At 40.8% G+C, this 60,948-nt stretch overlaps 4 protein-coding genes across 4 annotated transcripts; 2 read left to right on the top strand and 2 right to left on the bottom strand.

Moving 5' to 3' along the window:
- Positions 1 to 13,579: 13,579 nt before the first annotated feature.
- abhd16a (abhydrolase domain containing 16A, phospholipase) lies at positions 13,580 to 25,535 on the top strand (the record flags this gene model as incomplete). The annotated part of the gene is made up of 20 exons (XM_083888961.1): positions 13,580 to 13,720; positions 14,283 to 14,339; positions 14,439 to 14,505; positions 16,323 to 16,409; positions 16,603 to 16,688; positions 16,842 to 16,915; positions 18,180 to 18,287; positions 18,412 to 18,526; positions 18,608 to 18,709; positions 19,777 to 19,840; positions 19,938 to 19,987; positions 21,318 to 21,441; positions 21,877 to 21,981; positions 22,074 to 22,137; positions 22,271 to 22,327; positions 23,115 to 23,177; positions 24,008 to 24,084; positions 24,165 to 24,263; positions 24,384 to 24,430; positions 25,080 to 25,535. 20 exons carry the CDS (start codon positions 13,580 to 13,582, stop codon positions 25,161 to 25,163), a joined length of 1,671 nt encoding a protein of 556 aa, XP_083745087.1. The 3' UTR covers positions 25,164 to 25,535.
- Positions 25,536 to 25,697: 162 nt separating this feature from the next.
- On the bottom strand, positions 25,698 to 40,933 carry vars1 (valyl-tRNA synthetase 1). The gene is made up of 29 exons (XM_083888951.1): positions 40,854 to 40,933; positions 40,031 to 40,386; positions 39,600 to 39,743; positions 39,274 to 39,481; positions 39,072 to 39,187; positions 38,887 to 38,962; positions 38,559 to 38,659; positions 36,952 to 37,079; positions 36,702 to 36,866; positions 36,536 to 36,617; positions 36,335 to 36,454; positions 34,212 to 34,320; positions 33,947 to 34,126; positions 33,690 to 33,814; positions 33,456 to 33,559; positions 33,190 to 33,348; positions 32,303 to 32,393; positions 32,102 to 32,207; positions 31,887 to 31,957; positions 31,224 to 31,349; positions 31,017 to 31,121; positions 30,473 to 30,620; positions 30,133 to 30,260; positions 29,761 to 29,916; positions 29,419 to 29,643; positions 28,274 to 28,385; positions 26,527 to 26,702; positions 26,084 to 26,233; positions 25,698 to 25,996 (listed from the first exon to the last, which is right to left on the bottom strand). Exons 2-29 carry the CDS (start codon positions 40,382 to 40,384, stop codon positions 25,928 to 25,930), a joined length of 3,834 nt encoding a protein of 1,277 aa, XP_083745077.1. The 5' UTR covers positions 40,385 to 40,386; positions 40,854 to 40,933; the 3' UTR covers positions 25,698 to 25,927.
- Positions 40,934 to 46,018: 5,085 nt separating this feature from the next.
- On the bottom strand, positions 46,019 to 49,999 carry ino80e (INO80 complex subunit E). The gene is made up of 8 exons (XM_083885980.1): positions 49,961 to 49,999; positions 49,571 to 49,653; positions 48,472 to 48,542; positions 48,333 to 48,385; positions 48,135 to 48,210; positions 47,590 to 47,707; positions 47,185 to 47,283; positions 46,019 to 46,810 (listed from the first exon to the last, which is right to left on the bottom strand). The coding sequence occupies exons 1-8, from the start codon at positions 49,986 to 49,988 to the stop codon at positions 46,613 to 46,615; spliced, it is 726 nt and encodes a 241-aa protein (XP_083742106.1). The 5' UTR covers positions 49,989 to 49,999; the 3' UTR covers positions 46,019 to 46,612.
- Positions 50,000 to 51,668: 1,669 nt separating this feature from the next.
- Positions 51,669 to 57,675, top strand: LOC310929496 (zinc-binding protein A33). Its single transcript, XM_083892273.1, has 7 exons — positions 51,669 to 51,738; positions 51,867 to 51,948; positions 52,813 to 52,908; positions 53,058 to 53,291; positions 55,401 to 55,423; positions 56,562 to 56,677; positions 56,767 to 57,675. The coding sequence occupies exons 2-7, from the start codon at positions 51,877 to 51,879 to the stop codon at positions 57,318 to 57,320; spliced, it is 1,095 nt and encodes a 364-aa protein (XP_083748399.1). The 5' UTR covers positions 51,669 to 51,738; positions 51,867 to 51,876; the 3' UTR covers positions 57,321 to 57,675.
- Positions 57,676 to 60,948: the final 3,273 nt, after the last annotated feature.

Below are 60,948 nucleotides of genomic sequence, written 5' to 3'. Positions count from 1 at the left end.
CTCCCAACCCCTGTCATTCCTCAGTTCAGCACCCTACGTATGAACGCCAGTGTTTATCCCAGCATCGCCATCACCAGAATTACTTGGACGTCACCTGGAGGCAGTTTACTTAAGAACGAGAAAATGGCAAACATGGCCACGGTGACTAAACGGCCACGGGTCCAGAGCAACGATGGTGGCGTCTACGTCTGCACAGTTTACCCCTGGGGCAACAGCAGCAGCAATCATTTTACATTCAATGTGAACGTTACCATTGGTAAGACTGACCAGGAGAAGGGAGATGTAGAAATACCGAGGAATAGAATACATATGTTGTTGCTTTTGTTTACAGTGTAAGATAGTGCATCTGGGCCAGAGAGTTCAGCTGCAGCATTATTTATTTAAGCATCCTGTAGCTACAGTTCTTCAAAGTGTTTACTTTTACAGCACAGTTTCAAGATTCAAACGTCTAGTGTAGATCTTCGCTAAAATCCAGCCAGTCCTCTCTTGTGAATAGCATATTGCAATGTGTATGTATTATTCATCATTTTGTTTGTTTTGCTTTGTTTTCTCCCCTTTTTTCTCATTTTTTCCCCCCTATTCTCCTTTCTCTCTTCAGCTGACAAAATGGTCTCATTCGCCGAGGTAACACACGGTGAGTGACTTGGTTGCACAGGCGTTATTAAAGTCCTGTGTCAGCAGCTTCATAATCAGGCAGAGCAGAGAATGCAGGACCAAGACTAAGTATCTCAGCATATAAGAACCTAATCCCTATTGTTGGAGAATTCTTTCCGCCTATCTTGGTTCCCCTACTCAATATTCTGTTTATGCTGCCTTTCCCTCACTTTTCATTGTCTCCCATTTGATTCAAAACTCCCCATCATTATGTCTCTTTTCAACGGTGTATCTATAAATCTTCCTATCTATCTATCTATCTATCTATCTATCTATCTATCTATCTATCTATCTATCTATCTATCTATCTATCTATCTATCGTTCTGGTTCATCGTCCCTCTTCACTTGTTGCCTGCAGACCACGAGATCTCCACTGCTACACAGGAACACACATCCTTAAACCTGAAGTGTCCCGATGTCCAGGGCGACTTTGTCCAGCTGTTCTGGACGCCTGGAGACCCGAGCAAAACGGAGCGCGTCTACGAGTACGATCGCTGGAGGGATTCCAGCTTCATGAACGAGAAGAGCAAGAGGCTCAAGCTTGCCGGACCGCCCTACAACGCAGAGGCCGGGAGCTTCTCCTTCCTGCTCACGCCTGACGTCAACGATGGCGGCCTCTACATCTGTGATGTGTACCGAGATGAAAATCCTTACAGTCGGAGGACAGTGCTCAGCGTGTTGGCAGGTAGAGATCGGGGAGGAAACGGGGAGTTAGCGATGGGATCGGCAGTTCATTTGAGTGTACTGAATCACTAGAATCTGTTCATTAAAATGATTTGTTCAAAAGATTCGTTCACCGAATCGTTCAGTGCTTAGCAGGAGCCCAGTGCCCCGCTAGGTGACTCACATCCTCCCTGAGTGCAGTACGTTCGCGCCAGCGGGTTATTGAGCGAGTGACAGCGCGAACGAGATTCACGTCCACAGCCACAGTTCACCAGCTCTCAGTGTGTCAGTTCGTTCGCGAGATTCACGTCCACAGCCTCAGTTCACCAGCTCTCAGTTCGTTTCGCGAGATTCACAGCCACAGTTCACCAGCTCTCTGTATGTCAGTTCGGTCGCGAGATTCACGTCCAAAGCCACAGTTTACCAGCTCTCGTGTCAGTTTGCTCGTGAGATTCACGTCCACAGCCACAGTTCACCAGCTCTCGTGTCAGTTCGTTAGCGAGATTCACGTCCATAGCCACAGTTCACCAGCTCTCGTGTCAGTTCGTTCGCGAGATTTACGTCCACAGCCACAGTTCACCAGCTCTCGTGTCAGTTCGTTAGCGAGACTCACATCCACAGCTCACCAGCTCTCTGTGTGTCAGTTCGTTCGCGAGACTCACGTCCACAGCCACAGTTCACCAGCTCTCTGTGTGTCAGTTCGTTCGCGAGACTCACGTCCACAGCCACAGTTCACCAGCTCTCGTGTCAGTTTGTTCGCAAGACTCACATCCACAGCCACAGTTTATTCGCGAGATTCACGTCCAAAGCCACAGTTTACCAGCTCTCGTGTCAGTTTGTTCGTGAGATTCACGTCCACAGCCACAGTACACCAGCTCTCAGTCCTTTCGTGAGATTCACGAGTGATTCACAGAATGCGGCAGTACCACTCCCGGGCCCCACGCTCGCTGCTGAGCTCAACTGAACTAAGAAAGCAACGAATCAGTTCATGAAGTGATTCAGTCAGTTCGTTCACTCAAATGAACAAATCACTCATGACCGACAACACTACAGGGCGTAGCATGGTTTATGATATATATGCATATACATATATGTGTGTGTATATATATACTATATATATATATATATATATAATTTTTTTCTATAGCTCATATATGTATACATGTATATACACATATATACATAAACATATACCTTACTGACTTGGGGGGGTAAAAGGATAAAAAAAAAAAGCTTGTCTAGTTTGGCTTTTTAAAAATACACACAGTAAATCACTCTTTAATCTTCACACAAACACGTTGCAACCACTTATCTGTTCATACAGTTGCTGGTTGTTTGCCACCATCTAATTACGGCACGTAGCTTATCCTAAATAGTTTCACATTCATTGGCATGATTAATGCTTATAATTAAACAAATAATGAAATATACCCTGTTGATTAATAAGCTTACCTTACTTACTCTTTACAAGAAAGCAGAAACAGTACTTTTTTCCCCTTTAAAAAGGCAGTGGCAAAATTTAAGGGTGGCATCGTGACAATAAGCAGAGGATTTCTCACCTCCTGCCTGCAGTGCATTATTAACCACACACCATCCACTGGGATTTGTGTGGGGGGAAACAAAATGAGAATTTCACATGGACATTGGTGAAATGTCACACAATAAAATGAGCACCATCTTCAACATTGCTAGTGAAATCACAACGTTTGCTCAATTCATACATTTCAAGAGGACGAAATGAGCACTTGTAGATTTTTATGCGTGCACCTTGGGGAGGTCTCACGCTTTTGCACAGAATACATTTGCACCCACAGAACCTAACACACGTATACACACACACACACACAATCATACAATGCCCTGTCATGGCGGCCTTGGAAAGCTTTACTAATCACAGTCCCACTGGCATCCATCACAGCTGCCCAGACGTGACCGGCCGATCCATCACTGTCGCCATCACTGTCATTCACTGCTTCACACATCTGCATCCCGCAAACACACGCACACACACACACACGCACACACACATCCACCCACACACCAATCATGTGATGCTATATTTTTACCCCACCTCATTATAAGTATCATTATGTGTGATTATAACTGCTGCCCTCCCACCAAGGCTGTAGGTGGCCCTCACTGATCACACTAATCAAGGTTGAAATGAGTGTGTTTTTATGTGCGAGTCTGTGGAGCTTGATTACACCCAGATGGATTCTCATTTCAGTTTGATGAGACACTAAGCATCAGTCACAGTCAACCGACGCATTAGCAGCAAATCACTTTAATGAATATATATTATTCTGACCCTCCACTGAATTGTTTTTTGTTTTGTTTTTTATATCACTTCCCCCCCTATACCACATTACTCTCCATCTGTCCTTGGCCTTTTCTATATTCACACACTACCCTTTAACTCACTTTCTCATCCTGACATTTCTCTTCCCCCCCTGCCTGTCTTTCTTCCTCACTCACACATCCTTCTCTACGTTTCTCTGCATTTCCTCATCTTCAAAATGTCCCTTCCTCCTCCTCCTCCTCCTCCTCCTCCTCCACCCTCCTTCCTTCGGCTCTGCATCGCATCAACAGTTAAGGCCAGACGCTTATCCTCGAGGCTGGAGTTGACGTGCAAGTACTCCGCGGCGTCCCAGGTACAACGCGCCATCTGGACCTACCAGAACAAAACTCGGCGGCTGGAATGCTCGAGTGTTAGGCCGGGCATCGTCACCACCTCTGTGCCTTTACCGGTCACCTCTGACACAGCCGGAAACTACACCTGCACCATCAGTTTGAAAAAAGGGCCGATCATGTGGGCAACACACGCCGTCACACTGCCCCCTAAAGATAGGAAAGATGGGAAAATAGGTAAGGTTTCACTTTTCTGTTCTCAGAGTTCCTCATCAATAGTGTATTGTATTGTATCCACGATGTGGATGACTGTCGAGCCTCAGGCTGAAATTGTGATGACCGTCCATCATTTTTTCCCAATCTCTTTAGACTGATACAACCAAACAGGAAATCTGTACAGTGAAATAAATAGTAATGATAATGATAACAAAACAAAATGGCTATTACAGGCAAAGGTCAGTATGTAGTACGACCCACCTTGGCTCTATCTCACTATTTCTTACATTTTCACACATGATGTCCTTGTATATTTTACCAGGCTTCTTTCAGCAGAGGCGCAGCTTGTGAACAGGCAAGGCAGGCAACTGCTTGGGGCCCCCGAGCTGAAAGGGGGGCCCCCGACACTCGGAGCCTGAGGGCTGTTTTAACTGAAATGTGCAGTGACCAGCCGCCTCCCCGTCCCCCTTAAACAACAATGACATGTCAGTAGTAAACCTCCCTAAAGGGGCCCCACCTCACTTTAACCTGTGTGAAGTTATCGTTCTGCAAGTTGGAAAATGAAGAGGATTATTTACAGTGTAATGCATATCTTTTTTACTCAGTTTATAACTCAGTTATTTACACTATTTTATTATTCTTTACATTTATATTTTTTACAAGGTTTTTCCATGTTATTTCATTCATTTAAAAAAAAAAAAAAAACATTTTTTAACCTCATACATTTTTCGTTGGTGTCAGATTATTTATAACATAATGGTGATGAACACTGTTTGGAAAGAAGGGCCCCCTAAGAATTTTTGCTTAGGGCCCCTACAGACTCTAGAATCGCCTCTGTGTTTCAGTACTTCCCAATGTTCTTTTTTAAATTTAGTCTTTTATTTCTCGATCACACACTGCCTTTATAATAGTCAGGTCTGGACTGTATGAAGGCCACTTGGCCAGCTTTTTTCCTTTTTTTTGATGCTGCAAACATATGTCCCGCATTTTCTGGTTTTATTATAATAAAGAGATGAGATTGAAACATAATCAAATATGGGTCATTTCTAGCATCCCCTCTGGAAAGCGCCTGATTGGGAATGGTTTTAATTTTCCACATGGCAGCGATCCCAAGCACATTGCTAATGCAGTGGAATCATATTTGGAAAAGGAGAAACAGCTGATAAAACAGCAACAGTCATGGAGTTCAGACCTGGACATTAAAGAGGCAGTATGTGACCATGACAGATATAAAAACAGATTCAATCTAAAAGGGAATATTGTGAGAAAAGCTTCAAAGGGAGGCCCTGCCTGTAATAGCATTTTTGTCTTTTAAAATAATTATTTATTTCAATGCACACGTTTCCTGTATTTGATTGTATCGTAATAGAGAGGCAGAAAAATAAATATGTACGGTCATCACGTTTGTACTGTACTGTACGTGCATGTGAGGCACTGAGCAGTATATACAAATAATATAGGTCTCTATAGGTCAATCGTGTTATACAGTTCAGCATATAATTCCAGTCTTGTATTATAATATACACACATTACTGTGCAGAAGTCTGTTTTAGTGAAAATAGAGGATAATTATTTCTATTTCACTTTACTGGAACACATCCAGAAAATATGTATGCAGTTTTTCTACATGTGTCAAGTATTTAGCGTGATATACCCTTACACTTGAACAATAACACAGCTCTGTTAATACTGGAGTGGAACCTTAATTAATGTTACTGGTAAATCCTGTGTTTGTCTTACTAGTTCATTTAAAGAAATATCTGCTGGAAATAAACGTCTATTACGCCAGGTTTATTCAAGACATGCTTGAGCATTACACACATGTTGCATGAGTTAAACTTGCTAATATATAAGAGCAGCTTTAAAGGTGCATTATGTAATAAATGTAAATCAACTGGCCATAAAATCCTCCTAATATGTCACAGAGACTCAGGAATAATGTTCATATAACAAACTGAACTCACCAACAACAACAGTACAGACAAAATATTTGCATTAAAAAATATATTTTTCAGACTGCAAATCATGTTTATGTTTTGAAATCATGTTTTGGCATGTGGCGCCACCTACGGCCGTCTACCAATCATTGCAGTCAGTAGTGTCTCAGCTGCCGAGCAACCACGGGTTGCCAGTTACGTCAGAAAACTAAACCAAAAAGTATTTTGGTATTTTGAATTTGAATGTAGTAACCGTTTTTGGCCACATTCTTACATATGGCACCTTTAAGTCGCATGACTTCATTCCAAATCACATACATGATCACAGTATTTGACAGACAGAAAAAACAACAGAGCTGGTTTTGCACAGTAATGTCTATATATATAGAGAGAGAGTGAGAGTGGATATAAATCCACCACAGTTCTAATACTCTGTTTAGCTTTCACCTCTATAAAATATGAAACATAAATGCTATGAGTTTTCTCATCACACTCACCCAGGTGATGTGAAAATATAAGAAGACAGGACCTTAGGACATCTCTCCCCACAAAAACTAAATTATTCAGGCTTATTGTATTGGGAGCTGTGGGGAGGAAGCACAGGAGGACGACAGTCGAATGGATCCCTTAAAAGACAAGTTCACTCTCCATAACCCAAACGCATCACTGATGGTACGACCATAAGTATAAGGGCCGTGCAGAGGCGATTCTAGAGTCTGTAGGGGCCCTAGGCAAAAATTCCCAGGGGGCCCTTCCTTCCAACCAGTGTTCATCACCATTATGTTATAAATAATCTGACACCAACGAACAATGTATGAGTTCAAAATATTATTTTTTTTCCGAAATGAATGAAATAACATAGAAAAACCTTGTAATTAAAAAGTATGTGAAAATATAAATGTAAAGAACAATAAAATACTGTAAATAGCTTTTTAAAGAACTATATAAACTTACACATACAATACCACAGAACCCACATTATAAAACAATATAAATATATAGAACAATAAAATACTGTAAATAACTGAAAAAAAAACATATATAAACTGAGTAAAAAAGATATGCATTACACTGTAAATAATCCTCTTCATTTTCCAACTTGCAGAACGATAACTTCACACAGGTTAAAGTGAGGTGGGGCCCCTTTAGGGAGGTTTACTACTGACATGTCATTGTTGTTTAAGGGGGACGGGGAGGCGACTGCTCACTGCACATTTCAGTAAAAACAGCCCTCAGGCTCCGAGTGTCGGGGGCCCCATATCGACTCGGGGCCCCCAAGCAGTTGCCTGCCTTGCCTGTTCGCAAGCTGCGCCTCTGGAGCCGTGGTTGGAACAGAAAAACAAATCTCAACTGAATGACGTGTTGTATTTGTCCCAATCTTAAATGGATCGTTTTGACTTCAGTACCAGGAATGGAAGTTTAAAACAACACTGCACAATTTAAATTCATGTCAAAATAGAAGATTTTCAGTTCAACAAATGCAAATAAATCAAGCAATCATTGTGTCTTGTGACACACAAATACTTCAAACGTCAGGGACGTTGTCCAACAGGAACCTTTTTCATCCTTTGCTCTGCCTCTGTATCAGTCACCTTCATTTACAATCACACTGACTCAAATCAACCTCTACCTCATTGAAGATGAGAGAGATGAGCTGCAGAAGAATCAGGGAGAGAAACTAGGGGAATTTATCCCTCACTTCATTGCACTCAATTACCATAATTCATGCGTTAACATTGGCATGGAGAACAGTGCAGGTCAGTCTTGGGGTCAGCACTCACTGCAGTATCCCATTAGCAACCTCTACACACACACTCACTAATCAATTACACCTCACACGGCACATAACGATTGATTGGTTTGAAGCTGTAGCACAGGGGGCTCAGGTGAAGAAGCCCCCGGGTTCAATTCTTTCACAAACAACATTTGTGGAAAGTTGATGAGAACGCGTGAGAGGACTTTGTGCCAGGTTTCTGTCCATCAGACGTCCTCGAATGTCAGGGAAAGTCACACGGTGGATTGTTTAGAAATGAAGATCGCGGCGCAAAAGAGTAACGGTGTCACCTGTCACCGACTGTTGCTTTTAGTTACTGTATATGGGTCAATGACAAATAAAGCTTATAAAAAAGTATTTTCAATACAGATGTAATGCATATTTTTGAGTCCAGAACAATGTCTCATATTTTGAATAATTATTCTAACAGTTTTAACTCATTTTTAACAGTATTTTCAACTTCACAACAAAAAAAGGTGGCACAATCAAATATTTATACATTCCCAATATTTATTTTAAAAGTAATGATTTGGCAACTATCCCTTAAGGTGTCTACATTAGATAAACATTATTATTTTTTTATCATTGTGGTTTTTTTTGTTTAGTTTTTTTTAATAATTTAGGTTTTAAGCATCCTTAACATCCAATTTGACATTTAAAGACAGGAAAATAATCACACTAATACACAAATTCATATATTCAGTATAACGACGACACACACTACATTTCTAAACCATTTGGTCACTTCAACTTCATCATTTATTGGTTTAAATTGGTTGCACCACCTGACGAATAATATGCACGTCACACAAAAATATGCACGTCATGTCATCAACCCATGTATTATTTATATTTATTGCAAATAACAGTGTATTTATTATGTCCATAACAACCCCAATACACTTTATCTTAGGTATCTGGGGTCGTTTGCTCCAACAGCATTCCATTGTACAATGACAATAATGATATCTTAGCTTATCTTGATGGTTAAGTTTTTGTCTTGTTCCCTTTTCTTTTGTAACCCTAAGCTCTCTGACAGATCTAATAGCTCTGCGCTCCATGAGCAGTGACAGAGCTCTCAGGTGCAGTAAATTACAGCCGTCACTGTGGAAACGAGCGCCTCCCCCACCCTCACGACTCACGTGTCGCCCTGTGGTGATGTTTTACAAGACTGATGTCACCCTCATTATGCAAACAAACCTGACAAAGGCTGATCACGAGTGTGTGTGCTCTTCCCACAACATTTGTTTTGCATTAGAGTGAGGTCATGGTTAAGTTATGTGCAGTTTGTCACGATGGTGATCCACCTGTTGTTTAGGTCTATTTACGCTCTTCTAATCAGTTTGAAGTGAAGGAAACACTTTATTTTAAAGGTGCATTATGTAATAAATCTAAAGCAACTGGCCATAAAATCCTCCTAATATGTCACAGAGACTCAGGAATAATGTTCATATAACAAACTGAACTCACCAACAACAACAGTACAGACAAAATATTTGCATTAAAAAAAATTTTGCAGACTGCAAATCATGTTTTTAGCATGTGGCGCCACCTACCGCCGTCTACCAATCACTGCAGTCAGAGTCGCAGCTGCCGAGCAACCACGGGTTGCCAGTTACGTCAGAAAACGAAACCTAAAAGACCTCGGTGTTTTGAATTTGAATGTAGTAACTGTTTTTGGCCACATTCTTACATATGGCACCTTTAAACATTGTTAAAACAATGTTTTGATAATGAGGAGCAGTGAATCCACCGTTCCAGAGGGGGGAGCTGCGCTTCCGAGAGCGGGTGGGCTGATTACGTCACTTCCGGGGTATTGGCCAATCACAAGACAGTTGGGAAGGCTCTACGCTGGCTGGCCAATCACAACACACTCTGTCTTCTGGGTGTGAGATTAATGTCTGAAATATCGCAGCTGAGGAACAGCGTCAGAAAAGAGAGATTTCTATCGGCTCGTTTACAGCAACAAAAACAAGTTAATGTATGTAAGTAGACCTCCATAACTAACATATATGTGCAACAGGACCACTCTATGTGAGCTTTAAATGAAAGAATAACTAACATGTTTATATTTGTTTTTTTAAGACACGTATAGGCTCCTTTTGTAAACAGTTTATATAACCCATTATAAACAGTCATAACACATGTTTGTTAACTGTGGTAAACTATAGAACTCTCAGCATTATAAACGCTGCGATACGAAAATATTGTCATTGATACGCCGACAAGGTTATTGCACAAGTATGACCACAGGATTGGACGTGAGATAAAAAGTTGATTTTTGTTGGATGTGTGCAAGGCAAAAATCCTTTCTGCATGGATTAAAGGGAACAGAGAAAAGGTAAAATGTGCAAAAACTTGGATCAAAAGTGACATTTGCTGTGGCTCTGTGTAACGACCTGACGGCATTTGCTTTTGTCTACAGTTCAAATGGATTGCGTTTCCTGTCTAGACCGGAATTCTGTCAAATTGATGTTTATTGAACTGTTGTAGAGCCTGCATTCCCTGGTCATTTTACAGTGTTCCAAGTGACAGCAGCGTGATGTAAATATGTGCAATGCATTGAAAACAGCTCGACTGCAGCTCATCTTTAAAATTGTTTCTTGGAGTGTGTTCATGTAAAGAATAGTCCACCTTGTGTCTCAAGCACACACTTCCTCAGTGTTGCATTAGCACTGTTCTTGGAAACAGTCTTGTTTTTTTTTTTCCCCCCCTTTTCTTTTGTAGTGAATGTCGGTGATGCCACCACCCCCTCCAAGCTCCCTTCTCTCTCTGCTTTATTACTCCTGGTGCCCCTGGTTGCCGTGGCTGTTGGTGTGTTGCTATGGAGACAGAAACACATTTCTGATCGCGGTTAGTCTTCCGGCGTTTTTCTTTCTTTGACAGCTTTGTGTGTTCCGTCCATCTTTGGCCCCCCTGTCTGCTGCCACTGAGTGATGCGAGCCGTGACATCCTCTGGGGTCACTGTAATGAATCTGCCCCCCTCACCCATCCTCATCCTCCTCTTTCCTCTCTGTACAAGTGAATGTGGTGTGTGTGAGAAACTGTTCTGATGACTATCTCTGTGCACCCAGGTATTGAGCAGTCTCTGTCTGTCCCCGCTGGTGAAGCAGAGAACATCTATGAGAATCTCGACGATGTCAAACAGGTGTTGCATTCCGATATTTCCACTAATTAACATCCTCCTCATTCGCTGACATATTTCCCACTCTTTTATTGTTTTCCTAACGCTCCTCTGTCATTTGTTGTTCATCAAACCACTTTGTCATCCTCTCCTCTCTTACCAACAGGCTCCTCCCCAGGGCTCGGTCTACATGGTGAGTTACTGTACCGTCCTCCGCACATTATAAAACACACAAAGTGGAGTTGTGAAACACCAGTGCATACACACAACTCAGTCCGATGATTGCATCCTCCCCGTAGCTGTCATCGGATATGTTTCACTTCACACTCCTATTCTTCTTCGCCAATCTGTCAGGCCTCTCTCTCTCTCTCAGATAAACCCACTGCACATCAACTGTCAGCCTTACATTAGCGGTATTAGCAAATCAATCTCATCACACAATGGAGAGACATAAATCTGGCCCCGGTGCCATGAATCTGTTGCTTTATCCTCCTCCTCCTCCTCCTCCTCACTGTACCACACTCCATGCCTTACATTCTCCTTATCATCTTATGCCAGGATTTGAAGCCAAGAGGAGAGGATGACGTCTATAAGGAACTGGAGCGGTAAGCAAAAGGCCTTGCATCACCTGAGTGTGTCTACGCATGCTGAACCGCGTGTGTGTGTGTGTGTGTGTGTGTGTGTGTGTGTGTGTGTGTGTGTGTGTGTGTGTGTGTGTGTGTGTTCCCACCGTCACTCATCCAACTCCGGCAATTCTTCTCACACTCACCAATCAAACTGGCCTCAACATCACACTGGCATCAAGACATGTTATAACTCCATGTGCTCCACGAGTCTGACAGGCAGAGCTTTTTTGTCGATTGTGTTGTTGTTGTTGTTGTTGTTGTCGTCGTCGTCTTTGCTGCTGCGTAGGCTTTGGTTTTGGTTTGTGCTAAAGGAAGAATTCTTTTATTCTTATGAGGGTTGAAGTTTTTTGCACAAGTTTGTCTTTTTTTTTTTGCTCTGTTTTCAGATGCGAGGAGTGTCAAAGCTGATCACCTACCCACATCTCGTCCTCATACAGCTGTCACATCTGCTCAGTTCCAATCTGCAACAGAAGGGCTTTATAAACAATAGTTGCAACTGAATGTATGAGTTTGTATATTGTGCTGCAGGGGGAACACAGCTCACTTGTTTTTCTCACTGTTACATCCCTAGCTATTGCTCTTTAACTTATTATTATTATTATTAATAATAATAATAATAATAATAATAATAATAATAATAATAATAATAAAGGTGCATTATGTAATAAATCTAATCAAAATAAACCTAAAAGACCTTGGTATTTTAAATTTGAATGTAGTAACCGTTTTTGGACACATTCTTACATATGGCACCTTTAAATAATAATAATAATTCCTTATGTGTTCAGGGTTCTGTATTAGATCGTCTTATTTCCTGATTTTGATATCTTATTTTGTACTTTGATGTTAAAAATGTTGTCAAAGGGACAGTTTTTCTATTTGATGTTTGATGTTTTTTATACATAGGGTGTGTTTCATAAACCAGGCCGTGTTTAGCATCTTGTCCAAAAACCTCTCGACCTTTTCCAAAAATGGTCTTTACACAGGCAGTCAATGCAAAACGGGAAAAGTACATTGTGCATGTATGAATATTATGGCCTCTTAAAAATCCCATTTGTTGCGCAATACCGTTTCAACACCCCAGGTGCCACGCTGCAGTATTGCCTGTCAGATGTGGGCTTGTGTGGGCCTTTTCCACAGCGCCATTTGGAAAGTAATTATTAAAACATTAAAAATAATATAATTGACATTTTGTCTGGTTAAAAAGGATAAGAAAGAATGCAAAGTGTATCATGTATGTAGATCATATATGTAAAACTGAAATTACAAAGATCTTTAGGAAAAAACATGCTTTCCAATTACACTGCAACATGTTTAGACCCCCCTCAAATTTTGCATTTGAGGCTTTCAGTGGGTGTTGAGTGTTAATCAGGGGGGTCTAACCCTTCCAGACCCCCCTGTATTTCGCACAGTGGCTATAACACATTTTCTCTGCTGCCCCCTGTTCACATCAGATCAATGCATAAATGGTGTTCTGGTTCTCCCATCTGTTTTCCATCTGCAACAGACAGTGAGCTGAATGCTATCAAATGTATAAAACCCACTGACTCATACACCACTACTTTAAAAAAAAGAAGAAAGAAATACTATCCTTTGAAGTATTAAATGGAAAGTGTATTATACATCTAAGGCAATTTTAACAGTCAACAGTTGTGGAAGAATTCAGAGCCTCTTTAGATAAGTACACACTTAATAATACAGCACCCATAATTATACAATTTCTATTTCAGCCAAATTAAATATTTAGCGTATGTACAATGTAGTAAATGTACTTTGCTCCAGTCACTAAATGTTTAATCACATTTACTAAATAAATGTATTTTCACCACACACGTCATCTTAAAACACGTGGTTTTTGGTGTGTGGTTGGTTCTTTGTTATTTCTGTGGTAGTCGTTAGTTTGTTTGTTTTTAAATTATGACTACTACTATCTTTTTCCTTTCGCGCTTGAGATTAATGGTGATCAGAGGCTTCCGTAGTCGTCCCGGTGGAAGAATGGCTGGCTGGCTGTGGTTCCGCTGTGTTTTTGGGCCTCATTTGCAGCGAATTCACCGCTCACCAGACCAGTCTCGACCCGAGAGTCGAGTGGGAAGAAGGGTATGAATATTCGTCCGTCTTGTTTTTTTCCGTTTAACGACAAAAGCGAGTGTAAACTGAGCAGTATTCAACGGCATTAGCCTCTATGCGGCTGCGGCCCGGAAGTGTCAGGTGTTCGTTATTGAAGGGGTGCAGTCACAGCCGCGGTGACACTTACTGTAAATAAATGAATAAATGAATGAATGAATGAATGAATGAAAGAAGGAAAAGAGACAAGCGCCAGCCAACACTTTGTGTGTGTGTTTGTTTTTATTTTAACCGCCACGGCTGCAGCCAGACGACTGTATGTAGCCGTGTCAGTGAATGACTTCAGGTAGGTTGGTGCTAATGGAAGCTGGAAAGCGAGTGAAACTAAGTCAAAACATGAAGAGAAAGGACGTGAAAACGAGCGAATGATGACGAGAAGCTGGCGCACACGTTAAGTCTCACAGAAGCTCCTTTATACAGTGTGTGCCGTAACTGTTTACCTGTCGTATTTGCGTGACAGTTCGTGCTACATGCTAAGCTAGCGTTAGCCGCAGCAGTGCTCACTGTGTCAAACACTTTCTCTCTGTGTTTGCAGGGATGGAACTACCAACCCAGGAGTCTGGAGAAACACACCGACAGCATCCTCGGCTGGGTTAGTATAGCCCTGTGACTGATGGTCTGGACTGACATAATAGTATTATTATTATTATTATTATTATTATTACATATTATATGTGTGTGTACTCCTCAGGCTTCAGCACTATGGTCCCTGTCCTACTACAGTTCCCCTCTTCTGCTCTGCTATCTGTACAGGAAAGGTACGTTCATAGTGTTTTTGAGGACACATGTCTCTAGTTCACGTATTAACCTCTTCTTCCCTTCTTCCCTTTTGGAGTCCCTGCTCGAAAATGACATGCCCAAACTAAATAGAGTAAACCTATGCAGTTACAAGCTCTATGTGGATTATCTTGGTATCAAAATGAAGATAACACTTGTGAGATTCCACCAGAGGTGTAAGTTTCACTGTAGATGTCACTGTGTCAGAGTAAATGTACATGGAACACAGCATAACTGAAGGATTTTTTTCTCTCGCCTAAAAAAATATTGCATTTTAAAGCAAATATCACCTTTAAAATATGCAGTAGGAGCTTAAAAACACATAGAGGTCATGCAACAACATGTGGACATGAGCTGTGCAAAGTCTGATGCTGCCCCCGATCCCGGGGGCAACCGTGAAGAAGAGGTTAAAGACTGTTTCTAATGACTAGAGTTGAAACGGCCAGATTTTACAGTTGTGGTAGAGCTATCCGTTAGCTGACCTGCCCGTTTTACCAATGTTTTCCTCTCACATCCTGTTTCCCCTTACAGCCTGTGCTATTTAAGGCTTTGGAATAATATTGAATTTGATTGGGGTTGTTTTCCAGCAATTTTCAATAGTGTTATACCGATACTGCTTATCGTATAATACTGGCTCTTCCCTAATTATTCCTTACCCATGTACACACGTCTGTTCTTGGAACCTTGAATAAATGCTGCTCAGTGTACAAAACTTTATTTTTCATGCAAGCATTATCGTTGTAGCACTTCGACTGTATATGTATTCATATATTCTTATTTAAAACAAAATGCAGATTGGATACAGATCACAAGTCTTGTTTTAATAAATGTATTTAAGATTTTTTCATGTAATTTTTACATTATATATATTATAAAAGAGGAGCAAAAAAGAAAACTGCTCAAACAAATCTGGCAAAGTATAGTTCAGCTCCAGACCTTGGTTTATAGGTCATCAGCCCAGTGAAATGAATAGCTCATCAAGTGGGAGGATTTGCTGCACTTACAGTTATACGTGTGCTAATTGAATGTTTTGCTGGATTCTGTGTAAATGTGACATTTACTGATATTTTCTGATCGATTATTAAAACTGATTTTCTTTTGATGCAAGAAGTTGTTGAAGTTGATGTTTTGTTTTAGAGAGGGACACTATATATCAAGTTTTAATTGGGACTGGGTGGTAATTCAGTATTTGCTGACTACATGCACGGTAACATTGTGCTGATCTTGTTATCTTTCTAATAAACCCTATTGTCAAAGATTCAGATCAAGTACATAAACAGGTCTAAACAGAATAAAACAACATGATTGAGTGAGCAGTGGAAATCAGCTGTGAACATCAGTTGATTGTATTATATCAACTCTATTTCCAAGTTGTTCTCCAATGTCTGTAAAACAGCTTTGCTTGAGTAGAATCAATTATAAGACTGCTTTGTTGGTCTAAGGACATTAACGTGACACGCTTCACCAGCAGTTTTTCTTCTTGGGTGACATTCTTGCTTTACAACGTTAGATTAACTACTACTGTGGGCAGAGTTTTTGGGACTGATGTCCTACAAGTGAGATTAATATAAAGTTACTCAAGTGTATCAATCAGTTAGACTGCACATCAATAGAAAGTAATTACTTGAGATTGTGTGCTACTTCTTAATGTATAATTGAGCTTCTGATATTGATCTATGCACATGCTTCTGGGGAAAACGTCGGACTGTAAATCTTTGTGCTGGTGCTCGTTAATGGGGGCTCAAGCCTGGTGGACATGTGCGGGTTATGTACATTTATTGCTTCCTTTTATTTTTAGGTTACATCTGCAGCAGTAAGTTGGTTCCAGTGAGTCAGTATGTGGGAACTGTGCTGGTGTGTCTTCTAGGAGTGGCCTTTCTCAGAGGTGAGCCCATACAACTCAACTGAGTGGTCAGACATGCACAGATGTAATGTAACCCTTTGTAACATAATGCTGCTTATTTAACATTCCAGTTAGAATGGTCTACTACCACAAAGTGTACTAAATTGTGCCATACTTGTCACTATTTTCACTTTCTTTCCGTCACTCGCGTTTCCTCTTTCTCTTTCTCTCCCAGGATGGGAAAGATGGAGGAACTCTGACTATCTTCAGTTCGTCTCCATTCTTGAGGAAACCAAAAAGAACAACACACCAGCAAACAAGGTGAGATCAAAGCAACATAAACATAAAGCACTCACCCTGAGGACTGTATTTGTTCAGATTCTGCCCTCTTGGTGATTGTGGAGCCATTTATTAAAACACTAAATCTGAACTTAATGCCGGGTCAAATGACTTTTTTTGTGCTTTCTTTTTAAGAAAAAGCTGAGATGTTATGACTTTGACTTCTTGCACTGGCCCTCGGATTTCAGCTGGACAGAGGTCGGTGCTCCGTAAGTATTTGGTCTCTTATCCATGCCATGAGATGTGGCATCATGTCCACTGCTTTTCCAAACAGTCACTGTGAGTGAGTCACCTGCACAGCAGCCATTTTGACACAGGAAAAAACACAGGTGCTACTGATCTCATTAACGATGTTTAACTGAAGGCCCAGTCTGCACACAGGGAGGTGTTTTTGAAAACTGGCCTTTTTTGGCCTTTCATACACATACAAGCTATGGTTTAAGCATTTTAAGAGCTCCATTTACAGTGTATAAGTGTAGATGTGGAAAATTAAGTTTTGGTCTTGCGATTTAACACTGTTAAATGTGCTGATTTCCCCTCTGTTTGATATCACTTTGTGACAATCCAACAGAGATGATGTCACAGTGACTGTGACATCTTCACATTTATATTCTTAAGGCGAATTGTGTGAAATGCTTTGTTCATTTTGTTTTATCACGTGATGTTGAGGAATAGCTCAACTCTGCTATCCGTTTGCCTACGAGGACAGGTAGCGAAGTCTGTCCTCTGATTGGCCAATAACTATTAATAATAATAGTAATGTTATATATTTTATATCTGACGGTCTGCTTTTGACATCACTTAACAGTGTTTTTTTTGTGGATAGGGTTATTTTTTTAAACCAGAGGGGGAAAACCTTAGTTTTAGGCTGGCTTTACACGACAACGCTCCCGGGTGAAACCAGGAAAGTATTTTATCCGATTCGTTTAGACGGCAACAGTGTTTTTTGGGGCTTAAAAACGCAAAAAAAATTAACCCACCCTCCAGAGTGGAAATCTTAAAAACGATCCGCTGTCGCGTTCCCGTCTAAAGGGTTGAAAACGCAAAAGTGTGCTCTGAGCTGCTCACGCTGGCTATCCACCTAGCCACCTGGCATGCATACTACATCAAATTTCTCACACTTTTGCGTCACCGTGTGCACGCAGATTTCCACCCGAAGACGCTCGTCTAAATGTGAAATAAAAAGTGGGAACTCAACGCCACTTTTGCGGTTTGTGTTCAGATCGTGTAAAGCTAGTTTTAAAGTCTACGTGTAGACTAGGCCCAAGTCAGAACAGTGTGACAGTAAAGCAACATGCTTTTTGAACCTGAGCAAGCTAAGACATTTGATTGAACAAGACAGATTTGATTCACTTGATTATTTACACATTTTCCCTCGAAAACCTGTCACTATTACAATAAATGAATGCACTCGCAGGTGTTTTGTCGCCTGTCGGTTTCATTATTAAGTGTTTGACTGTGTGTGTGTGACAGGAAATTGTCCAAGGCGGGTGTCTCTCTGCTGAAGCCAGAGCCCAGATTAAGAGGAGCAGCAGACAGTGTCCTCCACTCAGTCCGCACTCTGCCATGCCACGTCATCAGGTAAATGCAACTGATAACGGCATGGTTCAAAAACTTCACCATGCTTCCAGTAAAAAAACACAGTAGTATTTGGTGACTGCTCATGACCTCATGACCTCATGACCTCACTTTTCTTCCTCTGCAGTTATCTTATCGTTCACTCGTTTGGCAGAAGAATGCTGTACCCTGGTTCTGTAGGGTTACTGCAGAAAGCCATGAGGCCCATGCTCCAGCAAGGCCAGGCCAAGTTAATAGAAGAGGTAAATGAATGAGCACGTTCACCTTATGTACTCATTTAATCAAATACCTATCTTGTTAAATTCTCTTTATTTTTGTCACAGTTTGACGGCCAACGGAACAAGCTAGTGGCCTGTGACGGTAACGAGATCGACACCATGTTTGTGGATCGAAGGAAAGATGGAGGGCAGAGAGGCAGGACTCTGGTAAATGTCTGCAGAGATGAGTTGTTTCTTTGACTTGGGCTTGTTCTGGGATTTAAAGCGGACCTAGACCGGAAGTTCCAATGTTTTCTAGTGTGTATCTGCATCATTACCTTGTTTAAGACGCCCTGAAGTTTCAAAACAAACGGTTCAGCCACTGCTGAGAACGCTGTGTTTTATTGTATTCTCGGGCTCAGCGAGATCTCTGAAAGAACCCGGTCCAGTTACGTAAACAGCATTTCTCCTGAACAGCAGATCCTCCTGCTCCGGACACTAGTCCGGGAACATCCGGTTGCGTACATTGAACCACAGAAGAAGAATAACGTCCATCGTGGAGGTGTTTCACGAGCGACAGTGTCTTCTGACTCTGGGTCTGACTCCAGGTCAAAACGTTAAACATCGTTAAAACAATGTTTTGATAATGAGTAGCAGTGCATCCACCGTTCCAGAGGGGGGAGCTGCGCTTCTGAGAGCTGGTGTGCTGATTATTTTCGTAATCGATTAATCTGTCGATTATTTTCTCGATGAATCGATGAATCGTTTAGTCCATAAAATGTCAAAAAAAAATTAAAAAACGGTGATCTTTATTTGCCAAAGCTGGAAATTATGATGTTCTCGAATGTCTTATTTTGTTCACAAACCAAAATGATTCAGTTTTAATGATTTCTTTGTTTTGAGGAGCAAAGAAACTAAGAAAATATTCACATTTAAGAAGCTAAAACGATCAGAAATCTTGTTTTAATAATGAAAAATGCTTCAAACCGATTATCGATTATCAAAATAGTTGGCGATTAATTTAGTGATCGATTAATAATCGATTCATCGATTAATCGTTTCAGCTCTAGTTGAGTCTGAAATATCGCTGCTGGGCACCAGCGTCAGAAAAGAGGGATTTCTATCGGCTTGTTTACAGCAACTAGGAGGTTTTTGACCATAAAAACAAGTTAATGTATGTAAGTAGACCTCCATAACTCACATAATATGTGCAACAGGACCACTCTATTGGTTGAGCTTTAACAAAATGACATTACAGATGGTTGTTGTATATAAATGTATGAATTGTGTCACAGGTCATCTGCTGTGAGGGAAATGCAGGCTTCTATGAGGTGGGCTGCATGAACACTCCACTGGAGGGTGAGGAATTTTCAACTTTTTTCTCGACTTTTCCATCGTGTCCGACGTTCCTGAATTTGAATCATCGATACTGATGTTTTTGCTGATGTGCGTTTAGGTGGCTACTCTGTACTGGGCTGGAATCACCCGGGCTTTGGCGGGAGTACGGTAAGCAGAGTCGTGCTACAGCTAAAGCCCAATTTATACTTCTGCGTAAAGTGCTCTGCGTAGGCTACGTAGAGACTCTGCGTCGACGCAGAGACTGTCGAAGAGCCTCTGCGTAGTCTCCGTCTGCACGAAATATTTTTTAAGTGTCCGTCACTCCGTCAAGGGACTACGGAGACGGCAAGAGCTGCGATTGGTCCTCAGGACAGGCTGAGCTAAGCTGCTCTGTGCCGGCTCTCGGTGCGCTCCGGGCGTCCTGACAGAGGCGGAGCTGATCCCCGCCGATAACGCCGCTGCCGAACTATAAATACGTCATATCTTAACACACACAGCACATGTTTAGACTCTAAATGGCCAATTTCTCGCCTTAAAACTGCGTTCCGTGACACAGAAAAGTGAGAAACGGCCACTTTTTCAACAACAACAGTCTTTCTCTCTCTTTCTTTCTCGGACGCCATTGCTCACTGTAGCCAGAAGCACAACAACCTTGCGCAGCGACCCCTACTGATCGGGCGGGAAATTGCAGCGAGTGTCCGTCACCACGACGCAGAAGTATAAATGCTCGAGGCGTCTCCGTGGTGACGCAGACGGACAACGCATACGCAGTCGGAGAAGTATAATGTGGCCTTTAGCCACAGTGCATGCATACACTACCGTTCAAAAGTTTGGGGTCACCTGTGCAATTTTTATGTATTAAAACTCACACTTTATAGTCAAGACATTGACAAGATGAGAACTAATGATTTATATTTCAAATAATAATGTTGCCCTTCAAACTTTGCTTTCGTCAAAGAACCAGCAACACTGTTTTCAGCTGTGCTAACATCATTGCACAAGGGTTTACAAGGGTTTTCTAATCATCCAATAGCCTTCTAACGCCATTAGAAAAATGAGAACAATGTACCATTAGAACACTGGAAATGGGCCTCTATACACCTATGTACATTTCATTAAAAACCAGACGTTTGCAGCTAGAATAGTCGTTTACCACATTTACAATGTATAGAGTGTATTTATGATTCATTTAATGTTAGATTCATTGAAAATTTATTGATTTTCCTTCAAAAACAAGGACATTTCTAAATGACCCCAAACTTTTGAACGGTAGCGTACCTTTGCTTCACTTGTCTGAGCAAAGAGAGCTGTAGGGAAGAACACTATGTTGAAATTCTGGTTTCAGCTAAGCACTGCACTGTTGCACAAGAGGGCAAGTACAATGGGTTAGATCTTTAGGGTGGAATTCAGATATTATATTCAGATATCTGTTGCAACATTTTGTAAAAATACAGAAAGAAAATGTGAACTGTTTATTGCTTCTTTTTTTTTTTGCCAGGGAGTACCGTTCCCTCAGAATGAGGCCAATGCCATGGATGTGGTGATCCAGTTTGCAACACATCAACTGGGCTTCCAGCTCAGTGAAATTATCATATATGCCTGGTCCATAGGAGGATTCACAGGTACCACAAATCTGCACATGACTCACATTTTAAAGGTCCAGTGTGTAACAACTCATGGTGAGACTGCAGAGGGCAACAAACAAGGGGGGGAACAGTGCTTATTGCACTTGCTCAATTATATCAGGGGACTTTGGTGGTTTTTACATACCAGAGAGGAAGCCATTTCTTTACGTGGATGGACCCGTTCTTCATTTCCGCAGTCTTCAAAACGCACATTGCACGTCCATTTGGGATGGTGGCGCTTGCCTGAAGTGCAGATAATATGAAAATCAAACATCTTTTATTTTAAAGCTTACAATTTGACACTTATATATATACAGTACTTACGGTTGGTAATGTTACACACTGGACTGGGGATGCTGTGAATGTGAAACGTCGTCTTTCCTTCCTCATTCTCCTTATCCTCGCTCTCCCGTTTTTCTCTTCCTTTTTCAGCCAGTTGGGCCGCGATGTCGTACCCAGAGGTCCAATCGCTGGTGCTGGATGCTTCATTTGACGACCTCCTGCCTCTGGCCCTGAAGGTCATGCCCGACAGCTGGAGTGAGTCCCAGAGGTTTGAGGTTGTGAACGATTGTTGTTTTGCATCAGATGGTTTTGTTTTAACATGTGAACCTGTTTGTTTTCCCCCTCAGGACCATTGGTCCAACACACAGTCAGGCAGTACATGAACCTGAACAACGCAGATCAGCTTCTCAAGTGAGTGGGAGATGTCTGTTCATAGTGAAGCCAGTAATAAATGATGATAAATCACACAATATATGGACAAAGCGTTCTCATAGCGCACAGTGATAACAACCGATGACTAACACAATTCCTCCTCTCCCTTCAGGTACCAGGGACCAGTGCTGCTGATAAGGAGAACTAAAGATGAGATCATCACTACAACGTAAGTCTCCACAGTCCAGTTTAAAATCATCTCATATAGAGAAGCACAGAATATTAATCTCGTCATTTTTTTTTTTACCATTCTGTGCAAGTAAATCCAGTATTTTCACCAATTCTCTACGGTTGAAATTGACGTTGGACGCAAATGTTCCTAAAAGTTTGAAAATAGCAGTGTTTTTTTTATAATTGATTTCATTTGGCTAACACTTATGGCCAAAGCAAATTAAAAGCAAATTTAACCTCATTAGGAACAAACAAATGTCGTCCACTCACACAAATAAAACCATAAACCACAGAGTGGAAAAACACATCCGTTCCTTGTGCTTAGTCTTTTCGGTCACTATTAAGAGTAGGGGTGTAGGGGGAAAATAACATAAAAGCAACATAATTTTCTCTTTAAGAGAATTAAAATTAAAAAGAAAAACATTCCAGCCATCTGTTTGCCCGCACTGATGCAATTGGATATTCCCAGATATAAACACACATTTATTACAGTAATTCTAAAAGAACAGAGAACTAGCAGAGCGGTAAATATTATTACATTTGTTCATCATTTTCTGTCAAAATCAGCTGCAGGACTTAGGAGTGCATCAAGCATCAGCTGCTCGCTGCAGCATGTCTCCCCTCTCTCCATCTGCTCTATAGTCACATGTAGCTCAGCCAATCGGTTCGTGTTGCCAATGTTTTTCTATAGATGCATAAAGGCTAAATATTTCAAAAACAAAGCACCGTGTCTGGGTTCACCCAGAGGCAAACTGTTGACCAGTCGGCTGTATATTATTCTACAGGGGTCCAGAGGACGTCATGTCCAACAGAGGCAACAACCTGCTGCTCAAGCTGCTGCAGTTCAGGTGAGTCTCATGCTCATGTGCAACGATATTCTCACTTGTGCATACGCCGCGTCTATTTGGACTGATGGGAGTGACACATGTTTAAGTAGTGAAGCTATGGGCCGATTCCAATTCCTATCTTAACCATCAAGCTCAACCCTTAATCTTAACTGGTCCTCAAAACCAAATGTTGAGGGTTATTTTGTCACTTAGAAATGGGACACCCCTTAAATGAAGATACGTCTTCAGACTGTAGGGGGCAGAATAACGGGAAAGCTGCGTCCAGTCTGTCAACTCCAAAAAAGAAGAAGAAGAAGAACACATTTACGTCAGGATTATTTATTACGATCCGTTTGTCAGTCAAGTTATTAGGTTGTCAGTTAGTTATAAGATGATACTCATACAAATATTCAGCTGACAGTTACCACACACCACGACTTATTGAAAAGTAAACCATAGCAAACCATCGCTTGTCCGCACCGGCCGACTATTGACAAAAGATCGTAAAATAAAAATAAATGTTACGCAACAATGACGTCAGTAATCCATAAAATGGGCCTAAACTAAGTCATTTTTATATCTATTCACAAAGAAAACACTTCATTTGTAGCGTACTCTTTTCGCTGCTTTCGGCGCCATCTTTGTTATGTCAAAACATGCAATGCATTCTGGGTAACCCTTGCTCCCAAAGGTGATCTCGGAAAATCTCAATATTGAGGGCGATACAGCCCTTAAACTTGTCCCTCAACTTAATTTTTCTGAGAATCGGGACAGAACTTGCACTAGAGGGAGAGCACATTTTTGAGATTGAGGGTTAAGCAAATGGAATTCACCCTATGTTCCTGCTGCAGGTACCCCAAAATAATGACAGATGAGGGGATCAGAGTGGTCAGGCAGTGGCTGGGAGCCTCCAATCACCTCGAGGAAGGTTTGTGATTCTCTGCCTTTATCAAGTCCAGTTTATGTAAAACAGAGTTAATGACGCCGCCTCACTCTTGCCCCCTGCAGCATCTGTGTACAGCGGCTATGAAGTGGACGACGACTGGTGTGTGTCGGTGCTGCAGTCCTATCTGGCCGAAAGAGATGCGGTGTTTCCATGGAGCGTTGGTAAGCCCTGGGTCCTTTCACATTTACTCTGAGAATAAGAGTGCACACGGCACACAGTCCTCCGAGCTACATCTACCACGTCAGCGTCTGTGTATCGACTCACTCTCTTACTGTTACCAGGTGAAGATATGACTCTAGAGGGAAGGCGGCAGCTGGCGCTTTTCTTGGTAAGTAAACAATCTATTGATAACCCTGCACTCAATCTCAGTGTGGACACCGTCTGGGTCAAAGGGAAGCCTGCCTGTCGTCTTAACCTCATCCTTTCTCGTCTCGTTTTGACATATTTCTAATGACGATTCCCTTCATCTTCAAGTCTAATTTCCTGTTTCTGTAATAAACCCAATTTTGTTGCTCTAGGCTTCCCCCCCCCCTCCCTCCCTTCTCTCGCACTCTCAAAAAAACAAACAAAAAAAAAACCATCTCAGCTACTTGCAGACATCATTACCACCCGAGAAACACTTTTCTGGTTGCCATAGAAACCAGCTCACCTGTGCTCTCAGGTTGACTGGTGTAATATATTTCACCACGCTCAGCTTATTGAAGTCATTTAACATCAAACAAGAGGAGTGCCATCAATTACAGCTAATGCTATGCTTTCCCTCCCCTGGTAATGCCTTCTGAATTGGACTTGATTCACCTCCTTGTAAACCCTTAAGAGATGGGCGAGATTTGCAGGCACCGAGCCAGACAGAGCGAACTTAATATAATCAAGCTCTGCACTTCTTTCTCTTTTTTTTTTTTTTTCATTGCCCTCCCACACCTCTCATTCTCATTCCTCCTCCGTCCTCCGCCGTCTCTTCTCTTTCTCTCTCTCAGGCACGGAAGTACATGCGAAACTTTGAAACGACACACTGCACTCCTCTACCCGCCTCCGAGTTTCACTCGCCCTGGAGACTGTAGAGCAGAGGAGAGGGGGAGGACGGAGGAGAGGAAAAGAGCAGCAGAGGGTGTGTGGATGGCCCGTGGTCAAGCGCGTGTTCCAAGCATGTTGTGAATGTATTACCGTGGTTTTCTCCCTGATCCCCTCCCTCTGAGACAGATTTGTTAACTATAGTGATGCTGTGGAGGGATTTTTGAAAGATGTGGTCTACTACCACCCTCACATGTAAAATATCTTTTTATTTTAAGGTCGATTACGTCATACTTTTTCCACTGTAAGAAAGGGATGCATTTTAAGTAAAAGAACAAGCCATCTCTCACTCCTTCTATTGTTTTCTTCTTTGGCTGTATTGATAAAGAATCGACAAGATGATGTTTAATCTTTAAAAATGCAGCCAAAAATGTAGGGTTTTTTTTTTTCCTTCCGTGGCCATTATCTCTATGAACAAAGTTGTATTCGAAAAATAATGACCTAAAATGTTCTAATAAATATGCTGAATAAAATGTTTGACATAATGGATTTAATCATAATTTTTTTATTGCCAAATAAAAACGTTTAACAAACCGCAGTGATTAGCAAGAGAATGCACGACTGAAGACGATCATGATCTAAGCTTTATTTGAATTCCCTTCTCACCAAGCTCATCTGGCGACCTTGAGCGTCTTGAAAGGCGCCTTCAAATATAATGCATTATTATTATTATTATTATCTTGAAAAAGGACTATGAAAGTTAGCTTGAAAGAAGTGGAAATAATCCTTAATTCCATCATGCTGACGTGTAAAGTTACATCATTTTCCTGAAGTTGCTCACAGCCTCGTTCACTTTCTCGAGTTCGGTTTGGCTCTGCCGTAGCTGCGGAGAAAAGGAAGTGATTATTTACCCGCAATCCACACCGTTCACTCCCAGAGAAACCCTGCCAATTAAATTCATTTATCCCACCTTCTCTGTATCTTGCTCCTGCACCTTCACCGGCACCTTCTCCTTGTAGTCGTTCTTCAGCATCCTGTCTTTCAGTTTCTCTATCTGTTTCTCCAAGTCACATTGCTTTGTCATCAGCTTTGCTACTTCCTTCTCCACGTCAATGAGACCCTGTGGGAAGACGACAGAGGTGAAGTTCAGGGCAACATTTATGAGGTTATTTCAAAGCACAGAGGAAATATTAGTTGAAATGGAGCAAATCAGTGTCGGTAGTATTCCCAGTGTGTGCTTTGTGCCCTTTAACTACTCTAATTTAGGTTATGTTCGTCTAAACAAATTAAGTAAATGAGTGATACGTGGTTAGAGTCTCACTTCTGGGGCAGCTAAACAAATCCAAGACTAATGTATTTGCACATCACAGATGGGAGGGACCAAACACAGCTGAGCAGATTACCAGCCCTCACCTTGAGCAAAAGGTTGACAGTACATCTGTCAGAGGCAATCGCCACAGCGCAGCCCTCAGGGACAGGCTGGTTAGCTGTCAGAGAGATGACGGCCTGAGAGTACGTCAAGGTCTGAATCTGCAGACTGTACTTCTGCACCAGGGACGCTGTTGTCGAGTCTGTGCACTGGAGAAAACCTGAGAGAGACGTGCACACTGAAGGTTAGACAACATCACAGTATCCTACCCGACAGCATACATTAAGGATTCGATGGTCCTGAAAATTCACATATAAGGTTAGAACAGGGAGGTGTTACATGTGTGTGTGTGTATGCTGATACATTTTTACAGCAGTCAGACATTGACAGTGAGTGGTTTTACTGTTGTTCCTCATCAGTGGATACCTGTGGTCTGTTTTATCCATAAGTTTGGTGACTTTTCATACCCTAATAATACCAAAAACTCAGTTTCTACCTAGTGGTAAAGTTGGGTTCAATTCCATATGTTAGTCAGACAATGTTGTCAAACATTGTCTAACTAACATATGGAAACATTGTGAAGGGTATAAAAATATAAAATCAGTACTAGAGCTGAAACGATGAATCGATTATTAATCGATTACTGAATGAATCGACAACTATTTTGATAATCGATAATCGGTTTGAAGCTTTTTTCATGATTAAAAACAAGATTTCCTGATTGTTTTAGCTTCTTAAATTTGAATATTTTCTTGGTTTCTTTGCTCCTAATAACAAAGAAATCATTAAAACTGAATCATTTTGGTTTGTGGACAAAACAAAGACATTTGAGAACATCGTCATTTCCAGCTTTGACAAACACTGATCAACGTTTAACATTTTCTGACATTTTATGGACCAAACGATTAATCGAGGAAATAATCGACAGATTAATCGATTACGAAAATAATTGTTAGTTGCAGCTCTAATCAGTACACTTTAGTGTGGGTATGTACTACAGTTGAAAAAAGGGAAGTGCTAAAGACACTGCAGTCTATTGATTGGTCAACAAATAGTCATCACTGCAAGCCAACAACAGGATGAAAAAGTTTTTAAAAATGGCATTCATTACAACAGCGAGAGAGAGAGAGGAGTTTCTTTTTAAACAAATAAGATTAGCACGTAGCAGTATTTAATGTGTCCCATTCTTCTTCTTTGTTGAATTTACTGGTGGGCCACACTGTGTTGCACCGTTTAAGTAGCCATCACCAGATATCACCATCTGGCCAATAGACCCCATGACGCAAATGCAAATCAGATCAGGGCTTACTTTACCAGACGTTACCATGGGGAGCTGAAATGCACCGTTATACTTGGTGGAAACGCGGCTATAAGTACATGCATCTGCCACAACAGCAAAAAAAAAAAAACATTTAAAGTCGAAAAATATCCCTGTCGGAGTTACATATAATATATTTCTTTTTTTGGAATGCATTATTGTGTGAATAGTGTTTCACTACTGCAGCTTACCGAGCCAACACTTCCTTCTCTATCTGTTATTTATTAGTTTAATCTGTTTTCATGCTGTGCAGGTCATAAGCTCAACATATGTTTGGATTATCAACTCTATTATTATAAAAGTAAATAAGAGCAGTATTACGCTGAATGCTTTGAATCATCAGTGTAGAGTACCAGCACCGTAAAACCGTAGTAATGTAAAAAAAAAAACTGCATTATAAGACTAACACACAGAAACATACTTGTTTTAGTCATTTCTAACGTATAATTAAGTTGGTGTGTGTGACATCTTACAGTCGGTCCGGAGCTTGTTCAGGTTGTAGTCCGACCTGAGTGACCGGGTCGTCTTTATCACGGTCATTATGAAGTCCATGTCGCGGTCGACTTCCTCACTGTGCCAGCAGAACTGCATCGAATAATGTAAAACTTGTTGAAACATCACACAAACACGAACTTGACTAACATGAGTGACTCATATTTAGGCTACGTTTACACTAGCTGGATATTTTTAAAAACTGATATTTTCTTCCCTCCGTTTTCCAAAATAACTTCGTGCACACATCATCGTTTTCAAAAAAAGTTTCCATTTATATTAACCCGCAAGAAATAAGCTGTCAAGAGCCGTCATAACTACGCTTAGCCTGTGGGTGGCAGTGTAGGAAGAAGGAGAAAGCCATACAAGCCAATCAGAATCCTCATCGACAACAACAACAACAACAACAACAAGAATAACAACCACGACTGACCTCTCACCCTCGATGTATGGACGTAACTATACAAGTGACAGAGTGACAGCAGCGATGATCCCGACATCCTAATATTCCGACGCCACTCTTCCGGGACAATAACCTCATTCTCAAAGTTCTCCCACCTGACAGCAGTCTGTCCATGTCGGACACAAAACCGGCGATGCTGACGGTGACGCGGTCACTGAACACATCTCTGCTCCTCTACGTAATATAGGAGCTGTATTTGCAAATGCAAACATGTAAAAATGATCATAACCAAATGTAAAAAAAACGTCGCAACTTTGGAGCGTAGATTGCCTAAAACTCTGTTTTTCCAAAATCTCCACTTTTGCCGGAGTTTTTAAGAAAGAACCGTTTTCAGAGGCGAAATCGCCGTTTGTGTGTAAACAAAAGGCAGAAACGCAGGGGAAAGTCTCCTTTTTAAAAATACCCGCGCTAGTGTAAACGTAGCCTTAGAGTAGAAGGGGTAGTATTATATAAGTTATTCTTCTTACTACTCTTTTTCAGACATGTTAAAATGTATTTTGTTGCTTTATTTTGTATGTTATTTTTTTGTTCTTGTTGTTTTTTTTAATTTTCATTTCTTCTTTCGTTGTTGTTATTATTCACATGTTCGAAATAAACTGAACTGAACTGAACGGAGTGAACTGACATTATTCACAGAGACATTTTTCTCTTTTCCAAACTCACCTCCTCAGTGTCGGGGTATGGTGTGACACTGATGCTGGGTGGATCGCTCTGGGGCCGTCTCCGTGGTAACCTCTGGTAGAGCTCCTCAGTGACGAAGGGCATCACAGGAGACAGGACGCGCAGACCGACCTCTAAACAGGTGTAAAGAGTCTGTCTGCAGACCAGAGCCGCTCTCTGGCTGACGCTGTCCTCCTCTGCTTTACTGAACACTGGTTTCACACTTTCCTGGACATTGAGAAGAGATGGAGAAAAAAAAAACAGATGTGGATTTTGTTACCGTCGACATGCCCTCGCATAATCTATTTCAGGTGAATGGACCTCAGCTGCCTGATATTTTCTCACCAGGTAGACATCGCAGAGCTCATACAGCCAGAAGTTGTAGATGGCGGTGGTGATGCCTGGGAAGTCATAGGCTTTAAAGCCAGCGTCACACGCGCCCACTGCAACACACAGTCTAGACAGAATCCACCTGTCTGACACGCTCTCATCTCCACACAGCTGCGTGCATCAGAACCATGAAAAAAAGAGGAAAGGTTTTCATTCAGTTAACATGACTCCAGAGGTGGATGTCAATGCGTTTAAGTCGATGAATAATAAACAGGGCTGCAGAAGAGAAACCAACAACAATTACGAGCTCAAAATATGATTCTTATGATACCAAGCGAACAAAAATCAGAAACATGGAGCTGTTATGTTCTTCTCTGCTGGTCTCACCTGGGCTTTCTCTGAAGGTACAAAGTTGTCTCCCAGAGTCCTCATGGCAAACTTCACGGCGTTCCACAGTTTGTTGCAGAAATGACGGTAACCGAGGATGCGGTTGACATCCAGGTTGATATCCCGACCTGGGGGACAACGAGACGGAATAAATAATAATTCAGTTTACACTGAAATAGATGAGTTTTCTGACAACTGACAGGACTGAAATGGTTGGGGGTTTTTTTTGAGCCCAGTGTTTTGATACATGTTATGAATTCAAAGCAGATGTGCAGGCTGTGGTGCCAACAGAGGCACAACAAGGGAGAAAAGAAACACACAGCAAGACAAACAGCTTCACCTTGGCTGGTGTAGGCACACAGTGCAAAGCGGAGAGCATCTGTGCCACACTCCGGGATGCCATTTGGGTAATCTGACTTCTGGCCCTGCTTTGCCTTCTCCACCTCCAGAGGATCCAAGTTGCTTTCCGTCAACTGGGCATGGAGACCCTGGAGGGTAGAGAGAATAAAGAGGAATGTTCTCACTGAAAAATGTGTTATGTTGCGTGTGAGACACTCCTTTCAGCTGCTTCTTTTTGTCTTCACTGAACAAAGAAGAAAAAAAAAAAAACACCTTTACAGGAAAACATTTACCAGTCATCCAGTGCCCTCTAGAGGACAGTGCAGCTATGTTTGACTGAGCACCTCTCAGCTCGTGGAGAGATTGATGACCTCAATAAAAGCTTGTTGGAGGCAAAAAAAAAAGGTGCTTAATAAAGCTTACATAAGAACATGAGCCTCTGAGGAGCAGTGAAAGTGTGGCGACCACATAAAAGACAACCCAACAGGGAGACGGAGGAGACTGTGTGTATCTGAACATGCTTCAGATTGTGATCAGGGCTGTACCTCTAGGGAGATCCCTGTAATGACATCCAGAGGGTCAATGACGTTGCCCAGGGATTTGCTCATCTTCCTTCCGTGGGCGTCTCTCACCACCGCATGCAGATAAACCTGCAAAATAAAAGATCCTCATTACAGAAGCATATCCACAATATAAAACTAATACTCTATGGTGTGCTGCGTTGCCATTTTGACAGTTCTGAGAGGTCCTACCTCTTTGAAGGGCAGTTTGCCCGTCAGTTTGAGGCCCATCATCACCATACGAGCTACCCAGAAGAACAGGATGTCATGGCCCGTCTCCAGCAGGGTGCCAGGATAGAAGACGTTCAGGTCCTCGCACTAAGAGAAGATTGCAAACACAAACATTTATAGATATATAAACTGAGTAAGAAACATGACCTTAAATGTACACTGCCTGGCAAATTTTTTTTATTTATTATTCGCTGTGGCATTGTTTCAATAAGTTTATTCAATATTATTTAATTACCAAGATCTTATTATAAATACTGTCATATTAAAGATGCAGTTGGACCACTGTGTTACATCCTCTCCCGCAAATCCCAAAGAATCTCAATGTGGCTTAATTCTGGTGGACAGACCATGTGTGAAAATGATGACTCATGCTCCCTGAACCATCCTATTACAATTTGAGCCTGATGAATCCTTGACATTTTAATCTTAGAATATGCCTAAAGGACCTGGCCATTCAATACATGAAGGTTATCAGCTGACCTAGTCTTTTTTTGGGCACAAAACTGAAGCGACTCAATGTCAGATTCTAAGGTAGGAACTAAACTGGATGTTAGAGAACATCTATGGTAACAGCAACCAGAGAGACAACAGTACCATGAAAGATAATTGACTTCACTCTTTTACCTCATTGGGCCATCCAAAGATAGAGAAGGGGAAAATACCAGATGAGAACCAAGTGTCCAGAACATCCTCATCTGAAACACGGGAACAGAAGTTATTTAGTCATTTGATTGAATATATTATAGAATACAATAAACCAGATGGATCTGTGTGGTGGCATAACATTAAGCAATTGAATAATCATCATAACAATTGTAGAACGTGTTGGATATTCTTACCCTGTCTGAGGTTAATTTTATCCACAGACACATTGAAGCGTTTTGCCGCCTTCTCTCTGGCCTCCTCCTCTGTTCTCCCACTCACCCAGTAATGACCGTCCATGTCCTAGAGGACCAAAGCAAAAAAAAGGATAAAAAATAAATGAAGAGAAAACAAAGCAACACAAGACACCAATACATTTTTAGCAAACCTCGTCTCACCTCTCCTGGTTTCACAGAGGCATCATTGACAGTGATAAAGTAAGCAGGGATACGGTGACCCCACCACAGCTGCCGGGAGATGCACCAGTCCCTGCAAAAAAAGATGGATGAATCACATCGAAAGGACTCACTACATATCTGCTTAAAATTCATATTGGTTTCTTGTCCAGCGCTAAAACAATTAGTGGATAATATGCGCAGTGGGTCAACAAAATTAATTCAACAACAACAATTCTTAAATCAGTTTATTTAATTTGTTTTCAACACAAACCAAAATTATTCTGTTTCAATGATTTCTTTGTTATATGTAATGAGTCATCATGAAGTAACTCGGAAAATCAGAGCGCTTGTTTTAATGACAAAAAACACCCCAACACCTAGATTAATCGATTATACAAATAGTTGATTAATTATACTAATAGCTGGTTGCAGTATTATTTGGGTTGCTACTCATTAAAAACGGAGGCATTTGAAGACATTTTATTCTGTGAAATATTAACACAAATTTCACATTTTATAAAGTCAAAGGTTAATCAAACTTAAATCAACTTGTATATTAATTGATGCTAATAATCTTTAAAGGTTCAGTGTGTAACATTTAAGAGGGTATATTACCAGATATTAGATACTACCCATAAGTATGTTTGTACAGGTGTATCACCACCTTAAAGAAACTGCTTGTGTGTGTAGTTTACACAGAGGCCTTGCTTTTACAAAGTCCAACATTTTAAACCCACAAAGAACAGTGAGAGACGTCTCCATCTATGGGGGAAATTGTCAGTTGACACACTTCAATCTCACCAGTAGATGGCACTCATTCTTACACACTGGACCTTTGGGTTACAGCCATTTTATTGTGAGATTCTGTGTGAATTATGATAATTTACCTGATGTTGTCCATCCAGTTGAACCAGGTCTTGAGGTGGTGCTCGGGGATGATTTTGAGACGTCCCTCTCTAACAGAATCAGCCGCCTGCTTCCCCATGTCTGCGCAGCTCACATACCACTGTGGCTTCAGCAGCGGCTCCACGATGTCCTTGGAACGACTGATGAGACGGAGACACAGAGAGAATTAGAGGATTATCCTGAACGGAATGACGAGACCTAAACAAAATGAAATGTGTTCGACTGGCACTCGTAAATTCAATGATACCTGCAGACTGGAACAACCATAGGGTTATCTTTGATTTCTTTAAACTGGCCTCTGTCCGTGAGAGCTTGCAACACTGCTTTCCTGGCCTCAAAGCGCTTCATACCCTATTGGACAGAAAGAATAGATGAGGAAATAAAATTGCCACACCTGGCAAACTATGGAGGGGGATGACTTTAAGTGTCACAGTGGAAATGCACTCATTGCAGGGGGACGGTCGATAATGAGACAGTGTACCAGGAAGGGAGGAGGCACATTAATGAGCAGGCCATTCTCATCCAAGATGTTGATGAAGGCCAGATTGTGTCTCTCTCCAACCTCGTAGTCATTATGGTCGTGAGCTGGGGTGATTTTGACAGCACCTGAATAGAAAACGGTGCAGGAGGTAAAAAAAGGGAGAGGAAAAGAGGCAATAATGAGGGGAAGTGGCCTGGTTTAATGATTTATTATTCACAGCACACTGCAGACTTGTCATTTCCTGTAACAATACCTACCTGTTCCAAAGTTCACGTCCACAAACTCATCCATGACGATGGGCATCTTGCGGTCACAGAAGGGATGTAGCACCGTTTTCCCCTTCAGATGCTGATATCTGGGGTCGGCAGGGTGGACGGCGACAGCACTATCTCCCAGCATCGTCTCAATACGAGTCGTGGCCACAATCACCTCCTCGTCTGAGATACGAAAAAAGCAAGATTATTACTTAGACAGGTACCTTACCTTTGTAAAAAAAAAATATTTCCCCATTAGTTTACACACCTGATCCATCAACCTTGTAGGCAAAAGAGACCAGGACCCCAAACTCCACTTTCTCTTTGTAACCAGGCACAGGCAAGAGAGTCCTGCCAGTGAGTTCCCGCTTATCCACCTGCAAACCAACCAGAGCATTTAATCAAGAGAAAATTACATGGTCTATAAATGTTAGGCTCTGTATATTAAAAATAAGCAGCTGTAAATACTAAAAAACAATTCTGAACTCATGTTATCAACTGTGGACTCTATGAACAGATTCTTCACATGAATATGCAAAATCCTTCAGGGGTGTTTTTGGGGTCACAAGCCTTCTGCTGTTTGTTTCTAGTTTGACCAAACACGTTTGAGCAGGCTTTTGTTTTGCGGTTCCATGTGGAGGGCAAAGGAGCACAGTGATCAAAATGCAATTAATACGACGCTAATTACTCGTGAGAGCGCGGCCTTGAAAGTGGCATCACGTCAAGCACCCAGGCACCAGTCTCAGAGAGTCAGAGGAGTCTTGGAAAATAAGGCAGCGGACTTACCAGAGAAAAGGTAGACTTAGGACGCATTTACATTTAGTAATTGTACTGCTCCATTGCATCAGAGCCCACACAGACCTGCCAACCTCTACGCATTTTGACATTAAACTACGCTACTACGATGTTTCACTTCAAACTACGCAAAAAGAGAATATCGGCTTTCAGTTCATCAAATATGTATCAGTGCAGCAGCCCACAGGCTACAGTCAATGGGTCTAACTTTAGCAACTTTAGGCTGCTGGGAAAAACAACTTCGAAATCGATTTGATCACTCTCGGTCCATTTTGATAGTCTCGAGAGTTTTCTTAGTTCCGGCGCTGAACGTCATTCCTACGCTAAATAGATCAGGTGTGTGTGTGTGCGCGCGCGTGTGTGCAGTTAATAAACATGACGTCACACAAACCTGAACAGAAGAGAACATGTGCCCCTCAAAAGTCAGTTTAAGAGACATTTGTCAGTTATTTCTGTTATGCTGAAGTCCTCTTTGAGGGACATAGCATAGCCCTTTGTCATTTGTCAACTGCCTTTTCATTAGAAGAGTTCTTGTTTTCCTCATTGTCTATTTGTATGTTGAATATCTGACATAGATGTGAGTGGGGAAGTGATTAGCAAGCATGTGAAAAGATACATATTAATCATGTGTGGTCAGCCAAAATAACAAAACAAAAGGTGATCAAAAATGGGGTAAACTGTCCCTGGGACCCATCTAAAAGACCACCCTTGGGTCCCGGGACACACAACATTGAAAACCTAGCAACATCACTAGATAGGCAATAGGGTGCAGAGCCTTGGTTTGCCACTGATTATACAGCCCCATCAAGAAATTATTATTTATTGATTTTTGTTTATTTAATGGCCTTTAAAAAGCCATTTTTAGCCAGTTAATAAATAGGTTGTAAAAAGTAAAATCTGTCATGTGTCATTTGTTTACACTGCCACGGCTCCCCGTAGAGCCTGCCCCTGCTGCTGGAAAAAAATCCTTGAGGAAACACTAAAACATGTTTTGATAAAAGTGTCTTTCTGTAATGAATCAACCCTGATCAGACCTGGTATTAATATCCTTTCAGACCCCTGAATGATCACAAGTAGAGAAGTCTAAGTACAGGTCTGAACACACCAAATTGGCCCTAAATGTATTTTTAGATCTGGACACAAAAACCCATTTGGGGGTGGTTTGGTGGATACATATACATTAACACAATCTCAAACAACACAAACTCACTCACAAAACTCACAAATGTACAGTCAGACTCTTTCAAACATCATTTTGTCCTCACAAAAGAACACATGATATATTTACATACAGCGCGAGATCACATATGTTCACAGTATCGAAATGCTGTTGTGTTAATGCTGGGCACTTTATAATAATCAGATCGCTCAGGACAAATGTTAATACCAGGTCTGAACAGGGCCGAAGTTGGACTTTGATTCAGACAAGCCCATTTTCCTGCATCCGACATAGTGACTATGAGAACTGTTTTAAAGATGTTTAACAAATACCAGACCACTCTTACAAATTGACATTAGTTTATCTGTGAGCTGTCTGTGGTCCAACCTCAACCCAAGGTCCTTGTGTTGAAATTCTCAAACAAAAAGATAAATTACCTCAATGTCAGAGATGGCAGAATTTAGAGAGCAGGACCAGTTGACCAGCCTCTTACTCCTGTAGATCACTCCTTCTTCATGCATGCGGATAAAGGCCTCTTGTACTGCATAGGAAAGTTTCTGGATAGAGAGCATTTAATAGACATTAGAATGAGGAATATTTCAAACTTCTATTTAGTCCAAGGGTTTCAGAAAACTCACAGGGTCCATGGTGAAGCAGGCTCTGTCCCAGTCCAGAGAGGAGCCAAGTTTCTTCAACTGGTGGTAGATGCGATCTCCCTTCCTATAAAGGCAAAACAACATTTCCACCGTGTTTTACTCAAACATTAGCTGCACTTTAAGAGCTTCGATATCTTCCTCAACTCACTCATTCTTCCACTTCCAGATTTCCTCAATGAACTTTTCCCGGCCCAGGTCGTGGCGACTCATACCCCGCTCTCTCTTCAGCTTCTTTTCCACCACCACCTGTGTGGCAATGCCAGCGTGGTCGGTGCCTGGGTTCCACAGTGTTGTCTCGCCTCGCATCCTGTGCCTGGGATAAAGCACACACCAATTCAACACATGCCTTCCAGACGACTGTGGGTTCTCAGGTAATTGCAAAGACGCAATGTAGTTACCATCTGGTCAGAGAGTCCTGAATGGCATTGGTGAGTGCATGACCCAGGTGAAGTGATCCAGTCACATTAGGTGGTGGGATGCACATCATGAACATGCCACGAGGGTTCTGCTCACTGATGCTCTTCCTCTGCAACATATAATGAGCGAAGGAGAAATATTGTTACCCATGTCCACATGCTGTTTATCTCAGCCTCTTTGAAAGGGAATTGTTGATTTAAAGGTCCCATATTATATCCTATTATTTCCTCCAAGTTAAACTAGTTCCCTGGTGTCCTAATGAACATGTATGTGACATGCTTTGGTCAAAATACCATAAGGATATAGCACCACAGCAGTTCAATCACCCTGACACAACAGCCCTGTTCAGAACGCTCTATTTAGTAGTATCTCTTTGGGAAAAAAAAAGAAAGTAAAACAAAACTTAAGGGACAGGAAATGACATCAGCCACGGAGGCTACTGGGAGCTAACAGCAGTTCAGATCATTTGCAGGCTCTAGCAGGCACGTTGCCGTTATATATAACATGTATCCACTGGACAGATAAATCCTCTGAGGCTGGAAGTTGTGTAGTACTCTGTGCTGCACTGTGGAGCCAAGAATAAGACTTTTCGCGGACTTCTACGGATACCGTTGCCCTCGCCAGCACAAAGCGGAGCTCCAGGAGACAACAATTCCAGGAATTTACCACCTTGTGACGTCCCAAGGAGTGCGGAAGTCAACATCGCATGTTTTATCTCCTGTACTTGGACTGAGGAAGACCACAAAAACATGAGTGATTCACCCTTTTTCACACTTTGGCAACTAATAGGGCCTCCAGAGTCCCAAATATAAGGATTTAAATTATTAAAAAGTTGATTTTGCATAATATGGGACCTTTAAGCATAAAAACACTAAAATAAAAAAAATTAAAAAAAATAAACGTTCATCGTTGAGAGAGGTGGAAAGGCTGGTGTTAGGGCTGTGCAATTGAATTACGTTTACAAAAATAAAATAATCGAAACAAAACGATTATTCCAAGAGGGCTTTCATTCTGAAAATTACACTTTTAATATTATAATGGTGTTTGACTTCCTGTCCTACTCGTCACCCGGCAAAATAGAAAAAAAATGTATTTAGATGCAATAAATTCCATTAATTTCAAGTTCAAGTCAGTGAGTAATCATTTGAAATAATCATGAGTTCAAGTTTAACCCAAATAATTATTATAATTTATATAAAAGAGCAGCCCTAGTTGGTTTGGCAATATAAGGTAAATGTGAATGTGTGTGCAGCAAATAAAAGAGGATGTTTAGACATCTAGTGACTGAAACCTTCCTTCAGCTTCCACTGTACTAGAACAGAAGCAGAAGTGGCTGATACACAGGCAAATTGAAGAATGTGTAGACTGATGAGGAAACCACAATGTCCCACTCCTGGCAATCTTTATTTAAGTCATCAAGCAGCACTTTCTTATCCTTCTGTGGAGTTGTGTGCCACCTACTGTTTATCTAGGTGAAATAACACCCAATTTTGGCTTTACAGCTGATAGAAACATGTGCATTTTCATCTGAAAATGTGCAATACATTTCAATACCATGTGTTAATGCTGCATGAGGAGGATGACATACCCCATACTCAGGCTTGAAGAGTCCCTGCTTCTCCCACCATGGATACCATGCAGCCTCCACATACTGAGGACTGTAGGAGTCAGGAAGTGGACTGATGACATCTGACATCAGCAGAGAAAAAGAGAAATTTTATTTTTGGTTTACATTGTGTTCTTAGTTAACTTCATGCAGGCCATCTCTTTAGTTTTCAATAGGCTGGAAAAAAAACTTTTTGTGACAACTTTGACATTAATGTATCCGCCATTAATGTACATTGTAACACTGTTAATAATTATGAGTTAATTCCCTCCATTTAATTTACTCTCATCCTGCTTTTGCCATTAGACACCTTTTTTCTCCCCAGGAGGAGTGGGGATGTTGTATGTGATCACTCCCAATTCTTTCTTCTCAGGTTTGGCTTTTTTCTAAGAGGAAAAACAAATAAACAACACATAATGATTTATATTTTCATTTTTCAAACCTGCACTTAAGTCTACAAGAAAACTTCTGATTGTGTAAGTTGAGCATCTGTACCTCTGTTGCTGGCTGTATCTTTTTCTTTGCCTCCATATCCTTCTTCTGCTGGAACTTTTCCAGCTTTTCTCTCTTCTTTGCTTCCTTCTTTAGCTGAGCTTCTGTCTTTGGGGGACCTGAGATAGGAAATATCGCAGAAAATTTTGATTGCTGTTTACAAAAATAAGAAATATTCATCAAGTGTGGCAGAGAGCTTACTGACCGTCATCTGTGGTTCCTGCAGAATCAACAGCAGGACCACCATTAGCAACTTTAACTTCTGAAGGAGCAGTCGCCATCTGTGTAACTGGCACCATTTTCTCACACAGAGTGATCTTCCCCAGCACTTTAAGAAACTGTGGCTGATTAATGCAGGTTGTAAACCACCTGGTAACATTGGCCAACATCTTGCGGTCTGAAGGCTCCAATGCCTTAAAAAAAGTTTAAAAAATTAGATTAATTATGGTCAGGCATAGTTCAGGCATAATAAGCAACCATGTTGAAAAGCATGGTGACTTATGAAAGACCATATTTGTCAAACATATTTACATATTTGAAAGGTAGGAGGACAGCTGTAGCAACAGCCATATCAGCCAGGGTGATGCTCTCCCCCACCAGGAAGGTTTTTGGTTCCAGTGCCTGATTGAGAACCTTTAGAACACGCAGCAACTCTGCACGTGAACTGTGTTGGAGCTGGAAATGCAAGTATAACAATTAAATTCATACTTTATTTAGAACCCATAATCCAGTAAAAGAAAAAGACAAACAATAGGTAGTAGGAATGTAACATAATACATACAAATATCATAAGTATCATAAGTACTACAACACAATAAAGAGTAACTAGAAAACTAACTCAAAAGGTAAATAAAAGGAGACACCTGTGTTAGACCATTTATAATTTTAGAAAATTTGTTATCTCACAAGAAAAAACACTAAACACTAAAATACCCAAGTAAGGATTTGGAGGGTCATCTCACCTTCTTATCTACTCCCATCATCCCCATCAGTGGGAAGACCACAGCACAAGACACAGGGGTGAGCTCATTGTCTGCAAAGCTCAGCCACTGCCACACCTGGCTCTGTTGCTTCACACCAACACCAGACATCTTCCCCTGAGAGGCCAGATACCATGCCACAGCACTGGCTCCACTCAGGACAGTATCACCTTCCCCAGCTCCCAGCACCAGAGTCGGTCTGGATCGGGCATTCAGCAACGCAGGAGGCTCTTCTGTGGCAGTTCGAGGCCGAGATGAAGGACAAAACTCTGCAGCCAAGAGAGCTAGAAGACTCCTGAAGTCATCAGGGTGGGGGGACACGTAGAGTGTGGCCATCTCTGGTGGAGAAACAGTAACGGTCTACAATGTAAAGTGGTTCTGACTATTAAATATAAGTGCTGCAAAATCAGTTTGCCTGGAATAGTATTAGAAACCTCAGTGGAATGGGTGTGTTTAATACTCATTGCATTTTAAGGGGAATGAAGGTTGTACAATATGTCAACAAAAAGGATTGTGAGGAAAACACAGACTAAATTCACCGTTTTACAATGTACGGTGATTGTTTTCTTAGCACACATGCTATCCACCCAGTAAAGCTGGTTTCTATCACCTGTCACAGGCTTTAGAAAACTAATCAAACAGGCTAGTTAGCTTTAGCCAATGCAATACAAACACACTAATACAAACCTCAGTTTGGCACAAACGGAGAGCTTTGTACGTCACAATGCGTAACGCCGCTGTTTTAAAGTTGTTCTTAATTTAGTGTTTATAAAAAGCGAGTTATTATTGAAAACATGTTGCATACCTTAGAACGACACAGGGGGACGTCAGCTTTAAGTTAGCAAACACGACAGAGCCACATGAGTCTCACCGCCTCCCTGCGTCTGATGCAATGAAGACTTCCGGGTTTCGTCCGCTACTTCCGGCCACAAACGGAAGTATATTTAAAAAGTAAGAAAGTAAGACAAGACAAGTTGATTATATTGATATTATGTTATAGCAATAATAACAAAACTATTTATATTATTATGAATATTATAGTTGTTATTATACAATCACAGTTGTAACTAAAACTAGTGTACTCACACTCACTCTCTCTCACACAGGATTTGAATATGACTTTATTACAAGTCATTAACTTTGTTAATGACCCCCCTCAAAGTGGAGAAGTAGAATCACAGTATTGCAAAAAATAAAAAAATAATAAATAATTTGTTGTGCAAGTACACAATAGAATAATCTATGCAAATATATGTTTTAGGTTACTGCAGCTAGATTAAACATGTATTTTACACTTCTGGGTTGTTTCTAAAATAATGTGATAAATCGTATAAAGTGGTTGTGTAAATTAGCAATGTAACTGAAATCATTGTAGATAAGGTTGAGGAAGAAGTGTATTATGTATTCAAGTTAAGTAAAAGTACAAGTACCTCAAAATCAAAGAGAAATATCACTAAATAAACAAAGACAGACTTGGTGCATGTTACTAAGGCTTGGCAGCAATCACTTTATTCAAATGTACACATGCAGTATCACACAAGAGTAGTCATTAGAATTACATCCAAAAGCACAGTGTGTTTTAAATCACAGTTCAATCATCTCTGAGATTCAGCAGATTATTAGAAAAGCCAGCTTCCACAGTGAAGTGTATCTACATTAACTGTGTGACCACATGAATGGAGAAGCTGTGCAGCAGAGGATTGTCCACTGGTCACAGAGTTGTCGGTTCAAAGCCCGGCTCCTCCTGTCCTTGGCCTAGCAGAGCAGCTCATAGCTGCCATGGTGTGTATGTGTGTTTGGGTGTGTACTATGGCAAAAAAAAAAAAAAAAGTTGTCCAGTGCTTTGTATCCCACTAAGATAAGACACTTACATTTCTTGTGTCCATTCTTTTTGAGACATTTACAAACCAAACCTGGAAGAAAAAAAGTTTGTTTTGTTTGTTGTTACTGATGGCCCGAGTCTCATCCTGAGTCTGGTCCTTTCCTCACTCTGACTCCTGTCCAAATACCTCTCTAACTGAGCCAAAGAGCACATCTATGATACCGATCATGGTACCCCCTCCCAGCGAAACCACTTTATACACTCCATTTCCACTTCTCCACACCAGCCTCCCCAACCCTCCACCTACAGCTTTAGCCTGACCTCCCATCTCTGACATAACAGTTCCTACATATCCCTCACTGTTGTCCCACAGACGCCCTCCAAAGAACTTGGTCACCCACCAAGCATTATCCAGCGCACCGCCAAATACCCCAACCGTGTCACCGGCCAGGGTCCCCACGCCAGTGACGCCAGTGTGGCAGTTGCAGAACAGGGCCCCCAGCATGGAGGAGGTGCAGTAGTAGGCATTGGAGAAGCAGGTGCCTCCAGCACCTAGTACCAAATCTGCACCCGAGCCCATCCAGGACAAGAGGTCAGAGGTCAAGAGGTGCAGCAGGGAGAAGGTTTCCCCAGGCAAACCACAGAGAACACCGAGGTCTTCCTGAAGAACATAGGTCACCTGAATCAAGATAAAACAAACAAATGAAAGGAATGAGTGATGAAATGACAAAAGGACAGGAGAGAATGCAGTGAACATAGTGAACACCTCTTCCTGACCACACCTCATTCCTATCTGCTCCTCCCACAGACTGGAATGAAGATGTTTTATTCAACAACTCTGAAACTGCATTTAAATGCAAAAATGTCTCGTTTCTCATTTAATTAATTATTATCCCAAAGGAAATTTGACCGACAGGAGGTCAAGAAATACATGTCAAATCATGTCATGAAAATTCATGCTATATTAAGAAATTAATGAAAGTAGATTCAAGTTAAATAATAAAATTACTCAATAAATGACTTAAAAAATAAATAAACAATCATTGTCAAATTTTAGATCAAAAAGGAAAGCAATTTCGGGTCCAGTAAATCAAGCTTTTCAGCTGCCACTGGAATAAAAGAAGCTATTGTACTCGTTTTTCTTGTAGTCATTGTGAGACGGCAGCCAGAGGGAAGAAGACTGAACACAATACTTTTAGTCATGAAGTCTTCGGGATGAGAAAGGTTTCTGATGCAGAATCCCATTGATGGTGCATCTCCCTAAGTTTGCTCTCGCTTCTACAAACATGTTTACCTTTTCACGTATATATGTAATCAATTATTTACTGTATTACATGTTGTACTTGCAACGTGAACTGAATTAAAAAGCACATTGTCGGTAAAATCAGGTTTTTCTTGACATGAGTAGCAGTGAGTGGGCTTAAACATCCCGTGTTAAAAACTGTGGTGTAATGAGGAAAGCTCGGCTTTGCACTTAATTAAAAACAAATTCCCTGAAATACTGAAAGGCATTCACCTGACCAGGTAACTGGGTGACCGTCGACACCACAGGATGCAGTGGCGCTTTAATAATAGACATGGTAGTGGAAAGGATGTAGACCAGAGTACTGGTGGATTTTTCATCTGCCTCCTGTTCATCCACAGTCTCACGGTCTGCTGAAGCCTCAGGGGCCTCTGATGTGACAGCTCCTGAACGCCTGACATCACCCTGCTCTCCACTGCTGCTCTCTGATTTGACTGCCTCTGCTGAAGTTTCCTGAGCGACTTCCTTTGGTTGAGCATTAAGATTATTCTCTCCTTCAGTGACAGGATCAGTAGACTCTGAGTTTTCAGGGTTCCCCTCACTGTGAAGACCTATGACAGCTCCAACAGATCCCATATCTGCTCCTCCGCAGCCTTCAGAGAACATCTCTGCCATTCCCAGCATCTCCTGCAGCTCCTTTGTGCTCACTTGCCTGTCCCTCCCTCCCGTCTCTCTGATTAATCCGACGCTGAAGCCACCCTTCCCCTCTGGGACTGCGCAGCATACTGCAGACCACAACGGCTCCGTCTGACACTCCTCATCTCCATCTTCAGCAGCCTGAAGACCTCCCGCCCCGGTCAGGACGTAAAGATCCCCCCCTAAAGTGTTGCACTGGGGAATAACGCGTGACTGAACCAGTGTTGTGACTGTTGAGTCCCAGTGTTGCAGAGGGGAGTCTGAGGGCAAGATGACATTAGAAGGATCTCTGAGGAGAGCTGGTGCTGCCACTTTAACGCTGTCCTCTTCCTCTGACTGAAAGAAAAACAATCACAAAAATTCTTATGGAATGAGTTTACATTTGTCCATTGTTATCCATAGATATAAAAATTATAAGAATAAGCCTTGTATATGCTCTTTAGATAAGGCCCTTGCACGCTAACATGTTTATACAGCAGCTCGAATGACATGTTTCACAATTTGAAGCAGAAGAGTACAACACACATGAAAAAAAACGCCCACATAAACCCACAAAGATGGAGGAAATGATGGTTGGGAAAGGATGCACTTACTGTACTTAATTCCCCATATCCCATCATTACAAAACAGCTATGACCACTTTAAACAACATAGTAAATGTGTCCTTACCAAAAGGTCTTCCCCCTCCTCTCCCTCTGTCCATCCATGCTCGAGATGGAAGGCAGAGTAGACAGCTGTGTCACAGTTTTGTTTGGACAGTGTGGCAAACGTCTGTCCCCTGGGCAGTCTGTGGCAGAGTGGATGCAGCAGCAGCAGCAGCTCTGCAGAGGCTCCCCGAGGAGGCGTCTGTCTGTAGAAGCAATGACTGCAAAGGGTGAAGCCTGGCTCGGAGTTGTCCTCAGATGAAAGAGACAGGCCTGGGCCCAACACTGCCAGCAGCCAGACAGCCGCCGCAACTACACTGACAGCAGCAGGACACGGCATGGTGGTGGTGGCGAGCACAGCAGAGCCCCTCTCTCTTTTGACACACACACTCAAACACAGCCAGAGGGAGAGGCTTATAAATTATCCAGTGGTTTCCGTATATAGATGGAAAAGATAAAGTGGCCAAGGTTGGCTGCTGATCTCTTGTTTTTCCCCCTCAGTCACTCCTTGTTCTCTCCAACCATGTCTCTGTCTTCTGTTGATGTCAGCTGTGTTGCAGACACTGTCTTGCTTACTCCTTCATTTCCCTGACAACTTCACCCCCGTCTGTCAGTTCCACCCTGGTTCTTGACGCTCCCTCTGGCTGCACCTCCACCCCACCCTTCCCTCCTCCACTCTCTATGGTTACACCTTTAACTTGCACTGCTGTTAGGTACACAGCACAAGCCCACACCCACGACATGTAGTCGATTACCTGTAGGTCTGCATTCCCAAACAATGGTCTCTGTGCAAGGTTAGTCACTCACTTGATTAACACATTCCTGTTGGTTTTCTTTGTGCACGAATGAAAGAAGAAAGCGCCGATTTGAAATACTTCCAAAACAAACAGAACTAATCACTTGAAACTTGAGGTAAAATGTGAGCAACTGAGCCCTAAAATGTCCAGCATCTGATCATGAAACTCTCATTAAAGGCGAATCCCGACATTGTCACAGGTCACCGTCTCACCCTCTGAGTGTTGAGATTCGTGAAATCTGACTTCTCAAACAAAGAAAAACACTGCCTTACTTTGCAGAAACAAGCCTGTTGAGACATGATGCTGGCACTATGATTTACAATTAGCCATGCTGCAAAAACAACTGGCATGTAAATCCATAATCTGTGGAATGACCAGAAAAATAACTTGCAATATAGAAGAGGTGGAAATTAATCCAGCCAAACATGTTGCATTAGAGCCAAGTCTTTTACAGAAATGTCAAGCAAACAATCATAAATCCCATGATATAACCATCTTGAACACAATTTATACTAGAAAAATAATGAATATTGTCAGGAAATATATCAGACTGCTATAATTATATATACGGGCTGCATTTAATAATTTCAACACATATTTTGTGTGAGCAAAAACATAAACCATACAATGTCACTCACCGACTCTTATAGGCTAAATGGAATCTGTGCATGAAAACACAGGAATTCATGCTGAACAAAAAACCTCCAGTCATATAAAATTATAACAGCTGCATTTTATTCTCTGACACATCATTTGACTGGTTCACACATAGTGCACTTGCCACTTATAAGAAAAAGTTACACAAAGATATAATCATGATTTTGATGTCATCATAACTGTTTAAATGAAAGGTGCCAAAATTGTGCCTGTTTTGATCAGATATGAGGACTCAACGTCTACTCAGTTTTATAGTGCTGATAAAGTAAAGGTGGACAGTGTGAGATATGCACTCACACACTCTCCCTCTCTCTGAAAGACACACCTACTTGTATTCATAGTTGTGAGTTGTTGACCTTTTACACAAAGAAAAAAGTAAATTAAAAATGATAAGGCAGCTTGAACTGCATACAAATGTGTCCAATCATCACAGATCATTAAAAAGCCAATAAGCTGTTAATATTTACAAGGCATACATTTTTGACATAATTTAAGAAAACCAAATTTATGTGGGAGATATTTGTGACAGCAACACTGCTGTTAAGCAAAAGTCCACCGGGGGGCGCTAGGCTCCATTGTGTGGTTGTGTGGTGGATACTGAAATACATTCACCGTCTTTTGCTCCTGCACATACACACAAATAGCCTCTCTGCAACCCTGCATATGCACACACACACATACACACACACACACACACTTGCACGCTCACTCGTTAGGAATGTCAATGACGAGTTCAGCCTCATCTCCCTCTCCTCTGTCTTCATCTCCTCTGTCGCTGTCTAAGTCACTGTCCCCATCCTCCTCGGCTGCATCTCCACTGAGCATCTGTCTGGGAACCCAGCTGAAGGGGCCGCTGGCTGTTGGAGGAGCCGTAGGGGCTGATGGGTAATTTGCTGCGACGACCTGATGAGTAATGAGAATGAAACAAAGATGTTACGGCTGACAGAGGTAAAGATAGTAATACTGTTGGATGAAGGATGAATGATATGGACATACAACTGCAAATCAAAGTAAATCAAGACAAAGCATGTGGTGTGTTTATGATTTTATGAACAAACTGTGCACAGGGTCATTTCATTAAAGTCCAACCAAGGTAAAATAACAACATGAAGATATTTGTATTCCTTAAACTGAGGCATACACAGTGTAATAACCAAAATATATCATATAATAAATATACTATATTGGAAGTAACATACACACACAAGTAAGTCATGTGTCTATAACATATTTATCATCATCCCAAAGACCCATTTCTGTCTGTTTTCCTCTCTCACCTTCCCCGTAGGCTCTCTCTTGTTTTTTGGCGTCTTTGTTTTTCTCTCTTTCTTCACTCTTTCAGCTGGAGGAGCCAAATACTCGGGTGGGAAGGGCATCTGCCCAACACACACGCAGATCAAATTTGCCAAATGACCACATATGCCCACAGGCATAGGCAATGTGCAAGAAAGACAAACACAAAACACACAACAAAAAAACATACACAGAATGAACAATGCAAGGAAAGTGAAGCCATTGTAGACCAAACAAAACAAAGATAAAACAAAACTCATGAATAAAATGAAAAATCAAATCATATAAATAATGTCAAATCAAAACAGGGATTATGTTTGCTCGTGAGATGATAATGACTGAAATGTTACTGTATTACTATATTAAAAAAAAGGGAGGTGGATACTCACAGTGTTGAGGTACGGTCCAGAGCCCGATGTCTGCAGAGGGTTAACACCAGAATGGGATAGCAGAGAGAGATGAGGGGAAGATGATGAGGGAAGACATGCCCCAGGACTATTTCTCCGCCTGACAGAAATATAAGAGAAATAAAATGAATGACTTATTTTGCAGTGTAAGAATGTTGAGTCCCGTCACTACAGTCCTTGGTATCCGTCTCTGAAAAAGTATCCTTTTGTTTTTTTGTACAGTGTAAGAGCAAAAGCATTTAAAGTACAAAAAAAACATATTTATATATATATTTATTGTTTTATACATAAAACCATTCCCATTTAGAGAGCATGGATTCCTCTGACTGGACAGTTTGTGGGCAGCGTTCACTCAAGGGGGAAAAAAGGATCACTATTTTTGTGTGTGTGTGTGTCTTTGTCCAAGATATAGTGAAAATTATCATTTTGTACATAAACTCAAATGTGTTTATGTACAAAACATTACTACGGGTTGTGTGTTTTTCTTCTTTTTTACACAAGTTCTATATAAAAAATGCCACACTTACTTTTTTACACCTTCTCGTTCCCTCTCCCTGGGACCTTCTGCTTCACTGTTTTCTGAAGAAACTGTTGCATCTGAATCTGGACCAGAAGAAAGGAATTCCTGAATCCTTCAGCAGAGCCGTAAATTTACAATAATTTGCATGTGCACATGCAAAATTAACTGTATAGAAAAAAAACCCTGCATATTCATAGAGATGTACCTGAGGAGTCTTCATCTATCCTCTCATACTGTAACAGTCTGTCCAAGAGGAAGCTGGAGGACAGGAAATGATGTTTATTGCAGGCACATAACAATGTTTACATCTTTACATCGTTCATGTTCACGCTGAGTAACGTCACCTTTTGTCCCTGGAGACTTTGAGAAGTTTTCTCTGTGCTCTCCTCAGCTCCTCCTGAAAACATTCCTGCTCCTGGAAAAGGAAACAGATGATGAGACACAACAGCAACCTTTTAATAGACTGTTATCAGGAGCACGGGAAGTGCTCGATAACTTAAGGGAAAAACTTAAAAACAATGGTCTTAACATGGACATCAATTATAAAACAATAATTTATTCACTTATAGATTAAAAAATATGATGCAGTTGGTCATCTGCATTGTAGGGTCAAAACTATGGAAAACTGAGTGTGCAATGGTCATAAAACAAACAATAATAGACAGTAATACAGTATACAAACAAGTAGAGCTGCAACTAACGATTATTTTCGTAATCGATTAATCTGTCGATTGTTTTTTCGATTAATCGATGAATCGTTTGGTCCATAAAATGTCAGAAAATGTTAAAAAACATTGATCAGTGTTTGTCAAAACTGGAAATGACAATGTTCTCGGAAGTCTTGTTTTGTCCACAAACCAAAATGATTCAGTTTTAATGATTTCTTTGTTATGTAGAGCAAAGAAACCAAGAAAATATTCACATTTAAGAAGCTAAAACGATCAGAAATCTTGTTTTACTGATGAAAAAAGCTTCAAACCGATTATTGATTATCAAAATAGTTGGCGATTAATTTAGTAATCGATTAATAATCGATTCATCGATTAATCGTTTCAGCTCTACAAACAAGTTTTATCAGAACTCAGGAGGAGAAAAACCCTCGCTAGGGATCAGCTCCTCCCTTGGTAAAATTTAATTCTTTAAAATGTGGACCTTTTGTATGTATTGTACTGTTTTGCACTTTTTTTTCCATTGTTGTTTGCACACACTATACACTGTTTTGTTTTTGTTTACTATATTTTTTGCGTCTCCGCTCGTTTGTATTCGCGTGACGTAGAGATGTAATGTGTCATGTGGTTATTGTTGTATGATCTTCTATAAAAGTGTTTAAAAAAAAGACAGAAAAGGAAAAACCAGTCAGAGGTATTTTGGTTAGAAAAATAAAACAGGCATGACGTTCTATGCTCTAAATGATGTTGACATTCTAATAATACATTGACTCACATAGACGAGAAATTTTAATTTTCTCTTCAGGTTTTTGTATTTCCGCTTATAGTCGACCTCGACGTCCGCTTGACCGTTCATATCTACAACACAAGAAGCACAAACAATGACGAACATACCGACAATGTGTTCACACTAAAAGTCAAATATAAACAAACATTACTTGTTCGTGTGACAAACAGCAGAGTGTGCTGTAAGCCAAAGCTAAGCTAAGCTAAGCTAGGGGGGACGTTAGCGTACATAGATAGCTCTCGCTAACGATACAGAGCAGTTGTTTTGTCAGAGAGATGTAAATAAAAATAGTCATCATGTTACTGTCATGTTATACGTGCACACAATATTTGTATAATCTACAACAAATATATAAGATAACGTGAAAAACACGAGTACCTCTTGGCTGAGTCGGTCTGTGCGACATGCTCTTGTTTACCGTCGTGACGTCATTTTTATGCGACGCAATAAGAGGCGGGCTTTATTTATTAATTTCTTTCTTTATTGTTTACATGTTACAGACGATCAAACTCAAATATTTCTCTGTATTTTGTAGATCTGATGTGGTGGAATAATTTCATATTAAATATTATTTCATATTATTATTATTATAATTATTATTATTTATTCTGTGTGTTTGTAGTGACTCTGTCGCATATCAAGGTATTTCTGTATGGATGGTGTATGAGTATGTAGAAAAATATAGTGATGAATGAGTTTGAAGACAAACTATCATATGAAGGTATGGTCATTATACTACCTGTATGTGTTTGTGGTAATTGTGTCCTTTATACAGTTGTACTTCTGTATGCTGTATGTGTTTGTTGAAATACTATCATAGTAGTATTTCTCTACGCTGCATGTGTGTGAAGTAATACTGCCATCGAGTAGTGTCTCTGCACGCTGCGTTTTTGTAGTAAATCTGTCACATATAAAAATAAATGGTTTTTATTTGCAGCTGAAGGAAATGCTTTTAATGTGTGTGAATAAATGTTTTTATTCAAATCACCCTGTCGACGTCCACCTGCAGCAAACTGTAGCCCACTGTGTCTGTGGCTGCACCTTAGCTCAGCACACTCACTTGTCAGGAGGAGCCAGCACTGTGAATTATAGATGAGGAACATTTGCAGAGATGATTCAGTGCCTCAGTGCATGGACCCACCGCCAGACACCCTGTGTGTCGCTGTGTGTGACCAGAGGGAACAAGACAGAAAAAGAACAAACTTATGCATATGAGTGTAGTGGTGGTGCAACATTGAGAGACTTTTTAAAAAAAAATCTTCGTTTTAAAAATGCTGTTTTTAATCGTGTATATGGACAGTGTGTCTGAAGAAAATGTCCCTGCACTTGATGGACAATAACAATGCTATTCTATTCTAAAACCTGCAATGTAAAGTTAGCAGCTGCAAGTCAAGTGACTGGTCAAAATGCTATAGTAGTTGAAGTTTAATGTTTTAGATGATCTATCCATTTAAAGGTGCCATATGTAAGAATGTGGCCCAAAACTTTTAGGTTTGGTTTTCTGACCTAACTGGCAACCCGTGGTTGCTCGGCAGCTGAGACTCTACTGACTGCAATGATTGGTAGACGGCGGTAGGTGGCGCCACATGCCAAAACATGATTTGCAGTCTGCAAAATATTTTTTTAATGCAAATATTTTGTCTGTACTGTTGTTGTTGGTGAGTTCAGTTTGTTATATGAACATTATTCCTGAGTCTCTGTGACATATTAGGAGGATTTTATGGTCAGTTGCTTTAGATTTATTACATAATGCACCTTTAATCAGAAATATTTCAGTAAATATCAGAATGTGCATACATCCCACCCATCATCAAACCAAGTATACTTATACATCTCATGTTGCTCTGACACACGCACAGATTAGAGATAAATAGCTTACTAAAATAAACCTGTCAGCATGTATAAATATGTATTGTCTCTCTTCCAGGTCATACAACTGCTGATATGAAACGTGATATCGAATTGACTCCACTTGCCAGAACCATTCGTTGTTTCCAAAGACACAGGAGGACAGAAATAGACGCTTCTCTGTCCACTGCCATAAATTGCTGCCGCTGCCAGTCACTTGTGGTGCAGGCAGCCAGCCCCTCAGGCAGCTACAGTCACACGTCTCAGTCTGTTGCCTCTGATTTGTGCCTGTCGATACAGTTTTTGTGGTTAGTTTAATGTTTGTGCCTGTATGTACTTATTGCTTTATTAGCCTGACACGGTCTGCATGTTTTCATTGTGATGGCCGGGCCATCGCTTCTACTTCACTTTCTCAAGTTGTCTTTCCCTTTTACAGAAAACCTGGGATGTACCAAAACCACAAAAACGCCACCACCACCAACAACACTTGCAGTAAGAATCTTCTCTGTGATCTCAAGGTAAGATTCGTCTTCGATGGCGTCCACCTGCTGTTTGTCGGTAGAGACTCTGACATGAGACACATTTGACTTATCTGAAAGTTCATATGTTCACATGTCCTCCAAATAAAATGTGACTATGGGTCGCTTTGACCCCTGAATATGTCCTGTACAGGCAGACTGTTCCATAAGTATGTCTTCTCAATATACTCGGGGGCGCAACTGCTTGGGGCCCCGAGCTGATAGGGGGCCCCCGACACTCGGAGCCTGAGGGCTGTTTTTTCTGAAATGTGCAGTGAGCAGCCGCCTCCCCGTCCCCCTTAAACAACAATGACATCTCAGTAGTAAACCTCCCTAAAGGGGCCCCACCTCACTTTAACCTGTGTGAAGTTATCGTTCTGCAAGTTGGAAAATAAAGAGGATTATTTACAGTGTAATGCATATCTATTTTACTCAGTTTATTCAGTTATTTACAGTATTTTATTGTTCTATATAGTTATATTGTTTTATAATGTGGGTTCTTTACAGTGTAATATATTTTTTACTAAGTTTATATAGTTCTTTAAAAGCTATTTACAGTATTTTATTGTTCTTTTCATTTATATTTTCACATACTTTTTAATTACAAGGTTTTTCCATGTTATTTCATTCATTTGGAAAAAAAAAAATATTTTGAACTCATACATTTTTCGTTGGTGTCAGATTATTTATAACATAATGGTGATGAACACTGGTTGGAAGGAAGGGCCCCCTGGGAATTTTTGCTTAGGGCCCCTACAGACTCTAGAATCGCCTCTGAATATACTTTTCCTTTGTGTGTGTGTGTGTGTGTGTGTGTGTGTGTGTGTGTGTGTGTGTGTGTGTGTGTGTGTGTGTGTCCTACAGCAAAAACTTGTGCAGGCTATTAAAAGAATCAAGCATGAGGCAGACGAGTGCAGAGAAGCAGAGAGGACAACGTACGTAGAGTCATTGGAGGTTGAGGTATTGGTATAGCCTTACATTTCCACTTGAACACAAACTAAAATATTCATCACACTCATGCTGACATCAAATTTGAAAGTTGTTTTAGTCTCAACTACAGCCGGGAATTAAAACAACGCCTCCGCCTTCCCCTTTATCTTCTTCTTCAGACCAGGTTTGATGACCTAGAGCGAGAAATCCGAGCCGAGTTCGAGAACCTCCATCGCTTCCTGGATGAGGAGGAGTGTAAGGACCTGGAGCGACTGAGGAGGGAGAGACAGAAGCAAGTGAAGCAGCTGAAGGAGAGAGAGAAGAAGATAGCAGCGCAAGAGAAAGACCTGGAGAGAGCGATCACAGTGCTCAACAGAAAACTGGCTGAGGAGGAGACTCCTAAGCTGCTGAGAGTGAGTCTCTAAAAATACAAATGAATATGATGATTGTTTAAAGGTGCATTATGTAATAAATCATAAAATACTCCTAATATGTCACAGAGACTCAGGAATAATGTTCATATAACAAACTGAACTCACCGACAACAACAGTACAGACAAAATATTTTGCAGACTGCAAATCATGTTTATGTTTTGAAATCATGTTTTGGCATGTGGCGCCACCTACCGCCGTCTACCAATCCTTGCAGTCAGTAGAGTCTCAGCTGCCGAGCAACCACGGGTTGCCAGTTACGTCAGAAAACGAAACCAAAAAGACCTCAGTGTTTTGAATGTGAACGTAGTAACTGTTTTATGGCAACATTCTTACATATGGCACCTTTAATCATATTATTCATTTCAATGTATCACAGGGTGTGTGTTGATGAGTTGGATGTAAATCTGGAGTCAGTTCGACGACAGAAGGAGAATGAAAATAGCTTGAACCCCATAAAACATTCAGCAACACATGAATCGCTGTTAGCGTTTCCCCAGGGCCTGAGACAGACGTGGACTCAGTTTACTCGGGACTTTTTATGTGGGATCGTTATCACTTCAAGCGATAGAGAGGAGGAAAAAGAGAGAAGATGATGAGGGAGTTTAGATACTAACTTGATTTGTTTTCGTTAATTCCGTTAAGCTCCCTAAAAGCTTAAGTAAGTATACTCCCTAAAACACTGCCTGATCAGCTGAGTGCAGGGCCGGCCCAAAGCAAAATAGAATTGGGGCCCTTTGTTACTACCAATAATAATGATTATTGATCATTCACACACCTACTATACTAAAGGTATTCTACTTATTCTACTAATACGAATACACTTGTAAAACTAAATGTGAGAACTTTTTGTTTGACACCAGATTTGCGAATTTACAGAAAAATCTTTCAATTAATATTTGGCAAAATCAGCAACTCCCCCTACTGGTGACACAGAGAATCAATACATAAAACCAAACGGTTTATAAATAAATTATTAAGATATTAAGGTCTGAAAATCTAAAAATGTGCACAATCTTTGGGGGGCGGATTCAAAATACACTCCTGTAATACAAATATTTGACTTTTATATGTAAAAAACACAGCATTAAATAAAATAAACAAATACTTAAATAATAATGTAAATCAACAGAGGCACCCGGAACAAGGTAATAAAAATGGTTTATAAATGAAATATAAAGTTAAATAATCACATCTGACAACTATGTAAAACTGTGAAAAAGCTTTGGTAAAAATGGGGAGAAAAATTAAAAATCCAAACTTTATTATTTTTTTGAGTTAATTGCTCTTGGGGGGGTAATTACTTAGATCTCCACAGGGGGGCGATACTAATTCTGCACAGGAGCTTTAACATAACTTCTCATTCTCTGTATTGAAAACTGAAGCCAGTCCCTTTGCCTTTGTATATATATATATACATATATATGTATATATATATATATATATGTATATATATATATATATACTGTATATATACAAACTCCATAAGATACAATGACCTGCATGACTCGCAGCCTTCGTAAAACAAGGAGAAGAGAAGCGTGGAGTCCAACTGCTGTGAAAAACCTAGGGAAAAATAAACAACAAACAGAATCAACAAGGAAGACAAAACCAGAAGACTGCAGTAATGCGACATTATGGAGGCCAGCTGCCATTAGGCACCATGACACCGACCGACCCAAGCTGCCAAAAGGCAACGTGACACAGCAGATTTACCTCCCAGGGTTTGCTGAACACACTGATTACACTGTTGCACTGTTTTGCAGCCCCTCATTGGCTCTTATTTAATCACTAACAAAGACGCTGATTGACTGAAGAGTTGACTTTTGCAAGTCATTAATCAATTTCCCCCGTTTAAAAGCGAAAGGACAAACAGCAGCCATTGTATAAGTCAGCTCAAAAGTGATGAACAACGCAGAGCGGCACATCTGAGGCAAACAGCTGACAACAGGAAAACAAAGATTTGAGTCAGTGGAAAGGATGAGGTTTCACAGACAGCTTTAAAATGCTGTATATATATAAATGTTGTTTTTTGACCGACGATTAATGAGGATCAATTAAAACCATTTAAACTGTTTCTCTCATTACAGGAAATTCAAGACCTTATAAAAAGGCAGGTTTTGTGTGATTTTTACTTAAATGATTTTCTTTTTACTGTGTCTCCTAACTCTTTAATCCCCATGTGTCAAACTCAAGGCCCGGGGGCCAGATGTGGCCCGCCCTCGAGTGATTAATTGGTCTTAAAAATCTGTGTTAAAATAGGTCTATGCTGCTTTTAGGCGTGCGTTGACCATAAACTACATTTCCCACAATGCGGACGAGTGAAATTGAATAAGTAATAAATACAGAAAGTTATTTAGCACTATGTTACAGAGTAGTTAGCTTTATTTTACATTATATTTGGTTACATTTAGTTACATTTATTCTGTATGACAGTTACATCTGACCCTTTGAGGGGAACCATTATGTGTGAAAGTGAGTTTGACACCCCTGATTTAATCCAATGTGTGCATTTGCTTGGTATTTCCTCACACATTTTTGTAATCCTCTCCCAACTGTGTGTGTGTGTGTGTGTGTGTGTGTGTGTGTGTGTGTGTGTGTGTGTGTGTGTGTGTGTGTGTGTGTGTGTGTGTGTGTGTGTGTGTGTGTGTGTGTGTGTGTGCTCTTGTACTTGCGGCATACTGAGGACCAATGAGGGTTTTTAACCAACAAAGTGAGGTCATTTTTACGAAGTGAGGACATTTTGGCCGTTCCTCACTTTGTTTTCATTGAAATCACTTCCTTAGGTTGCTATAACATGCTATACTCAATTTGTAAAAAAAAAAAAAAAAATTCTGATTTTTGGACCAAAAATTTTTTGTCAAAGATTTTTTCAAATTTTGAACGACATAGTATAGTATGAGTTTTTTGTCAAATTTTGGACCAAAAAAATTTTGTCAAAGATTTTTCAAATTTTGGACCACATAGTATAGTATGATGGTTTTGTCAAATTTTGGACCAAAAATATTTAAATTTTCTTCCAGCCCTTTCTGCTCTGGGGACCCACCTGCAGACATTTTATGGTACTGCAACCAGAAGTTCTTTGTAGATGTCGTTCATGAAGTAGATATTTGTAATTGTGTTGATTTATGAAGCGGAAATGCTGGTCCTCAGTATGCAGCAAGTACAAGAATGTGTGTGTGTGTGTGAAGGACTATTATTCCATCGTCCATCATTCAGTCTTCTCCTTTTGTCTCATTTTCTTGAAACAGGTCTCAGGTCAGCTTTGTCCCTCCAGCAGAGGTGGACACTGAAGTGCGCTCTGGCCATTTTGTGGGGCCCATTCAGTACAGGATATGGAAACATATGAAAAGCTGCCTTTATCCAAGTACGTGTGTGTTTACTGCACGTCGTGACGTCTGACACAGCCACATGCAGAACCTCCGCAGAACTCACCTCTCATCTGTTTACCTACAGATATTACTTCAATGACCTTTGACCCCGACACAGCTCACCCTAAGCTCTCCCTCTCCGATTCTTGCACCTCAGTCTGGTTTGAGGAGGACGGCGGTGCAAATGGTTGCCAGGACAACCCGCGCCGGTTCCACTACTACTACTCTGTACTGGGTCGTCAGGGCTTCGCCACGGGCCGACACTACTGGGAGGTGGAGGTGGGTGGTAAGACGGCGTGGAGGCTGGGCGTAGCACGAGAAGATGTGCCAAGAGGAGAGATGGCTGCTACAGGAACCTCCAGTGGCCTCTGGACGCTGGCACTGAAGGAAGGGTCCGTCCTGGCCTGCACTGACCCGAAACCCACCAAAGTCGTGGTGTCCGTCCACCTAGCGCGCATCGGCGTCTTCTTAGACTGTGAAAAGGAGGAGGTGTCCTTCTATAATGCCGTTACCATGGCGCCGATCTACACCTTCACCATGGAAACCATCGCGGTTCCTCTGTTCCCCTTTTATAACCCATGTGACTCAGATGGTGGAAACAACACGGCACCGATTGAGATTTTTAACCCGTCTCTATAAGGAACTGTAGAAAACGGTGGATGGTCCAATGAAAGTTTTTTTTAATTTCTTAATTACAATTAGAGCTGACTTAGAGTTCTTTGTGAAACAGGCCCCTGGTGTGTTGGAGCAGGGCAACATCTAAAACATGGCAGGGCAGTGTTCCCTGAGGACCAGGGTTGGGAAACAATGAATTACAGTGCTAAATATCATTCACTTTTAATACTAATACTAGTATAATGCTACTACTATTACTACTAAGAACTATATTTATATATATATATAGCACTTATCTAAACAAGGTCATGTTGATGCAATGATATACAAAGTGCTGCAGGTTTTGTCTCAGATTCCTGTTAATGGAGAATATCCACATTATATATTCCCAAAAAGAATATTACAAAATGTGACCGTTACTGTCCACAAGCTGTGTTTTATGTGCATCTTTGAATTATTACTTAAATATCTTTGAAATGTGAATAAATGTGATTTAATTGGATACTTCCACTCGTCTTGTATTTGCATTTATATTAGTCTTAAAATCTCAAAAATGGGTTGGACATGACATGGTCTGCCACACTTTTTATTTATGTTTTTTATCTGTTAACGTTGTCCCTAAGAAGCAATAATTGGAGGGTCTGCTCTGCCCGGAAATATCGCGAGAAAAAAAATGGTGGCCATTTTAGTCTATGCACACTTTATTTTTTATCAGAGATGAAATGCAAAAAAAAAAGTGTTTTTTTTCCCTCAAATCCTCAGTGGGTTGGGTAGGCTGTCAATACATGCATTCCAGATACAGAGAACACATGTGCTGACAACATCCACTGAAAAAATAACTCTTAAAACACATTTCTACATGATTTTGCCTCAATTTAATGCCAAAAAATTTGGCGTTTTTCTCAATTTTTTCTCAATTTTTTTTATCTTTACTTCATTGGTTATGACAAGTCATGACATGAGTCAATAAGTCATTCTTTTCACCAAATGGTATACTCATTCCAAAGGAAAAAACAAAACAAAAATCCAATCTAAATCAATGGATCTGTGGTGATTTCACTATTAGTTAAGGCTAAAGAAAGACATGCTGGATATTTAATATGGTTGTTAATGTCCATATGATTAAACATCATGTCCTCGGCGTGTTTTATCTGTATTTTCTATCGGTCCTGAGTATCAGTATGTGGAGCAGGTGTTAACAGCATTAAGATGTGACCGCTGGGCCTGATTATAAATATCTTAGTTGAGCCTGCTCTGCCATGACATGTCCTGCATGGTTATGGAAATAGTGAGACCGCGGGGTGAGAAAGTAGGCATGTGACACTCAGAACAAATGACGTGTGACATTGAGTGAGATAACGGAGTGAGACGGAGAGCCGAGCGGACAGCTCCGAGTCCAAACTGTGTCCTCCTGCAGGTCTGTTTGCCACCAAAGACACAGAAACAGCACAGCAAATCATGTATCATTTTTGTTGTTGTTGTTTATTCTTAGTATTTGTTTACACACACGAAGTAAAGGAAAGGGGAAAAAAAAACGAAAAACATTTCTTTAGAAAACATCTGTTGTGCAAAAAGGGAGAACACGAGGAAACGTCAACACAACAGCAGAAGTAAACAGAGAGGCAGGTGCACATAGTGCAAGAGGTGCCAGTGTTATTAACAGTGGTGGTTTCTGTAAGTGGGTTAACAGAGGTGTGTGTATGACACCAGAATTCCTCTGGCACCTGTTTGCTATAATAACTCCAACACCACCGGACGGAGCCTGGTGATGTAGTTAGAGGCCCGTCTCACTAATGCGCTCATGCCTCTCTCTCACACACACACACACACACACACACACACACACACACATACACAACTGCTCACTCCTCTCTTTGTTTTTACAATCACTGACATTATTCTGTAGGGGTGGAACACCAAAGTGCTGCTGCTTCTGTTGTTTTCTGCACAACTCACGACTCACGCAAAAGCTGTTTTTGCGATCGAGGATTTTCTGGCACACACACACACACACTGCAGCAGACTTTGACCGGTGCAATGGAAAACAGCCTCGGCTCACAAATCAAACTGTGAAACTTGTCACTTTTATACACCAAAATGTCACATCTCTCCTACACGTTAGCGTATCACAGGCCCCGGGGAAGTGATATCACTGTCACCGTCACTACCTACACAAAAACAGGCGTCATCAAGTGACTGAATACAGGCTGACCGTCTGATACACGTTCTAGGCACTAAAACAAAGTCACTCAAATATCTCAAAGTTACACAATAGCGAATAATCTTTTTGAACGGATTCACACGCGTGACTTGAGCACAGCACGTCGCGACACGGGTTTAAGCAGATACGTGGACACCTTACGCACAACAGACGGAGAAGCTCACAGCGACGACAGTAGATTGGTCTGTACAAACGGCAGCACACACTCCATCATCATACACCATGTGGTATTATACATACATGCATCGAGGCATGTGAACACACAAAACCCCAGTGCACAATAACGGCAATAATATTAAAACGTCACTCCTCTGGTCTCATACACACACAATAAAAGCCTGTTGTGGTTGCTGTTGTTGTTGTTGTTGTGGTTCATGCTGCAGTCAGTGGTTACAGTTAAATTGTGGTACAGGTTAAATGTTTCAATACAATTATGTAAATACTGTGAGAGACAGTGTAAGATGTGAGTATCATCAGGCTGCAATGGAAATAATATTGTATTATTCATCAAATCATTTTTTTTCTCACAATACTCAGTTTTTTACAGAGCCCCCGAAGTGACATGAGAAAAAAAAAAAAATCTGAAATCTCGAGTTTTTCCAGAAAAAATATGAAAAAAAAATTTCAGCAAATTTTCATAATTTTTTGGAAACGCAAGATCTCGAGTTTCCCAAAAGAATCTGAAAAAAAAAAATTACGGAAAAAAAATCTAAATTTTGAAATCTCGAGTTTCCCAAAAAAATCTGCAAAAAAAATTTTCATCAAATTTTCATCATATTTTGGAAACAAGATCTCGAGTTTCGCAAAAAAAATGGAAAAAAAAAATTACGAAATAAAAAAATCAACATTTTGAAATCTCGAGTTTCCAAAAAAATATGAAAACAAAATTTTCATAATTTTTTGGAAACTCAAGATCTCGAGTTTCCCCAAAAAATCTGAAAAAGAAAATCAAAATTTTGAAATCTCGAGTTTCCCAAAAAAAATCTGAAAAAGAAAATCAAAATTTTGAAATCTCGAGTTTCCCAAAAAAAATATGAAAAAAAAATGTTCATCAAATTTTCATCATTTTTTGGAAACTCAAGATCTCGAGTTTCCCCAAAAAATCTGAAAAAGAAAATCAAAATTTTGAAATCTCGAGTTTCCCAAAAAAAATATGAAAAAAAAATGTTCATCAAATTTTCATCATTTTTTGGAAACTCAAGATCTCGAGTTTCCCCAAAAAATCTGAAAAAAAAAAAATTACGGAAAAAAAAAATCAAAATTTTGAAATCTCGAGTTTCCCAAAAAAATATGAAAAAAAATGTTCATCAAATTTTCATCATTTTTTGGAAACTCAAGATCTCGAGTTTCCCAAAAGAATCTGCAAAAAAAAATTACGGAAAAAAAATCTAAATTTTGAAATCTCGAGTTTCCCAAAAAAATCTGCAAAAA

This window comes from Microchirus variegatus (genome assembly GCF_963457635.1).
Source record: "Microchirus variegatus genome assembly, chromosome: 1".
NCBI lineage: Eukaryota > Metazoa > Chordata > Actinopteri > Pleuronectiformes > Soleidae > Microchirus > Microchirus variegatus.
The sequence above is the reverse complement of the archived record's forward strand: the minus strand, read 5'-3'. Positions and strand labels throughout refer to the sequence as shown.

What these genes read in the sequence shown, in the direction of transcription:
- vars1 (XM_083888951.1), bottom strand. Translation starts at nt 40,384, where the DNA reads ATGGCCACACTCTACGTGTCCCCCCACCCTGATGACTTCAGGAGTCTT. An exon ending in GGACGTGAACTTTGGAACAG is followed by an intron (nt 33,815 to 33,946) that starts GTAGGTATTGTT and finishes TTTTCTATTCAG; the next exon opens with GTGCTGTCAAAATCACCCCA. An exon ending in AACTGGATGGACAACATCAG is followed by an intron (nt 32,394 to 33,189) that starts GTAAATTATCAT and finishes CTTTTTTTGCAG; the next exon opens with GGACTGGTGCATCTCCCGGC.
- ino80e (XM_083885980.1), bottom strand. Translation starts at nt 49,988, where the DNA reads ATGTCGCACAGACCGACTCAGCCAAGAG. An exon ending in AATTAAAATTTCTCGTCTAT is followed by an intron (nt 48,543 to 49,570) that starts GTGAGTCAATGT and finishes TTCCTTTTCCAG; the next exon opens with GAGCAGGAATGTTTTCAGGA. An exon ending in CTGGACCGTACCTCAACACT is followed by an intron (nt 47,284 to 47,589) that starts GTGAGTATCCAC and finishes TGTGTTGGGCAG; the next exon opens with ATGCCCTTCCCACCCGAGTA.
- LOC310929496 (XM_083892273.1), top strand. Translation starts at nt 51,877, where the DNA reads ATGTACCAAAACCACAAAAACGCCACCACCACCAACAACACTTGCAGT. An exon ending in ATCTTCTCTGTGATCTCAAG is followed by an intron (nt 51,949 to 52,812) that starts GTAAGATTCGTC and finishes TGTGTCCTACAG; the next exon opens with CAAAAACTTGTGCAGGCTAT. An exon ending in GAAAAGCTGCCTTTATCCAA is followed by an intron (nt 56,678 to 56,766) that starts GTACGTGTGTGT and finishes GTTTACCTACAG; the next exon opens with ATATTACTTCAATGACCTTT.